The sequence below is a fragment of the Lithobates pipiens genome, unplaced genomic scaffold, assembly GCF_037356315.1.
Source record: "Lithobates pipiens isolate NorthernLeopardFrog02 unplaced genomic scaffold, aLitPip1_a1.2 Scaffold_19, whole genome shotgun sequence".
NCBI lineage: Eukaryota > Metazoa > Chordata > Amphibia > Anura > Ranidae > Lithobates > Lithobates pipiens.
This window is the reverse complement of record NW_027507764.1, coordinates 40569425-40641513: the sequence shown is the minus strand read 5'-3', so window position 1 is coordinate 40641513 and position 72089 is coordinate 40569425. Positions and strand designations below refer to the sequence as shown.

The 72089-nt window shown below is 46.9% G+C and overlaps 1 protein-coding gene across 1 annotated transcript; it reads left to right on the top strand.

Annotated features, from left to right (window-relative positions):
- Window positions 1–17867: 17867 nt before the first annotated feature.
- On the top strand, window positions 17868–51054 carry LOC143995914 (mitochondrial import inner membrane translocase subunit TIM14-like). Its single transcript, XM_077490672.1, has 5 exons — window positions 17868–17916; window positions 33430–33503; window positions 42889–42965; window positions 48483–48553; window positions 50872–51054. The coding sequence occupies exons 1-5, from the start codon at window positions 17874–17876 to the stop codon at window positions 50940–50942; spliced, it is 336 nt and encodes a 111-aa protein (XP_077346798.1). The 5' UTR covers window positions 17868–17873; the 3' UTR covers window positions 50943–51054.
- The last annotated feature ends 21035 nt before the right edge of the window (window positions 51055–72089 follow it).

The window sequence follows — 72089 nt, the reverse complement described above, 5'->3', positions numbered from 1 at the left end:
CACCGGTCTTGTTGACCATTGTGACTGATCGGCCCTTCTTGGCACTGTTGGATGGGACTGGTGTAGATGGCCTATGGTTTCTGGTGGTATAAGTGCCGTAGGGTATCCAAAAGGCTGACTTATTCATGGCAACAGTGTTGAAAACTGTGTGTAATTGGTCCTTCATGGCACTGTTGGATGGGCCTGGTGGAGATGGCCTATAGTTTGTGGTGGTGTCAGTGGTGTAGGACATCCATATGGGTAAGCGGTCATTCAGGGCAACAGTGTTAACAACCACTGTGCGTGATTGGTCCTTCATGGATGGGCCTGGTGGAGATGGCCTATAGTTTGTGGTGGTGGCAGTGGTGTAGGGCATCCATGTGGGTAACCGGTCTTTCAAAGCAACAGCATTGACTACTGTGCATGATTGGTCCTTCATGGCACCGGTCTTGTTGACCATTGTGACTGATCGGCCCTTCTTGGCACTGTTGGATGGGACTGGTGTAGATGGCCTATGGTTTCTGGTGGTATAAGTGCCGTAGGGTATCCAAAAGTCTGACTTATTCATGGCAACAGTGTTGAAAACTGTGCGTAATTGGTCCTTCATGGCGCTGTTGGATGGGCCTGGTGGAGATGGCCTATAGTTTGTGGTGGTGTCAGTGGTGTAGGGCATCCATGTGGGTAAGCGGTCATTCAGGGCAACAGTGTTAACAACCACTGTGCGTGATTGGTCCTTCATGGATGGGCCTGGTGGAGATGGCCTATAGTTTGTGGTGGTGGCAGTGGTGTAGGGCATCCATGTGGGTAACCGGTCTTTCAAAGCAACAGCATTGACTACTGTGCATGATTGGTCCTTCATGGCACCGGTCTTGTTGACCATTGTGACTGATCGGCCCTTCTTGGCACTGTTGGATGGGACTGGTGTAGATGGCCTATGGTTTCTGGTGGTATAAGTGCCGTAGGGTATCCAAAAGGCTGACTTATTCATGGCAACAGTGTTGAAAACTGTGTGTAATTGGTCCTTCATGGCACTGTTGGATGGGCCTGGTGGAGATGGCCTATAGTTTGTGGTGGTGTCAGTGGTGTAGGGCATCCATATGGGTAAGCGGTCATTCAGGGCAACAGTGTTAACAACCACTGTGCGTGATTGGTCCTTCATGGATGGGCCTGGTGGAGATGGCCTATAGTTTGTGGTGGTGGCAGTGGTGTAGGGCATCCATGTGGGTAACCGGTCTTTCAAAGCAACAGCATTGACTACTGTGCATGATTGGTCCTTCATGGCACCGGTCTTGTTGACCATTGTGACTGATCGGCCCTTCTTGGCACTGTTGGATGGGACTGGTGTAGATGGCCTATGGTTTCTGGTGGTATAAGTGCCGTAGGGTATCCAAAAGTCTGACTTATTCATGGCAACAGTGTTAAAAACTGTGCGTAATTGGTCCTTCATGGCGCTGTTGGATGGGCCTGGTGGAGATGGCCTATAGTTTGTGGTGGTGTCAGTGGTGTAGGGCATCCATGTGGGTAAGCGGTCATTCAGGGCAACAGTGTTAACAACCACTGTGCGTGATTGGTCCTTCATGGATGGGCCTGGTGGAGATGGCCTATAGTTTGTGGTGGTGGCAGTGGTGTAGGGCATCCATGTGGGTAACTGGTCTTTCAAAGCAACAGCATTGACTACTGTGCATGATTGGTCCTTCATGGCACCGGTCTTGTTGACCATTGTGACTGATCGGCCCTTCTTGGCACTGTTGGATGGGACTGGTGTAGATGGCCTATGGTTTCTGGTGGTATAAGTGCCGTAGGGTATCCAAAAGGCTGACTTATTCATGGCAACAGTGTTGAAAACTGTGCGTAATTGGTCCTTCATGACACTGTTGAATGGGCCTGGTGGAGATGGCCTATAGTTTGTGGTAGTGTCAGTGGTGTAGGGTATCCATGTGGGTAACCGGTCTTTCAAAGCAACAGCATTGACTACTGTGCATGATTGGTCCTTCATGGCACCGGTCTTAATGACCACTGTGACTGATCGGCCCTTCTTGTCACTGTTGGATGGGACTGGTGTAGATGGCCTATGGTTTGTGGTGGTATAAGTGGCGTAGGGTATCCAAAAGGCTGGCTTATTCATGGCAACAGTGTTGGAAACTGTACGTAATTGGTCCTTCATGTTATAGGTGTTGGAGACTACTGTGCATGACTGATCTTTCAGCACACCATGGTTTGTGACCACTGCGCTTGACCAGTCCTTCTTATAGCTGTTGCATGGCACTGGTGGAGATGACTTATGGGTAATGGTGGTGCCAGTAATTGGGGGTGACACTCCACCTGATCGATCCTTGGCAGTATCCTTCATGGCACTGGTGTGAGCAACCACTATGCATGACTGATCTTTCTTGGCACTGTTGGATGGAACTGTGGGAGATGGCCTATGGTTCATGGTGGTGTCAATGGTGTCCGGTATGACAATGTTCAACTGGATTCTAAAGGCACCAGTGTTGTGCACCATTGCATTCAATCGATCAACAGTGCAGGGTAGAACACTGCTTGACTGATCCTTCATGGCATCGGTGTTGAGGATCACTGTGTGTGTTTGATCCTTCAAGGCACTTGTGTTGGGAACCACTGCATGTGACCAGTCCTTCTTAGTATTGTTGGATGGGACTGGTGGGGGTGGCTTCATGGTGGTGGTGTCAATAGTGCCAGGAATAACAGTGTGTGGCTGGTCCTCAATGGCACCAGTTTTGGGCATTACCACACATGACTTGCCCTTGATGTCACTGTTGAATGACCCATGTGAAGGTAGGGTGGTTGGAGTTTGATGGTTGTCCTCGGTGGTAGTCCGTTGAGCTGTCTCTCTGTCGCTGGTGGATAGGAAATCATTTACTCCTGGAGAGAGAAAAGAATAGTTTTTAGTCCTGCTATTTATACATCAATCATGTATTTATATTACACAGAATTTGTGGACATTTCAATAAATTTTCTTTTACATATATAAGTGAATGTTGTCTGTTATTAAATAATGTTGTGTTTCATGTTTTTCCTATATATAGATAGACAATAATAGTTGTTTTTTTTGCTTCGCAGTCCAATCTTTGCACATGGCTTTCTGTGCCAGAACAAGTGTAAGTGAAAGTGCCCCGTGATATTGGGGTTGATTTACTAAAGGCAAATAGGCTGTGTACTTTTGAAAGTGCAGTTGCTCCAAGGCTTAGTAAATGAGGTGAAGCTTCACATTACAAAGAATACCCAATCACATGCAAGGGAAATTAGAAAAAAAAACAGCATTTTTTGTTTGCACATGATTGGATGATGGAAATCAGCAGAGCTCTCCGTCACTTACTAAGCTCTGGAGCAACTGCACTTTCAAAAAGTGCACAGTCTATTTCCCTTTAGTAAATCAACCCTAATGTCTCTAACAGCTAAATCCCTGGATAATCAGACTTAAACCTTCAGGTCACCAAAAGACAGAAATTCTAATGTGATATATCACAGCGCTGAGATCTTGGTGCCTTGGCCCACTGATCTTCTACAAGGGGGAAGCCATATTGGCTTATATTATTATACTGCATATGTAGGCTGTACTTCCTGCCTGATAGTGGTTTGTATTACTCTTCATCCTTCTCAATGCAATTCCATTCGTATCTTTGGCACCGCACTTCATCTATACATATTCTCTAATACAGATTAGAATCATTTTTAATTTTAATTAGGATGATTCTAATCATCCTAATTAAAAATGATTCTAATCTGTATTAGAAAATATGTATAGGTGAAGTGTGGTGCCAAAGATACTACAAATATGTGGGTGTGGCTACATATCGCTTAATATTGGGCCTGGCTTAAAGGGGCCTGGTTATGATCCTAAAGGGTCGGATGCTGTCAGTATTTAACTGGAACTGGAAAAAATTCCAAAAAAAAGCCATAGCTGATATTAGGAGTCATTAGATACAAGGGAAACACCATCATAAAGTACCCAGATCTCAAAGGCATAAAGAGGGGCACCGCCCCCAAAGACCCTCCACCATGAGTTCAACACTTCATGGATTTTGAACCTTCGGGTTCATAATTATTGATTATCGATTTGTAACTCATCATCTTTACACTCATCTCCTGTTATCTCCTTCACCAATGTGAATTTGCTCTGATGCAGCACAAGGTTTGCTTATAATATTTATATCAGCTTTCCAGCTTATAGAAATACAGTATAGAAGCAGATTGAATATATGGGAAACATACTATATAGAGGGTTTTTATATCTATCTATATATACATAGATATATAGATAGATGCATATATATATATATATATATATATATATATATATATATATATATATATAGATATATATATAGATATATATATAGATATATATAGATATATATATATAGATATAGTCTGTCTGTCGAGCTATGTGTATAGATAGATAGATAGATATAGATATATATGCATATAGATAGATAGATAGATATAGATATATATGCATATAGATAGATAGAGATATACATATATGCATATAGATAGATAGATATACATATATATATATATACTGTAGATGTCTATAGATAGATAGGTAGGTAGATATCTACCATCTACTGTGTGTATATATATATATATATATAGATAGAGATATAGATATATATATGCATTAATAACACATTTCCGGTTCTGTTTGATGTGACACCTTTAAGGTCATGTTTGGCCCATCTAGAGAGGTCAGGGGTGACGTGTGTAATCCTGGGTTCACACACATGCGGTGCGTGAAATGCAGCGATCCATGCACGTTTCCCCGCACATTGCAGTCGCGCGGTGTTTGCGATCCGCTGTGGGCATCAATATAAGTTTTAACAGCACCCCAAAAGGATCGCAAACGCGGTGCGGTTTGCCTTCACTTGATTGCACGGTACAAAACGACCATGCCATTCAGCTGTAGTGCGGCTCCAAAAAAAAAAAAAGTGTCTGCTCCTTTGTGGTGCGGTGCAGTGCGATTTGAGCCCATTCCAAACGAATGGGCTCAGATCGGAAGGCACTGAATCGCATGTGAATTGCAGAGGAATGCGGTGCGGTTCCTGTGAGATTCACATGCAGTTCATCGTGTGATCCGGGGCTTAAAGACCTTTTTCCTCTTGTTAAGAATATTTTCTTAATACATTTTTTTTAAAGGCTTTCTTTCATTTATTTTCACCTAGTGATCTGCCCAGTAAGTCTGTGGTTTTTCAACAGACCAAGCTGTCTTGCAGATTAGAGGTTTGAGTAAACCATTTAACCACTAACAGGGGTGCATAAAGTAATCAGCTTGTATTCATTTATGTAAAGATTTTTATTTTTTATTTTTTTATCTTAAAAGGGGAAAAAAATAGTTTTCTGTAACTACCTAAAGTTGTGTTAAACCCAAAATAAAAAAAAGTCATATATTTCAGCTTTCCAATCATTAGATGTGGTGGCTGCATTTGTTTTATTTTCTTTGGCCGCCCCCCCCCATGTTTTTACCTGGTGATCTGGCCAGTAACACACCTCCTAGTGACAACACTCTGGAGGAATTAGCAGAGGACACGGCAGACAGCAGGAAGAATGCAAATGCGTTTTTAAATGTTTTAGCAGATTTGAATACACTAACATATTGTAGTCAAACTCCCCCTCAGATGGGATTTATATGAATGGAAATCTGATCATTGTAAGCACCCCTGCCAGTGGTAAATGGAAGGGTCTCATCCATGTAAGCTGATACATACTGCTGAATCAGAAGATCAAAACAGAAGAAAGAAAACGAATGCAGCCATCGCATCTCAAAACTGTTAAGCTGTAATATAATAATGGTTTGCTTATGGGTTTAATACTACTTTAAAAAGTGTGAGCTGGAATTTGGGTTCAATGTGCTTAGTGTATCTAAACCTGCTAGTACATCTAACACTCCCCTCCACCTTAGAATGACAATACTGCTGTCCCAAAGGGTAACTGACCCAGAATGGAGGCACTTTAATACTGGAGGCGTGTTACTGGCCAGATCACTAGGCGAAAACAAAGGAGAAAAGGCCTTAAAAAAAAGAAAGCGAATGCAGCCACCACATCTAATGATTGGTAAGCTGCACTATATTACATGTTTGGTGTTGGGTTTAATCCCAATTTAAATTGATAGATTTCCATTTTTAATGTCCATAGTCTGGGCACAGGCTCGCATTGAAGTAAATCTGCACCCGATAGGGTTTCCACCTGTCCGGGGTTCAGCCGGACAGTTTGGGTTTGGAATAATTCGTCTGGGTTTCAGACTGCCTGAAACCCGGACACATGATTCAGACTGGACTATGGCTTCCCAGCGGGGTTGCTGGCTGCAGTTGTCTAAGCTGAAAGTGTCTGTTACACTCTCTTTCATGCTGCCCAAAGCCAACAATAACAGTTCCCCTCCCCCCACAAACACAGACAGGAGAGGAGAGAGGGCTTTATCTGCACCTCTTCCTCTCGGCCCTACCCCTCTGTGTCTGCCCCCACTCCTTAGAAAAGGAAAGTGGGGGCTGGAAATTTGAAATCCAGCCGCCTCAGATACATCTGCATGAGAGGCGCTGACTGCCAAGGGGTGAGTGAGCTCACCATCCATCCCTGTCTGTGACTGAAGTCTCCCCCTTCTATCTCCTGCCTCTGAGTGAGTACACTAAGGTAAAGAAAACCAATGCAGCCATTGAATCTAATGATCAGTAAGCTGCAATAAAATACATTTTTGGATTTGAGTTTAATACTCATTTAATACATGTATTTAAATGTATTTAATACATCCATTTACTCATTTAAATGGATAGATTTATAATTAAAATGTCCATAGGCAGCACAGATTCACGTTATAGTAGATTTACACCCTGCAATAGGCTCAATTTTCAAACCTTACACACAATAACAGCCTTTAAAAAAAAAAAAAAAAAAAAGTGGCAGTTATTTTCAGTTGAGGCCACTGAGGTTTGAAAAATAACTGCCGATTGGCTAAAAATAGCCTTGTGCTGCAGCTTGGTGCAGGGAGCCTAATATGTGTTCATGTATAATCAGAGATTTGTGTATATAGGGGAGACTCTAATCCAGGTATATAGTGCTGATCCCATATGTGTATAGGAATGACAGCACCCTTATATTATATTATATATACACTATGGATCATTATGGTTTCCTACCTGATGGGTCTTCTGTTGCTTTGTCTACAATCTTTTTGGGTTTGAAAAACCTTCTGATGCGGCGCCCAGCTGCCCGAATACCCCGCACTATTCTGCTACCAATACCCCTTTTCCGGGCAGCTACATTGGGCTGTTCATCGTGTTGTAAAGCAGGCTGGAGATCCTCGGGGGAGGATTTCCTTTTCTGCTCTGTAGATTCCTCTTTGATGACCAGAGGATTTATCTTATTTCGGTTACGAAATCGATTCATTATAATCTAAAGTTATATCTAATCTATATCTAAATATTAAATGCTACAAATCGCAAGAGCTCACAACTCGTGTCCTGTCTGTACAAGAGTCAGTAGCTTTCTGGGGAAGGGCAGTTGGTCTCTGATTTATATAATGCTGTCTGCAGCAGTTGATGACATCACAGTGAGCGATGGTTGCCTAGCAACTGATGTCATAAGTCACATGACCATCCAGGTGCAGCTGTTTTTTTTTTTTTTTTTTTTCCATGGTCACCTTTGCAGCTCACTATGACAGCTAACAAGTCACATGACCATCACACTTCACAGAGGGATTTTTTTTTTTTTTTTTTTTTAAGATGTTGCTGTTGTTGAAAACTTTTGGTATTCAAAAAAAAAAAATTATTTGAAAAAAAAAATATATAAAAAAAATCCCATTTTATGGACCAGAAAATAATGTAAATATAAAGTGCTATTCGTAAGTGCTGGTGTGATACCAATGGGATTTCTGATTACAGCTCAGTACAGTACTGCATACTCATTGGTGGAGAATCATGGGATCTATACAGTGGAATTATATCTGTTATCAAGCCACTAGGGGGTTAATAGGATGTCATTCTGTGTATAATTCATGAGATATATATATACTGTGTGTGTGTTTTCAATCATTTGCCAAACTGGTTGCTAGGCTACGGCCGCCCCGCGTCTAGCAACCAGTGATGTCGGCTGACATGTGGGCAGGGGGCACCCTACGGCTGAGCAGCGCGCCTCCGAGTCCACCTGACCAAAGAAGCAAGTGCAGCAACCCTGTAAGCTCTCGGGCTTCTTTCCACCGGTCTCCTGAGAGCCTCGGCAAGATGGCGGCAGCATGTTACTCGGCCCGCGGCCTACCCTCTAGTGTATGCCTCTGCAGCTTCTCCCTCGGCCAGCCTGGCCGCCGCTGGTGACACAAATGGCTCAAGTACATCCACTCCTACCTTCTCAAGCCCAGCAAAGTCTAAACCTATCAGAGATCCCCCCCCCTCAGGCGAGGATGCTGTGCAGGATGAGGTAGGAGCAGATTCTGCAGCATCCAGGCCTCTCCCAGACCACCTCTGGCCAGCCAGTGTCACATACAGTATTAAAAGATACGCTGCTCTCGCTTAGTGTCCCTGCAGGGGGTTTGGCGCCATTCCACGAGCGTGTGCAATTTTGAAGCGAGACATGTTAGGTATCTATTTACTCGGCGTAACATTATCTTTCACATTATACAAAAAAATTTGGGTAACTTCACTGTTCTTTTTTTTTTTTAAAGCACAACCTGTTCCCCCCCCCCCAAAAAAAAATTGTTCGAACAATTGCTGCGCAAATGCAATGCCCGCCATTGTATTCTCTGGGGGGTTCTATATAATTTTCTAGCAGAAAAAAAATATGATTTTTAATTGTAGGAGAGTAATGTCAGAATTGGCCTGGGCGGCAAGGGGTTAAACAGCTTAGCATGTTATTCAATATATAACAAGTTGTTTTATACTTTAACCACTTAAGGACCGCCGCATGCCATTGTACGTCATCACAATGGCATGTACAGGCACAAGCACGTACGTGCTTGCCTTCCAGCAGGTGGGGGGTCCGATCGGACCCCTTCCCGCTGGATGCGGCGGTCCGTTTTGCTGCAGGAGCAATCCGGGATGAGGGGATGGTAAGTGCACCAAACACTGCACTAACACATAGGCACACATAGGTACACAAACCCCCCCCCCCCCCCGATCGCCCCCCCCCCTCCCCCCCAGTCACAGTGTCACTGATTGCAGTGATCATTTATTTACTGATCACTGCATTCAGTGTCAGTTGTAACAGTAAAAACTGTCAGGGCAGTTAGTGTTAGGTCCAGGGTAGCCCCCTACCACCCCCCAATAAAGGTTTAACCCCCTGATTGCCCCTAGAGTTAACCCTTTCACCCCCTTTTGCCAGTGTCACTAAGCAATCATTTTTCTGATCGCTGCATTAGTGTCGCTAGGTAGCTAGTTTTTTTTCATGTTCGCCGCCAGGTTTGTATAGCGCTAGGTACCCCGATATACTACCCAATAATGGTTTTAACCCCCTGATTGCCCCTAGTTAACCCTTTTACCCCCTTTTGCCAGTGTCACTAAGCGATCGTTTTTCTGATCGCTGCATTAGTGTCACTGGTGCCGCTAAGTAGCTAGTTATTTTTTTAGGTTCACTGCCAGGTTTTTATAGCGCTAGGTACCCCGATATACTACCCAATAGTGGTTTTAACCCCCTGATTGCCCCTAGTTAACCCTTTCACCCCCTTTTGCCAGTGTCACTAAGCGATCATTTTTCTGATCGCTGCATTAGTGTCACTAGTGTCGCTAAGTAGCTAGTTATTTTTTTAGGTTCACTGCCAGGTTTTTATAGCGCTAGGTACCCCGATATACTACCCAATAATGGTTTTAACCCCCTGATTGCCCCTAGTTAACCCTTTCACCCCCTTTTGCCAGTGTCACTAAGCGATTATTTTTCTGATCGCTGCATTAGTGTCACTAGTGTCGCTAGGTAGCTAGTTATTTTTTTAGGTTCACCGCCAGGTTTTTATAGCGCTAGGTACCCCCATATACTACCCAATAATGGTTTTAACCCCCTGATTGCCCCTAGTTAACCCTTTCACCAGTGATCACCGTATAAGTGTTATGGGTGACTCTGGTTAGTTTGCTTTTTATAGCATCAGGGCACCCACCATTTATTACCCAATAAAGGTTTAACCCCCTGATCACCTGGCGGGTGATATCAATTAGGTTTTAGGGTCAGGGTCTGCGTCGCCCCAGGCAGCGCTAGGTTAGTGCCAGTACCGCTAACACCCACACGCAAAGCATACACCTCCCATAGTGGTATAGAATCTGAACAGATCAATATCTGATCTGATCAGATCTATACTAGCGTCCCCAGCAGTTTAGGGTTCCAAAAAAATGCATTGTTAGCGGGATCAGCCCAGATACCTGCTAGCACCTGCGTTGTGCCCCTCCGCCCAGCCCACCCAAGTGCAGTATTGATCGATCACTGTCACTTACAAAACACTAAACACATAACTGCAGCGATCGCAGAGTCAGGCCTGATCCCTGCGATCACTAACAGTTTTTTTTGGTAGCGTTTTATATTTAAATCCGGAAGGCAGTGCTTAGTTTTCGGGTTCCCGTACGTGGCTAGGCTCCCAAAAAGTCCCCCACATGTGGTATCTCCGTACTCGGGAGAAGCAGCAAAATTTATTTTGGGGTGTAATTTGACTTATGCCCATAGCATGTGTGAGCAATATATCATTTAGTGACAACTTTGTGCAAAAAAAAAAAAAAATTTGTAAAATTCCTGCAACTTGTGGCAAAATATAAAATATTTCATGGACTCAACATGCCGCTCAGTAAATAGCTTGGAGTGTCTACTTTCCAAAATGGGGTCATTTGGGGGGGGTTTTGTGCTATTTTGGCATTTTATGGCCTTCGAAACTGTGATAGGTAGTGAGGAGTGAAATCAAAAATTTGCACCCTTAGAAATCCTGAAGGCAGTGATTGGTTTTCGGGGTACCGTACGCGGCTAGACTCCCAAAAAGTCCCACATATGTGGTATCCCCGTACTCAGGAGAAGCAGCAGAATATATTTTGGGGTACAATTCCACATATAACTATGGCATGTGTGAGCAATATATCATTTAGTGACAACTTTTTGTAAACTTTTTTTTTTTTTGTGTCATTATTCAATCGCTTGGGACAAAAAAAATTATTCAATGGGCTCAACATGCCCCTCAGCAATTTCCTTGGGGTGTCTACTTTCCAAAATGGGGTCATTTGGGGGGGTTTGTACTGCCCTGCCATTTTAGCACCTCAAGAAATTAGATAGGCAGTCGTAAATTAAAAGCTGTGTAAATTCCAGAAAATGTACTAGTAGTTTGTAGACGCTATAACTTTTGCGCAAACCAATAAATATACGCTTAATGACATTTTTTTTTTTACTAAAGACATGTGGCTGAATAAATGTTGCCCTAAATGTATGACTAAAATTGAGTTTATTCAATTTTTCTTATAACAAAAAGTAGAAAATATATTTTTTTCTCAAAATTTTCGGTCTTTTTCCATTTATATCGCAAAAAATAAAAATAAAACCTGTATAATAATAATATCATAAGAGGGCCAATGAGAGCTGCAGAGCTGGAGGTGTGCCTCTGTATTTTACCACTTCCTGTTTCTTGTCTGGTCATTAGCTTAGGCTTATGACATCATGCACAGCTCTCTCTCTATCTCTCTCTCTCCCTCTCTCCCTCCTGACAGTTTCCCAGGGAGGGAGGATGAGTCTTAAGAGGGCCAATAAAAGCTGCAAAGCTGGAGGTGTGCCTCTGTGTAAATCCAGGAAGTGAACAGGCAGCAGCTTCAGCTGCCCACAGTTAAAATGGCTGCAGCCAGACTCAGTGGAGGGAGATTTCTGCAGCATATTTGGCAAGTACAGAATCCCAGTATATATATATAATAATATGCAAAGTGGTTGGACGGAAGCTACAGAATGGCAAAGATGTTTTTTATTATAAATTATGTGAGCAGACTGCAGCTCTTCTTTAAAGTGGAGGTCCAGCCAGGGGGGGGGGTGGGGGGGTTAGCAGGAGGAGACGGAAAAGCAGAAGTTCCGCTTTTGAGTGTCACTCTCTGCTTTAAGTCCCCAAATCTATCCCATAGTTTGTAGGCGCGACCACTTTTGCGCAAACCAACCAGTATACACTTATTGGGATATTTTTATATTTTTTTTACAAATAAGTATCTAGCATAATACATATTTCTTCCTGAAGACGTGTTCACACGAAACGTACGTCGAGGCGGTTCTTTGGTCACGCGATTACGTCATATCCGGCCCCTGTGGTTGTCTCCCCGTCGTAGGTGGAACGCATGCTGCTTGTCAGTGCAATACTGTGGGATACCATTCAAATAAGCAGCAAATATTTATTTATTTATTTATTTATTTATTCACTAATTAGGTCAACTTCATCTGGTAAACTGATACTCAGGTTTTTTTTTATTAATTTTTTTAGCACTTTTCGGGTGATATCCATAATGTGGTGAAGGTTTCCCATTGATGGTTCGGTCACAAGAATCACATATATATATATATATGGACTTTTGTTGTTTGGTTCACTCGTAAATGTTATTTAATTTAAGATTTGTACACTGATTTTGATTGATACACCTAGATAGGTATTCCCGGTGTAAGCACTCTATTGGTATTTATTATATGCGATTTGCCAGTTCTCAGGTATAACCGTTTTTTTATTTTGTGGTTCTATACAGGGGAGGGCTGGCAGCCTTAGGCCTGGGGGGCAAGTCCAGTCAAGTGGCCCATTGAACCCCAGAATCAGCTGACCATCCATCTACACCACATTTCCCGTACAGAGAGGGAGGGAGACTGCTCCACATTGCCCCAGAGAGAGAGAGACTGCTTGACACTGCCGGTCACTCTCTGTGCAGGCAGTGTGAAGCGGTCACTCTCTGTGCGGGCAGTGTGAAGTGGTCACTCTATGCAGGCAGTGTGAAGCGGTCACTCTCTCTGTGAAGGCAGTGTGAAGCGGTCACTCTCTCTGTGCAGGCAGTGTGAAGCGGTCACTCTCTGTGCAGGCAGTATGAAGCGGTCTCATTCTGTGTGGGCAGTGTGAAGCAGTCACTCTCTGTGTGGGCAGTGTGAAGCGGTCACTCTCTGTGTAGGCAGTATGAAGCAGTCACTTTCTGTGTGCAGGCAGTATGAAGCAGTCACTCTCTATGCGGGCAGTGTAAAGCGGTCACTTTCTGTGCAGGCAGTGTGAAGCAGTCGCTCTCTGTGCAGGCAGTGTGAAGCAGTCACTCTCTGTGCGGGCAGTGTGAAGCGGTCACTTTCTGTGCGGGCATTGTGAAGCGGTCACTCTCTGTGCAGGCAGTGTGAAGCGGTCACTCTCTGTGTAGGCAGCGTGAAGCGGTCACTCTCTGTGTAGGCAGTGTGAAGCGGTCACTCTCTGTGCAGGCAGTGTGAAGCGGTCACTCTCTGTGCAGGCAGTGTGAAGCGGTCACTCTCTGTGTAGGCAGTGTGAAGCGGTCACTCTCTGTGCAGGCAGTGTGAAGCGGTCACTCTCTGTGCAGGCAGCGTGAAGCGGTCACTCTCTGTGTAGGCAGTGTGAAGCGGTCACTCTCTGTGCAGGCAGTGTGAAGCGGTCACTTTCTGTGCAGGCAGTGTGAAGCGGTCACTCTTTGTGTGGGCAGTGTGAAGCAGTCACTCTCTGTGTGGGCAGTGTGAAGCGGTCACTCTCTGTGCGGGCAGTGTGAAGCAGTTACTCTCTCTGTGCAGGCAGTGTGAAGCGGTCACTCTCTGTGTGGGCAGTGTGAAGCGGTCACTCTCTGTGTGGGCAGTGTGAAGCGGTCACTCTCTGTGTGGGCAGTGTGAAGCGGTCACTCTCTGTGTGGGCAGTGTGAAGCGGTCACTCTCTCTATGCAGGCAGTGTGAAGCGGTCACTCTCTCTATGCAGGCAGTGTGAAGCGGTCACTCTCTCTATGCAGGCAGTGTGAAGCAGTCACTCTCTGTGGGGGGCAATCATTTTGGAGCAGTCTCCCAGAGAGAGACTGCATGATTGCCCCAGAGAGACTGAAAAAAAGAGCTTGCCCCTTCCCCACACCCAGTACAAAGACCAATAAGACTGCAGGAAGATGAAGACTAAAGACTGTGCTGTCACTGCCGCTACACTCATTGCTACCTGTGGATTCTGGAGCTTCTCTGGTGAGTGAGCACCACACCACTGGGCAAGCCAAGCCAGCAGAGTAGCCGAGAGTCACAGTGAGTTCAGCAGGCTAAACATGCAAGTCCTGCTTTCTCCCTGGCATGACCACCATATTCACCAAGCTCCTCCTGTGTCAATTGCGGGTAGTGAGAAATGCACATGCAGGTGCACACCCTGGGGCACCAGCCAGATTAAGGGCATTGTGGGCCTGGTGCTGCAGTGGAGCAGGTTTAGGAGTGTCAGGAATATGAGGCAAGTAATGTCATTTCCCAGCTCTCCTCTTACTGGCCACCCTTCGCATGTTTCCAGGAGCTTGTGCTAGCTGGTGTCCAGACTTGGTCGCAGTCACACAGGTGTAATGCTAGTGAAGCCTGGCACTTGATTTACTAAGCATCCATAAGAGCCGTGTGTGGGTGTGTGCTCTGAGGTGAACGTTTTCAAGCCATCAGAATACAGTGATCTCTGCCGGCAGCTTAGCAGCCAGCAGTGATCACAAAAAAAAGAAATAAAGACAAGCTGGTTGTATTGTCAGTTGATAGATCGAATTCTGTGCAGCCAGTCTACACATAGATTGATGGAAATTTCTGCTGAACAGGCAGAATTTCAATCTGTCTATGGTGGCCTAAGTCCACCAGTCTCTGTTTAATAATATCCTCAAATCTTCTGAAAGGGGGGCTCCACTTAGGTGTAGAAATTCACTTTGAACTCCACCTTTTTTCCAGAACTCTTTTTAGGGTCCTTTCACACTGAAGGCGATTTACAGGCGTGTTAGTGCTAAAAATAGCGCCTGTAAACTGCCTCTCATGCCACCCCAGTGTGAAAGCTCCCGAGTGTCCTCACACTGGGGCGGTGCGCTTGTAGGACATTCTGAAAAGTCCGGCAAGCAGCATTATTGGGGCGGTTTGGGAGAGGTGCCCTGCCCACTGAAATGAGCAACACAGGCGGTTTTAACTCTTTCTTGAGCTGCTAGTGGGTTTTAAAAGTGCCCCGCTGGCGCTGCTAAAACCAGCAATGCTTTACCACTACTGCCCACACCGCCCCAGTGTGAAAGTACCCTTGGATATTAGATGTGCAAACAGTAAGGTGAGAGCACATCTAATGCCTACAGAGAGTAATGGAAATGAGGTGGAGTTCAAAGTGAACCGTATAATTAGCTGCAGGGATTGGCATTTAGAGGGTTAAAACAGGCAGGGATGAAATGTAATATCAACTCCTCACTGCCTGTCAAATGCCTCTGAAAAGTGACCTGAGCGTGGATCACTTTTTAGAGGAGTGGCTGCTGCAAGTGAATACAAGCCTTTAGTGTGCTGCAGTGCGAGTGTACTGGCGGCTTTCACAGTCCCCCAGACTTCTTTTAGGTTGCACATTTTTGCTGCATTTTCTGGAATTGCACCAAAGATGCAGCATGCAGGACGTTTTGTGCACTTTCAGAACATGCAGTAAAAATGTGCAACCTCTATGGGACCAGGGACAACATGCAGGAAGACTGCCAGGACACCAGCACTGCAGCCAAACTGCAGCATTCCAGTGTGAGCCCTCATCATACCACCTAGAAGGTACTGCTCAGGCTGCTAGAAAAAAAAAAAACTCTTTGGCTGCAGAGGGGGGAGGGAGGAGTTCACTTACTAGGATGGTCTCAGCCTCCCAGGAGCCTCACTGGATTCCAGCCGACTGCTCAGATTGAACTTTCCCGCCCACACATCCTCATCACAGACAGCACACGGGCTGCCCCGGAGTGTGGGCGGGGAAAGAAGCAGGTCCTGCCTCTGCCAGCCAATGGTGTGGAGGAGGGAGTGGCTGGGCGGGGCTGTGCTGTGTAACACAGACTGTCAGCCCTGAAATGAAGACATTGCTGGATCACAGTACTGGACTCGGCCAGCTCAAGATCTGCGCATGTGTGCTCTTGAGCTGATGGCACAGCAGCCTTTGCCACAGCATATCAGAGCAGCCCAGGGGGCAATTGCATCCCTGCCCCCCAGCCCAGCCCTCCCCTGGTTCTATAGGAGGGCTGGTGCATTCACTTATCCAGTCGTAGGGTTTAAACGAATGCAGTTTCTGTTTGCTATGAAAGTTTGTCTATTTTATCACAACATTTTTGCACATACCTTTTGATTGGTTATTGGAATACATGCGGATACTGTTAATTTTTATATTTTTATAAGTCAATTATTTTTCACATATAGATTCATTTTAACAATTTATGTGGGTACTATTAAGATTCACATCTATATGCATTTTATAAGTCAATTATAGTTTACCAGATATTCAACTTAGTTGTAAAACCAGGCAGGCTGGTAGCCCAAAAAAAATAAAAACAATTTTTAATACCTTATTTAATTTTTAGACCAATTTGTTGGTTTGTTAGACCAATTAGCGCCCTCCTACCAACCTCTCCAAATAATACATATTGGCTGAAATTTAAGAAGAAATTGGTGTTTTTTTTATAGCAAAAAGTAAAAAAATATATATATTTTTAAAAATTGTTGCTCTTTTTATTTATTTTTTATTTTTTTATTATATTTTTTATTTTTGGGGTTTTTATAGCGCGAAAAAAATAAAAACCGCAGAGGTGATCAAATACCACCAAAAGAAGAAAGCGCTGGGGGAAAAAAAGGACACTGATTTGAATTGTCAGTAAAAATAGCGCAGTGCCGTATCGCAAAAAATGGCCTGCTCATGAAGGGGGGTAAATCTTTCAGGGGCTGAAGTTGTTAAAGCTTTGCCTATGGACGGTAACATTTCTGCCATTTGTCGTAGTTCTAAGTACATTTTTAGCAAAAAAAAATACAAATTGGTACATGTAAACAAAAAGTATTAGAATTGGCCCGGTGTTCTGGCATATAGTGTCCTGCCATCGGATACTGTCCACCCCGTACTGCACATGTGCAACGCTTGCGCAGTACGGAGCAGAAGAAGCTTTGGAAAATCTCCGAAGATGAACTGCGCCGTGAGTCGAGGTGGTAGCCCCACCATCCAAGCGGACATAGGGCTGTCGATATTAGAGGGCCCCTCGTGGGCTCGCCACGCTTCGGGCACGGCCTCGCTGCTCTCGGCTATTTTATATTCCATCTCTATAGCCTTGTACACACAGTCGGAGAATCCGTCGGAATGCGTCTTATCGGACCGTGTCGTCGGATAATCCGACTGTGTGTGGTATGCATCGGACTGATTCCGTCCGAATCTCCGTCGGACCCAATTTTCCAAAATGTTGGAAATATTTCCCGACCAACTGGTTTGATCGGACATACTCCGATCATGTGTAGAGAAGTTTGATCGGACATACTCCGATCATGTGTAGAGAATTTTGATCGGACCAAGTGCCACGCATGCTCAGATCAAATTCCTACATCAAAGCTATTGGCTACTAGCCTGAACGTAGTCCCGTCGTAACGAAATTACGTCATCACGTTCTGAATGATCGGATTTTTCGACAACTTAGTCCGACCGTGTGTATGCAACAGTTTCGGACAAGATCCGACGGATTTGGTTGGCAGAATGTCCGACCGTGTGTACAGGGGCTAAGTCCACTTGGATGGTGGGGCTAGAACCTGGACTCACGGCGCAGGCGCCGTTCATCTTCGGCTATTTTCGGATTGTGTGTGTACTGCGGATTGTGTGGGGACTCTATATGATAGGACACCGGTCTTCAACTGATTGATCAAAAAAGTTTTTGTCTTCAGATATATTATAAATTTCAGGACATTTTCTTGCAGTGTCAGTTTGCTGATTGTTCCTTTTTTTGTTTTCTTTTTCTTTCCAGGCGAGTACGATGATAGCGGCCGGACTGACTCTCGCCATTGCGGGATTTACTGGTAAGTGTTGGATTGAAGGTCGCTGTGTGTTTTTGTTGGACCTCCCTCTGTTTTCCACCCCATCCCCCCCCCAAAACAAAACAGAGGCTGTGTGTTCTGACTCCTTCTAAAAATGTCCGCTGTCTGGCCGTTCCTGTAAAATGTCCCCTGTAGTGTACAGTACATACTGGGCCAGCATTTCTCAACTGGGGTGCTGTTCTGCGTCCATTTTTTTGTTTTGTTTTTTCCTTGCACAACATCTTGCATTTCCATGTGGTTGATGGGCCGGCCACCAGCACCATAGTAAACGCATGATGCTGAACCGGAGCATCTCCAGCATTCCAGCTGCATTCCCGCTCCACCTCCTTCCCACTGCCATGGTGTAAGGATGGTTGGGAGGCAGGACTGTACCGTGAAAGGTACTGAGGACTCTATAAAGTGTGGGGGGTGTGTATGTAAGGGGGGAACCGAGGACTGTGATGTAAACGGAGGGGAGACGAGACTGGGCACTGTAATTTGAAAGGAGGGGGAGGGGCTGGGAACTGTAATGTGAAAAGGGGGGGGGCAACTAGGGACTGTAATGTGAAAGGAGGGGGGGGGGTGACTGGGGACTGTAATGTGAAAGGGGGAGGGGTGACTGGGGACTGTAATGTGAAAGGGGAGGGGGGGGTGATTGGGGAATGGAATGTAAAAGGTGGGGGGGTAGCTGGGATGTGGGGGGGGTCTGATGTGAAATAAAGGGGGGCTTTGGACTGTGATGTGAAATCAGTTTTTTGGGGGGTGTGACTGAATACTCTGATGTGAAAGGGGGGGCTGAGGACCGTGATGTGAAGGGGAGCGGGGTGGAGGGGAACGGAGGATTCTGATGTGAAAGGAGGAGGGGGGGACAACAACAACGACTGGGGACTCTGTGAAAGATGGGGGGAACTGTGAGGACTCTGACGTGAAAGGAGGAGGGGGGGTGATGACTGGGGACTCTTATGTGAAGGAAGGGGGGGGATTAAGGACTTAAGGATGTGAAAGATGGGGGGGGGGGCTGAGGACTCTGATGTGATTAGTTGTCCCAAGAACAAGAGTAGCGTGTAGATCTTTCGATGAGGATGTTGGGTCTGGTGGCGACTGTCTATCCCCCTGGTGCTTAACCTGTGGCCCTTTGGTATATGGCATGCGGCCCTTGGGCCTCAGCAGTGGAGATATATATATGGTATAAGCAATCATTTTTACTGAATGAAACTGATTCATTCCATGTGTTATGTTGTGATTACCAATGATTGGCTACAGCTAATCACATGGTGCAGATGGGCTGTGATTGGCCCTGTCTGTACCATGTGATCACTATGACCGATCACAGGTAGCAACATAAACTGTACACAATGAATGGCATGAATCAAAGCCATCCACTGTGTACAAATGTCATGTGCTCTGCTGTGATTGGTAACAGGAATCACATGATACTGTCAGGAGGCCGTTACCCTGATCAGTCATCGGCGGTGTCTGGTGAACACAGCTGTGACAGATTGAGGCCCATTCTGGTGGGATCTCATATGACCTCGACCCGGAACGACGAATGTCCCGTCCAAGCAGGAAGTGGTTAAAAAGGGTGGTAGGGACTGTTGCTGAATTGCATTTCAATTGCATAATATTCTGAATGGCTCCCCAAAACCTCCTCTATGCACTTGTGTTGCTGGACATCGGGTTGACATTTGCTGCTAAAAATGCTGCAGGCGCCTGTTTTCTGCGCAGCATCCTGCCCATTCAAATGAAGATCACAGCTGTGCGGACGCATCCCGAGGGTCCATACACACCTATCCAGCCCCATCGGTTGCATTAAACAGCCTACCAAGAGCACCACAGTAGGCCGAAGATCGGCCATGCACCATTTTTGGTAATGTGGCACACAGGGAAGACGGGTGGCACCTTGGGATGCCATTGGAAATAAATGGCACCACAACACACTAACATTAGAGGTCGACCGATATATCGGCCGGCCGATATATCGGCCGATATTTGCAGTTTTTTTAAATAATCGGCATCGGCCGATTGTGCTGATAAAAAGCCGATTTAGAACGACAGCGGGACTTTGAAATGACTTCTGTAAGAAGTCAGTGTGAGTTGCCTGAGTCGTCATAGCAACACTTTCCTCCACTCTGGGCAGGCTGCCAAGAAAAGAACAGAAAGATACAATGTTTATACTTGAATGAATGAAGTCATCTCAGTGTGTAGAAGTTCTCAGTTTAACCATTTAACCACTTAACAACCGCCCATTGCCGATTAACGGCATCAGGGCGGTTGTTTAACTCTAAGAGGCCGTTAATTAACGGCCTCCTAGAATTCTGCTCTCGCGCGCCCCCTGGGGCGCGCACACGAGAGCATCCGTGACCGCTGGGTCCAGTGGACCCGGCGCATCACGAATCACGGTAAACGGCCGCTCATCGCGGCCGTTTACCACGTGATCGCTCCGTCAAATGACGGAGTGATCACTTGTAAACAAGCCGGCGTCACTCCCTCCCCCTCTCTGTACCGATCGGTACAGCGGAGGGGGAAGAGATCGGTGTCAGCAGCGATGTGGGCTGCATCTGCAGTGCCCACATCGCTGCTCACCGAAAATTAACCCCTCAAATCCCTGCAAATACTCTGCATTACTCTGCAATTCCCTGCAAATACTCTGCATTACTCTGCAATTCCCTGCAAATACTCTGCATTACTCTGCAATTCCCTGCAAATACTCTGCATTACTCTGCAATTCCCTGCAAATACTCTGCATTACTCTGCAATTCCCTGCAAATACTCTGCAATTCCCTGCAAATACTCTGCAATGCCCTGCAACACTCTGCAATGCCCTGCAACACTCTGCAATGCCCTGCAACACTCCGCAATGCCCTGCAACACTCCGCAATGCCCTGCAACACTCCGCAATGCCCTGCAACACTCCGCAATGCCCTGCAACACTCTGCAATGCCCTGCAACACTCTGCAACACTCCGCAATGCCCTGCAACACTCCGCAACGCTCTGCAATACCCTGCAACACTCTGCAACACCCGCCAATACCCTGCAACACTCTGCAATGCTCTGCAACCCCCGCCGATACCCTGCAACACTCTGCAATGCTCTGCAACCCCCGCCGATACCCTGCAACACTCTGCAATGCTCTGCAACCCCCGCCGATACCCTGCAACACTCTGCAATGCTCTGCAACACCCGCCAATACCCTGCAACACTCTGCAATGCTCTGCAACACCCGCCAATACCCTGCAATGCTCTGCAACGCAGTACTCTGCAACACCATGCTCTGAGATACCCAGCCATAGTCGGTGATACCCTGCAATACCCAGCCATAGACATCTCCCGCCGCCCTCCGCCCTCCGGTGCTTCTACCGAATCGCTAATACGATCAAAGCCAGAATCTTTTTTTTTTTTTCAGGCTTCCCAGCTTAGAGGTGAGATGTGGGTCTTATTGACCCCACATCTCACTGTAAAGAGGACCTGTCATGCCATATTCCTATTACAAGGGATGTTTACATTCCTTGTAATAGGAATAAAAGTGATCAAAAAAATTATTTTTGGGGAAAAAAATGTCAAACTAAAATAAATAAAGTAAAATGAACAATAAAAAAAAAATGTTTTTTTTAAAGCGCCCATGTCCCCATGTGCTCGCATGCAGAAGCGAACGCATGCGTAAGTCCCGCCCACATATGAAAACGGTGTTCAAACCACACATGTGAGGTATCGCTGCGAACGTTAGAGCGAGAGAAATAATTCTAGCCCTAGACCTCCTCTGTAACTCAAAACATATAACCAGTAAAAAAAATGTAAATCGTCGCCTATGGGGATTTTTAAGTAGCGACGTTTGCCGCCATTCCACGAGCGTGTGCAATTTTGAAGAGTGACATATTAGGTATCTATTTACTCAGCGTAACTTCATCTTTCACATTATGCAAAAATTGGGCTAACTTTACTGTGTTTTTTTTTTTTTTAAGCACAAAACAGTTTTTTTTCCAAAAAAAAGCATTCGAAAAATTACTGCGCAAATACCGTGCGAGATAAAAAGTTGCAAAGACCACCATTGTATTCTCCAGGGTGTTTGCTAAAAAAACAAATATAATGTTTTGGAGTTCTATGTAATTTTCTAGCAAATAAATGATGATTTTTACGTGTAGGAGAGAAATGTCAGAATTGTCCTGGGTGCTCCAGAACGCCTGATGGCGCTCCCTGCATGTTGGGCCTCTGTATGTGGCCACGCTGTGTAAAAGTCTCACACATGTGGTATCACCATACTCGGGAGTAATAGCAGAATGTGTTTTGGGGTGTAATTTGTGGTATGCATATGCTGTGTAGTGATGGCCGAACGGTTCGCCCGGCGGTCGTTTCGCGGCGAATTTCCGACATTCGCGGTCCGCACGTTCGAACGCCTTTTTCCGTCGTTCGCCGCGGCGGACTTACGTGTTTAATGTATACAAGAACTTTAACCTTTGGTGACACGTTTATCATGTGATACAGGACAGCCAATTGAGACATGACAGCACATGGACACTTGTACATTCCCCCTAACCTATAAATACACCCGATCCGGTGGCCATTTTACATTCTTTCTTCTGTTACGATAGGGACAGGTTCCTGTGTGGAGTAGGGAGAGATAAACCACTAGCTATTTGGTACACAAAAGTTCTTTTCAGGACTGGTATAGGTGTTAGGTGTTGATAGGTTTGCTGTGCTGCTGATTCTTGCAGCAGCCTGAGTGTCTTTTGTTAGTTTAGAGAAAGGGAAAGGACGGTGTATGCTACAGGGACAGCCAGATTAGTCTTTCATCATCATCATCATCATCATCATCATTAGCTGTTACTATCAAGGTCCACAAAAGAGCTGTTCCAGTAACCACTAATCGTTCTCTTTTTTTGCCAATTTGTATAGGGACAGGAAGGAAGCAGTGTTGTCAGGCAGTGAGGGTAATTTTAAAGACTTGCTGTTATTATTAGTTCCACAAAGGTTCTTTTCAGGACTGGTATCAGTGGTACAGTAATAGGCTTGTACATGTATAATATTCTTTCTTCCAAATATAGAAAGGATATTATACTTGACTGCTGCCCTTCTGCTGCAGTCTGCTAAACATTCACAACTCACTTGTTCCACAAAAGTTCTTATAAGGACTGGTAACTTGGTATAGGGTGCTACGGTACATAGGCTTGAGTGCGGTACAGTCTGCTGTTCTGTAAGGACCGCTATCGGTCCACAATAGATAGGGTTGACGTGCACCACTGCTGACCGCTGCCCTATACTGCAGCAGTCCTTCAGCGGTATAGGGACTGACGTACAGTCTGCTAAACACTAATACACAACCTGCTTGGTCCACAAAAGTTCTTATAAGGACTGGTAACTTGGTATAGGGTGCTACGGTACATAGGCTTGAGTGCGGTACAGTCTGCTGTTCTGTAAGGACCGCTATCGGTCCACAATAGATAGGGTTGACGTGCACCACTGCTGACCGCTGCCCTATACTGCAGCAGTCCTTCAGCGGTATAGGGACTGACGTACAGTCTGCTAAACACTAATACACAACCTGCTTGGTCCACAAAAGTTCTTATAAGGACTGGTAACTTGGTATAGGGTGCTACGGTACATAGGCTTGAGTGCGGTACAGTCTGCTGTTCTGTAAGGACCGCTATCGGTCCACAATAGATAGGGTTGACGTGCACCACTGCTGACCGCTCACCTATACTGCAGCAGTCCTTCAGCGGTATAGGGACTGACGTACAGTCTGCTAATCACTAACACACAACCTGCTTGTTCCACAAAAGTTCTTATAAGGACTGGTAACTTGGTATAGGGTGCTACGGTACATAGGCTTGAGTGCGGTACAGTCTGCTGTTCTGTAAGGACCGCTATCGGTCCACAATAGATAGGGTTGACGTGCACCACTGCTGACCGCTGCCCTATACTGCAGCAGTCCTTCAGCGGTATAGGGACTGACGTACAGTCTGCTAAACACTAATACACAACCTGCTTGTTCCACAAAAGTTCTTATAAGGACTGGTAACTTGGTATAGGGTGCTACGGTACATAGGCTTGAGTGCGGTACAGTCTGCTGTTCTGTAAGGACCGCTATCGGTCCACAATAGATAGGGTTGACGTGCACCACTGCTGACCGCTGCCCTATACTGCAGCAGTCCTTCAGCGGTATAGGGACTGACGTACAGTCTGCTAAACACTAATACACAACCTGCTTGTTCCACAAAAGTTCTTATAAGGACTGGTAACTTGGTATAGGGTGCTACGGTACATAGGCTTGAGTGCGGTACAGTCTGCTGTTCTGTAAGGACCGCTATCGGTCCACAATAGATAGGGTTGACGTGCACCACTGCTGACCGCTCACCTATACTGCAGCAGTCCTTCAGCGGTATAGGGACTGACGTACAGTCTGCTAATCACTAACACACAACCTGCTTGTTCCACAAAAGTTCTTATAAGGACTGGTAACTTGGTATAGGGTGCTACGGTACATAGGCTTGAGTGCGGTACAGTCTGCTGTTCTGTAAGGACCGCTATCGGTCCACAATAGATAGGGTTGACGTGCACCACTGCTGACCGCTGCCCTATACTGCAGCAGTCCTTCAGCGGTATAGGGACTGACGTACAGTCTGCTAAACACTAATACACAACCTGCTTGTTCCACAAAAGTTCTTATAAGGACTGGTAACTTGGTATAGGGTGCTACGGTACATAGGCTTGAGTGCGGTACAGTCTGCTGTTCTGTAAGGACCGCTATCGGTCCACAATAGATAGGGTTGACGTGCACCACTGCTGACCGCTGCCCTATACTGCAGCAGTCCTTCAGCGGTATAGGGACTGACGTACAGTCTGCTAAACACTAATACACAACCTGCTTGGTCCACAAAAGTTCTTATAAGGACTGGTAACTTGGTATAGGGTGCTACGGTACATAGGCTTGAGTGCGGTACAGTCTGCTGTTCTGTAAGGACCGCTATCGGTCCACAATAGATAGGGTTGACGTGCACCACTGCTGACCGCTCACCTATACTGCAGCAGTCCTTCAGCGGTATAGGGACTGACGTACAGTCTGCTAAACACTAATACACAACCTGCTTGGTCCACAAAAGTTCTTATAAGGACTGGTAACTTGGTATAGGGTGCTACGGTACATAGGCTTGAGTGCGGTACAGTCTGCTGTTCTGTAAGGACCGCTATCGGTCCACAATAGATAGGGTTGACGTGCACCACTGCTGACCGCTCACCTATACTGCAGCAGTCCTTCAGCGGTATAGGGACTGACGTACAGTCTGCTAATCACTAACACACAACCTGCTTGTTCCACAAAAGTTCTTATAAGGACTGGTAACTTGGTATAGGGTGCTACGGTACATAGGCTTGAGTGCGGTACAGTCTGCTGTTCTGTAAGGACCGCTATCGGTCCACAATAGATAGGGTTGACGTGCACCACTGCTGACCGCTGCCCTATACTGCAGCAGTCCTTCAGCGGTATAGGGACTGACGTACAGTCTGCTAAACACTAATACACAACCTGCTTGTTCCACAAAAGTTCTTATAAGGACTGGTAACTTGGTATAGGGTGCTACGGTACATAGGCTTGAGTGCGGTACAGTCTGCTGTTCTGTAAGGACCGCTATCGGTCCACAATAGATAGGGTTGACGTGCACCACTGCTGACCGCTGCCCTATACTGCAGCAGTCCTTCAGCGGTATAGGGACTGACGTACAGTCTGCTAAACACTAATACACAACCTGCTTGTTCCACAAAAGTTCTTATAAGGACTGGTAACTTGGTATAGGGTGCTACGGTACATAGGCTTGAGTGCGGTACAGTCTGCTGTTCTGTAAGGACCGCTATCGGTCCACAATAGATAGGGTTGACGTGCACCACTGCTGACCGCTCACCTATACTGCAGCAGTCCTTCAGCGGTATAGGGACTGACGTACAGTCTGCTAATCACTAACACACAACCTGCTTGTTCCACAAAAGTTCTTATAAGGACTGGTAACTTGGTATAGGGTGCTACGGTACATAGGCTTGAGTGCGGTACAGTCTGCTGTTCTGTAAGGACCGCTATCGGTCCACAATAGATAGGGTTGACGTGCACCACTGCTGACCGCTGCCCTATACTGCAGCAGTCCTTCAGCGGTATAGGGACTGACGTACAGTCTGCTAAACACTAATACACAACCTGCTTGTTCCACAAAAGTTCTTATAAGGACTGGTAACTTGGTATAGGGTGCTACGGTACATAGGCTTGAGTGCGGTACAGTCTGCTGTTCTGTAAGGACCGCTATCGGTCCACAATAGATAGGGTTGACGTGCACCACTGCTGACCGCTGCCCTATACTGCAGCAGTCCTTCAGCGGTATAGGGACTGACGTACAGTCTGCTAAACACTAATACACAACCTGCTTGTTCCACAAAAGTTCTTATAAGGACTGGTAACTTGGTATAGGGTGCTACGGTACATAGGCTTGAGTGCGGTACAGTCTGCTGTTCTGTAAGGACCGCTATCGGTCCACAATAGATAGGGTTGACGTGCACCACTGCTGACCGCTGCCCTATACTGCAGCAGTCCTTCAGCGGTATAGGGACTGACGTACAGTCTGCTAAACACTAATACACAACCTGCTTGTTCCACAAAAGTTCTTATAAGGACTGGTAACTTGGTATAGGGTGCTACGGTACATAGGCTTGAGTGCGGTACAGTCTGCTGTTCTGTAAGGACCGCTATCGGTCCACAATAGATAGGGTTGACGTGCACCACTGCTGACCGCTGCCCTATACTGCAGCAGTCCTTCAGCGGTATAGGGACTGACGTACAGTCTGCTAAACACTAATACACAACCTGCTTGTTCCACAAAAGTTCTTATAAGGACTGGTAACTTGGTATAGGGTGCTACGGTACATAGGCTTGAGTGCGGTACAGTCTGCTGTTCTGTAAGGACCGCTATCGGTCCACAATAGATAGGGTTGACGTGCACCACTGCTGACCGCTCACCTATACTGCAGCAGTCCTTCAGCGGTATAGGGACTGACGTACAGTCTGCTAATCACTAACACACAACCTGCTTGTTCCACAAAAGTTCTTATAAGGACTGGTAACTTGGTATAGGGTGCTACGGTACATAGGCTTGAGTGCGGTACAGTCTGCTGTTCTGTAAGGACCGCTATCGGTCCACAATAGATAGGGTTGACGTGCACCACTGCTGACCGCTGCCCTATACTGCAGCAGTCCTTCAGCGGTATAGGGACTGACGTACAGTCTGCTAAACACTAATACACAACCTGCTTGGTCCACAAAAGTTCTTATAAGGACTGGTAACTTGGTATAGGGTGCTACGGTACATAGGCTTGAGTGCGGTACAGTCTGCTGTTCTGTAAGGACCGCTATAGGTCCACAATAGATAGGGTTGACGTGCACCACTGCTGACCGCTCACCTATACTGCAGCAGTCCTTCAGCGGTATAGGGACTAAGAGTTTTGTCACAGGGTCATTTAAAAAATGACATGCAGAGGAAGAGGCAGGCCCTTCCGCAGGGGTGGTAGGGGTAGGGCAGGAGCAACAGGCTTGAGCCAAAGTGGGAAGTTGCAGAAGGTGCGTTCAATTACTTTAAAGGATGCACCAGACTTGGTTGAGTGGCTCGCTCAGCCTTACTCTTCTGCACCCTCCTCATCCTCTCGATCTGCACCCTCTTCTTCACTCTCTGCTATGTGCACCCCCAAAGACACTACCACCAACAACACGACCACCACCACCACCACCACATACCTTCCGCTTGAGTCACTGGAATTATTTTCCGATCCATATCAAGAGGACATTTCTGATGCGCAGCCACTCTTGGTATTGGATCAGGAAGAGGAGGTAGCAACAAGCGCTACTCAGCAGTCTGACGCCAGTACCCAGATCAGCCCAAGGAGGAGGTTGGTCCCCGGTGTTGCTGCCTACTCCGAGATCTCTACTTATAGCGGTGGGGAAGGTGACGTTGATGATGACGTGTCTAGTGATGTCACGTGGGTGCCCACAAGAGAGGAAGAGGAGGGGAGTTCAGAGGGAGATATGGACCAGCAGATAGGGAGGAGAAGCAGCAATGACTTACATTGCACAGCAGGGACAAAGCAGACTGCAAATGTATCAGGAGCGAGTCATCGACCATGTACGGTCACATCTGGCGCTCCCAGGACACCGGCACATGGCTCCGCAGTGTGGGCTTTTTTTAACGTGTCCGCTGCTGACAATAGCGTTGCCATCTGCAATCTTTGCAGTCAACGCGTTAGTCGCGGTAAGCCCAATACTCACCTAGGGACGACCGCCTTAAGAAGGCACATGAGCAGCCATCACCGAGCCCAGTGGGAGCAACGGAACACACAAAGCCACACTGCAGGCTCTCACCGTCCAGCCTCGTCTTCTACTTCTCCTTCTCCTCTCTCCTCACAATTGTCCTCCACTCCACCTTCCATCACGCCAAGCTCACATTTTTCTGCAAAAAGGCAGGCTTCCGTGGGCCTAATGTTTGAGCGTAAAAAAATGATGATGCCGGATAACCCTCTTGCCCAACGGTTGGCGGCTGGCTTGTCAGAACTCATAGCCCGCCAACTACTGCCATATAAACTGGTGGACTCGGAGGCCTTTCGCAAATTTGTGGCCATTGGAACACCACAATGGAAGGTCCCAGGAAGGAAGTATTTCTCAGAGAAGGGCATCCCAGAGCTATATGGCCATGTTCAGCGGCAAGTGAATGTATCTCTGGCACACAGTGTCGGTGCCAAGATACATCTGACCACAGACACGTGGTCTAGCAAACACGGGCAGGGAAGGTATATCAGTTTTACTGCCCACTGGGTGAACCTTCTGACGGCCGTCAAGCATGTAACCCGTGGCACCCGTGTAGATTTGGTTTTACCGCCACGGATTGCATGCAGGCCTGACTCTTCTTCTCCTCCTCCTACTCCATCCTCCTCCCTCTCCTCCTCAGCTGCCTCCTCCTTTTCCGCTGCTAGCGTCTCTTCCACTGCACCGCCCAAGCTCCCCAGAACCTATTCCACATGCCAGGTGAGACGTTGCCATGCCGTGCTGCGTCTGTTGTGCCTGGAAGCAAAGAGCCACACTGGCCCGGCACTCCTTTCAGCTTTGCGTTCACAGGCAGATGAGTGGCTAACACCGCTCAATTTGACAGTTGGTAAAGTGGTGTGTGACAACGGTGCCAATCTGCTTAGCGCATTGAAACAGGGCAAAATCACGCACGTGCCGTGCATGGCACACGTCTTAAACTTGGTCGTGCAGCGATTCCTTGTCAAATACCCTGGGGTCCAGGACATCTTGCGGCAGGCAAGGAAAATCTCGGCCCATTTCAGAAGATCTTACACGGCCATGGCTCGCCTTGCTGACATTCAGCGGCGACACCATCTGCCGGTCAGACGTCTTATTTGCGATTGCCCGACGCGATGGAACTCAACCTTCTATATGCTTGATAGGCTGCTCCAGCAGAAACGTGCAGTTAACGTCTACCTGTATGAACTCTGCGAAAGAAACGGTTCTGGGGAGCTGGGTTTTTTTTCACCGCGCCAGTGGCTGCTCATGCGCGACACATGCAGACTTCTGCGGCCATTTGAGGAGATCACCAAACTGGTCAGTCGCAGCCATGGCGCCATCAGTGACATGGTACCTTATGCCTTCTTTCTGGAGCGTGCATTGCGTCGTGTCATTGATCAGGCTGTGGAGGAGCAGGAGCGGGAAGATGAGGAAGTCGCAATGCTGGATGAATTCCCAGGGGGGGCTACTCTATCTGAGACAAGTCAACAACAGGAGTCTGATGAGGAGTCAGAGGAGGATGGTGCCGGGGCGGATGAGCAGGAGCAAGAAGAGCATGCTTTAAACCTTTCTGGGATCCCTGTTGTGCGAGGATGGGGAGAGGAGAATGAAGAGGACGACATTATCCTGGATGATGAGCAGGAGCCAGGCCACCACACCGCTTCCACTTTAGTGCAAATGGGGGCCTTCATGCTCCAGTGTTTTAATAGGGACCCCCGTATAAAAAGCATGAGGGTCAAGGACCAGTACTGGGTGGCAACGTACTTAGACCCCCGGTACAAACACAAAATGGCGGAAATGTTACCGCCGTCGCAGAGGGCTGTCAGAATGCAGCACTTCCAGGCCTTGCTTCGAGAAATGCTGCATTCTGCTTTTGCGTGCGCTGGCAGAGGAGCAATTCCCACTCCCAGAGAAGGATTTGCGGGTACCAATCCAACAGCGCCTGCAAGAAGAGGCCGGTTTGAAGATGTGTTGGTGACTTCGGATATGAGGTCATTCTTTCAGCCGACCCATCGACAGGTGTCATCCGGATCCAGCATCAGGGAACGCCTAGACCGTCAGGTGTCCGACTACATTGGGTTAACGGCCGATGTGGACGCTCTGAGGAGTGATGAACCCCTAGACTACTGGGTGGGCAGGCTTGACCTCTGGCCAGAGCTTGCCCAATTTGCAATCGAACTGTTGGCTTGCCCCTCATCCAGTGTCCTGTCCGAAAGGACGTTCAGCGCAGCAGGGGGGATTGTGACCGATAAGCGTACTCGCCTAGCTCACCACAGTGTTAACTACCTCACATTTCTAAAAATGAATGAGGCATGGATCTCGGAGGAATTCAACACATGTGACCAGTAGACCATGTATATGTCTATAAACTATTTTTTTAATCAAGCACACAGACCTTCTTAATTCATTTGGCTCACTTCCTTGACCCAAAAAAGCACACCGTACTATATGCCCCTACCCTCCTCTTTGAAGAGGTTGAGCGGTGTCATATTTCTACTGGGGCTGCTTATGATATCCCTGTGCTGTGCTGACTTCCTCCTGGGGGTTCTTATTATGAAGGGATCACACTATCCCTGTGCTGTGCTGACTTCCTCCTGGGGGTTCTTATTATGAGGGGATCACACCATCCCTGTGCTGTGCTGACTTCCTCCTGGGGCTGCTTACGGTGCTGCTGTCAGTGCTGTATGTCACGGTGCTGCTGTCAGCGCTGTATGTCACGGTGCTGCTGTCAGCGCTGTATGTCACGGTGCTGCTGTCAGCGCTGTATGTCACGGTGCTGCTGTCAGCGCTGTATGTCACGGTGCTGCTGTCAGCGCTGTATGTCACGGTGCTGCTGTCAGCGCTGTATGTCACGGTGCTGCTGTCAGCGCTGTATGTCACGGTGCTGCTGTCAGCGCTGTATGTCACGGTGCTGCTGTCAGTGCTCTGTATTACGGTGCTGCTGTCAGATGCCTCTATCACGGTGCATGTGTCATTCCGGTATGTCACGCTGCTGGTGATCATCTCCTGCACCCTCTTCTTTGCCTACCCTGGTCCCTGACCTTCCCTCTCCTCCATTGCCTTCATTAGCTCCATAGTCCTGAATTGTTAGAACAATTTCCCAAATAAAATAAAAATGCTTGTAGTTATCGATCCCAAATTCACCTCATACATGTATTATGTCATTGTCCAGATGGTGGGACTACGTTTTACCCCCTAATAATTACCACGTGGCCGCAAATTCGACATGAAGGTTTGCAAAGTTCGCCTCCCATTGAAGTCAATGGGGCCCGCGGCGAACGTTCGGTTTCGCGAACGTTTGGGTCCGTTCGCATTTCGCGTTCGCGAAACGTCCCGTCGGAAGTTCGTCCATCACTAATGCTGTGTGTGAGAAATAACCTGATAATATGACAATTTTGTGAAAAAAAAAAAAAAAGTAAAAAGAATCTTGATTTTGCAAGAAATTGTGGGAAAAAATGACAACTTCAAAAAACTCATCATGCCTCTTACTAAATACCTTGGAATGTCTTCTTTCCAAAAAGGGGTCATTTGGGGGGTATTTGTACTTTTCTGGCATGTTAGGGTCTCAAGAATTGAAATAGGCCGTCAGTACTTCAGGTGTGATCAATTTTCAGATATTGGCACCATAGCTTGTGGACTCTATAACTTTCACAAAGACCAAATAATATCCACCAATTTGTACTTATTTTTACCAAAGATATGTAGTAGTATAAATTTTGGCCAAAATTTATGAAGAAAAAATTTCTAATCTGCTAAATTTTCTAACAGAAACAAAGAAAAATTCGTTTTTTTACAGAATTTTCGGTATTTTTTCTTTTATAGCACAAAAAAAAAAAACCCAGCGGTGATTAAATACCACCAAAAGAAAGCTCTATTTGTGTGAAAAAAAGGACAAAAATTTCATATAGGTCCAGTGTTGCATGACTGAGTAATTGTCATTCAAAATGCGAGAGCACCGAAAGCTGAAAATTGGTCTGGTTATTAAGGGTGTTTAAGTGCCCAGTGGTCAAGTGGTTAAAGACTAAATCTTTTCTGACACTTGTTGCTTACAAGTAAAAATCCGGTATTTTCTGCCAGAAAATCACTTAGACACCCCAAAAATGATATATATTTTTTTAGCAGAGATCCTAGGGAATAAAATAATAAAATAGCGGTTGTTGCAATATTTTATGTCACACGGCATTTGCACAGAGGTCTTTCAAATGCATTTTTTTGGGAAAAAAAATACACCATTTAAAAAATAAAAATAAAATAAAAACAGTAAAGTTAGCCCATTTTTTTTTTTTTGTCCAAAAGTTTTGACTACCTGTTTTTATTTAATATATATATATATATATATATATATATATATATATATATATATATATATATATATATATATATTTTTTTTTTTTTATCTAAATCATACATACAAGTAAACTGATTGGAGGTTTGTTTTGTTTAATAAATGTTTAAGTGTAAGAAATTTTCTGTATCACTTATGAAGGCTGCTATCACACTGGAGCGGGCAGGCGTTGATGGTAAAACGCAAGTTTTAGCGGCTCTTTACCATCATTTTAGCGGTGCTATTTGGCTGCTAGTGGGGCACATATAACCCAGCTAGCGGCCAAGGAAGAGGTTAAATGCGCCCATGAAGCACCGCTGCCAAATCGCATTGCATATCAATGGGCAGGAGTGGTGGAGGAACGGTATACACCACTCCAAACGTGCTGCTTGCAGGACTTTTTTTTAAGATCCTGCCAGCGCATCGCCTCAGTGTGAAAGCACTCTGTCTTTCACGCAGACTGCAGGGGAGCCATTTTACAGGCACTTTACAGGCGCTATTTTTAGCCCAAAAGCGCCTTAAACCGCCCCAGTGGGAAAGGTGTGTTAGATCAAGGGAGATTAAAAATAAATAAATAAAATAAAATCGGCCTAACATATCGGCCCAAAAAAAATCGGCATCATATATCGGCTATCGGCCGCCATGATTTCTAAATATCGGCATCGGCATCGGCCAGAGAAAAACCCATATCGGTCGACCTCTAACTAACATGCTGTGCTTTGTGGGAACACGTCCATTATTGCAGTGCATAGTTTTTATCAGGCCTGTATGATTATTCTCCACCATAATATTTCATGCTAAAACACAGCAACGGGATAGTGTCCAGTATTCAGACATTGGCAGATTGTAAACCTTTTTCGTATGATGGGTTTTTTTTTTTTTGTTTTTTAGGTCATTACGTTTTACAAGCTTTCAAACACCTAGAGCCTCAAGTGAAGCAAGCTTTACAGACCCTGCCAAAGTCAGTGAGTTTCTTAAAGGGAGGCTATAACTGTTTTTTGGGATATATATATATATATATATATATATATATATATATATATATATATATATTCGACCCATTATTAAATGGATATTTTATCTTATTTGTTAATAGTTTCAAGTCTTCAAAATAATGGAATATATATATATATATATATATATTATTATAAATATAATTTTTTTTTTTATAGCTGTGCTGGCTGTCAGCTCCACCCCAGGCTGGAGCCCAATTTATGGGCATTCTTATGGGGGGAGCTACAGCCAGCATTATACCCACCCCCTCCTTTTCTCAGTGTTTTCGTGTCCACCCCAGGCTGAAGCCCAATTGTCATTCCTATGGGGGAGCTACATCCAGCAGCATTGATTCCCCCCTATCCACAGTGTACGGTCTGGCACAAGCTTAGAGAAAGTGCTGCAGCAGCCCTGGAAGCTTAATACAACATCTATTCATCTACATTCATGTTGTGATCCATCTACATCACAGGGGTCAAACTGGCGGCCCTCCTCCCACTGTTGCGGAACTACAAGTCCCATAAGGCATTGCGAGGCTGACAGTTACAAGCATGACTCCCACAGCCGGAGGCATGATGGGACTTGTAGTTCCGCAACAGCTGGAGGGTCGTCAGTTTGACTCCCTTAGTAATACCCCTCACCCCATTAGCTAATTGCTACATCAGTTTCTATAATAAAAAATAAATTATAAAACCACATGCAAAAGCCCCAAATGCTCCCCCTAAATTTGCTGTCGTGCTCCAGGTCCTGCATCTTCTCTTCTTCTACTGGACTGCTGAAGGGGTGATTCCATTCTTTGGGTATCTGTCACTGCCTGGGTGATGTGGGCAGTACCCATTGGCTGTCCAGTGGCGGGATTCTCTCAGGCTCCAGAAGACTGCAACCACGTGATGATGTCACAAAGGGGGGCGGAGCACACTTAGACGGCAGGTGGCCGGGACTTCCAACGCTGGATCGCTGGTCTCCACACCCAGAAGAGTGGCTGTTGAGGAACATGCACTCAGATATGTTAAACCTGAAATCCAGACATAAAAACTTTAATTTAAATACATTCTTCAGTAGCCAGAGAGGATATAAATCTACTTTGCGTTCACTAACTTTTTTTTTTTTTTTTTATCAAACTCAGATCTAATCTTGTAAACGTAGCAGTGACAACATGTGCTCAGGCCAGCTCAGGCTCTCAGCGCCTCTCTAAGAGGCTGAGACACGGCTATCAGTCCAGGCACCTGGCGGATCCAGACTTTATTGTCGTGATGACTTATTGACTTATTTCAGTGACGTCAGCAGAGAGTGTAAAATGGATTGCACTCCTGTGATCCATAGGAGAAGCCCAGCCAAACGAGCTCAGGCTGGACTTCTCCTTTTTTAAATACATTTTCACTTCATATACAAGTAGCGTTGTGTCACAACTGAGTATAAAAGAGAAGAGAGGCGCCTCTAAGTGTAGCACATTTAATGAAGGTCCAACATTTAGCAACTCACATGGTTGATTAAAAGAGGCACATCTAAGTATGCAGGCATCCGGGGTAAAGCTGTCCACATAGACCATCCTCCGCACCGCCATCAATGTCCTCCCTTCCATGCTGCACTTCACGAGCAATTCAAGCCTCGCTTTCAGATCGCTGTACTGCAGGGTAGTCTTCCCGGTCACGATTGCAGACGGACATCGGTGAGAGCCGGCGGAAGACAGTCTATGTGGACAGCTTTACCCCGGATGCCTGCATACTTACATGTGCCTCATTTAATCATCAACCATATAAGTTTGCTAAATGTGGTAACTTCATTAAATATAACCATATCACTATACTTAGAGGCTCTTCTCTTCTCTTTTATACTCTGGATTTTGCTTCTAATCCCCTTGCGGAGGCTTCCATTTGTGGATTGACATTTTATGGTTACACAAGTTATCACATTACTATAATCTTTTTATATGGACTATAAACTGAAGGATTTATGAATAAATGGTTGTGGAACGAATCATCTGAGTTTCCATTATTTCTTATGGGGGAAATTTGCTTTGATTTACAAGTGCTTTGGATTACAAGCATGCTTCCGGAATGAATTATGCTTGCAATCCAAGGTTTTAGTGTGTGTGTGTGTGTGTGTGTGTATATGTATATATATATATAATCACCAACAGTTTGCGCAGCATTTTACGACATGAGGGCAGACAGTACACTTACAATACAATTTAATACAAGAGGAATCGGAGGGCCCTGCTCGATCTAGATCAGCCTTTCTCAACCTTTTCAACACAGAGGAACCCTTGAAATAGTTCTCTGGTCTCGGGGGGAACCCCAGCTAAAAATTAGAAATCTACAACTCATCATACATTAGTATGATGGTCAGTGGGAAGAATGATCCTTACACTTGTGGTCATTGGGAAGAATTACCTCTTTACAGATAGCTAAAAAGATCAATGGTGTCGATGGGAACTTATCCAAGAGGCAGAAATGGCCCAATGCTGAAGTAACCCCTAGAAACCTCTGGAGGAACCCTGGTTGAAAATCACTGATCTAGGATATATATAATATGGGATATAAAGCTGAAACTCATTTTTGCTTAAAGTGGTTGTAAACCCTTACAACCAACTTTGACCTACAGGTAAGCCTAGATTAAGGCTTACCTGTAGGTCCAAGAAATATCTCCTAAACCTAGAAGGTTTAGGAGATATTTGCCGAAAGACAGGCACCGCTGTCTACGGCGCATGCACCGCGGTCAACGGCGATATGCCGCGAGTGGCGGCTCCCGTGTGCATGCACGGGAGTGACGTCATCGTGGCTTCGCCGAATGATAGCGGCAGAGCAGTGAGACCCACCGAGAAGATGAATGCGCTGGACTACAGGGGACAGCGGTGACTTCGCTGGCTCCTGTGTCAGGTAAGTGACATATAATGGGCTACTATGCGATGCATAGTAGTCCATTAAGCTTCACCTTTGCAGGGAATGAAAGAGGAAGTAAACTCATCAGGGTTTACTTCCTCTTTAATTGACGTTACTGCTGTAACTATTGATTGATACGTAACAATAATCTTGGAATGGGGGGTCTCCCTCTAGTGGCCAATTGTGTAAGTGCAACAGCTCTGATGTTCATACAGAGCCAACTATTCACAGCTCTGCCTGATCACTAAGGGCCGGTTCACACAGCGAGGCGCGGCGAGGCGTCTCCGACTTGCCTCGCCGCGACCTGCGGGGATCTCAGCGGCGACTTGCAGAGGACTTCTGTATAGAAGTCAATGCAAGTCGCCCCCGAAGTCGCCCAGAAGTAGTACAGGAACCTTTTTTCTGAGTCGGAGCGACTCGAGTCGCTCCTCTCAGAACGGTTCCATAGTACTGAATGGGGGCGACTTGCGGGAGCGAGGCGAGGCGAGCCTTGTCGCCTCGCATCGCATCGCTGTGTGAACCGGCCCTCATCCTACCATGTGGCTGGATTCCTGTGATTACAGAAGGTATTTAGTCACCTTTCTTTTGGGGAGCATTAATAGTAAAGAGGTTTTTAGGATATTGGTCCACTTTAAAAGGAACCTAGACAGAAGAGAAATATAAAAGCTGCCCTTGCTGATCTGTTTTTTTGAAGGCCCTTAGAAGCTCCAGGACCACACATTTTTCATTCTTGGTTAGCTATTTAAAGTGGAGCTATGAGCAAAATAAAAAATGACCTATATGTTGGAGTCTGTCACTAGAATTAAATTAGTATTCTGGGATATACCCAACTAATTATAAAATGCTCCCTCCCCATTCCTAACACCTATACTAACTAACCAGTGTAAGAAAGATCTGTATATTTACATATTTTGCTCTCCAGTTACATGACCTGACTTCTCTGCGTCAGCCAGCGGCGGCTTCAGGAGACCGCTGACAACAGATGGACCACAATAAGCCTATGAGTGACATCATTGCTTCCAGGCATTCCCCCCCCCCCTCAAAGTTCAGGTCCATCATTCTTGTTTAGGTGAGGATGAGGTGCCCAGGCCCTGCACATGTACAGGAACCACACTGGGGTTTATCTCTGATGCGTTGCAGCATTTCTGTGCACTGACCTGTTCATTACTTCCTGGGATTTCTACTCATCCTTGGAGGCAGATCGTGGGATCTCGCTCGTGTGCAGGAACGTTGCAGGATGTCTGTCAGTTTACTAGCAGGGGATCACGGTGTATCTGCACATGTGCAAGGGGGGCCAGTCCATGCATCAACATGCCATGGGGCACTGCCAGGTCCCACATTCCTGGCAAAGATCCCTGTAGCGTGTCGGCACATGCACCAGAAATAAATTCAAGATGGCGGCACCAGAGAGAAGCAGTGCAGGGAGAACTTTTCCTGAAAAGAAGACACTGCACTCCATTCACTAGTATGTGTGTTTGTTTTTTTATACTTTTTATACAAGGATGATTTTTAAGATTTTACATTTTTTATTTTTGATGGTAAGGGTGGGGTCCCTCCTTTAGAGTCCACCCAAAACTGTAGAGTGAAAAGTATTGCTCAAGAAAAAATGCATCCCTTTTAAATTCTGTGTGTGTTGTGGTGCTAAAAAGTCCTGCTTGCTGCATTTTTGGTCAATTAAAGGATATATATAAAGGTTTGTTTAAAAAATAAAATAAATAAATTCATACTTGCCTCCTCTGTGCAGTTGGTTTTGCACAGAGTGGCCCCGATCCTCCTCCTGTGGGCCCCTCAGCGGCACTCCTGGCTCCTCCTCTTCTCGAGTACCCCGTCAGAGAGGCGCTCTCCCTCGGGGCACACTTGCGGGCAAGCTCCTGAGTCCTACTGCTTCGTCTGTTGACACAGACAGCAGGACTCAACCCTGACCCCCCAGCTCCAATTATTGGATTTGATTGACAGCAGCGGGAGCCAATGGCTACACTGCTATCAGTCTATCCAGTCAGGACCCGAGACAGCGGCTGGAGCGGTTGTGCTCGTCCCTGTAGCTGGACATTCCTGGTTCAGGTAAGTAAAGGGTGGGGGGGGGGGGCAGCACAGGTAGTTTAAAAAAAAAAAAAAAAGCCTTGAGGGTTTACAAAAAAAACCCCACACACCTCCCTGTTGAAATGCATTAAAGACACAGCAAGAACGCACCTGTTACATGACATGAAAAACAAACCTTTTTCTTTTATCAGCAAAATGCAGATAACACCATTTTCGGTTGATGTTTCGACGACCAAAATTTTTTGGTGCATCTCTAGTTGAAATTCCGTTGAAAATGCAGCAAGAATGCATCAATAACGCACCTGTTATGTTTTTGATGCAGTTTTTGAGTCACTTTACCTATGAAAAAAGCACCATAAGCACAGTAAAATCGCCGCAAAATCACCTGATTTTCAGCGCCGTTATAGGCACCTTTTTTTTATCTTTACTTTTTTATATTCTTTATTTTGGTGCATCTCTACTTTTGAGTGAAGTTCTGCTTTACGTTTTGCCATCAAAGGGCCCATTCACACCAAATCTTGGTGAAGAAAAGGTACATGCAGGTGCCAATTAATTGTTAATGGCACCCCAAATGCATAGCGTTTTGTGGGCGCCAGATCGCATGGTGCTGCAGTATCATGCGGTTTGGTGCAGTGCAGTGATCTGAAAAGGTACTGCTTGCGCTACTTTTTCTGTGTTCCGGTGCATTTTGCAGTCCGTTTTAAATGAAAGCGATGTTAAGAGCGGAATGTGTTAGTTCCTTCCGAGAACGAGGAGGACTCTCTCAGGAATTGTTCTCAAACTGTTATTCTGCATTTTGCTGCTTACCTATAACTGCATAATCTATACGGGGGGGGGGGGGTTATCCAAACTTTCAAGGTAAAGGGCCTAATTGCTGCCTTTCAGGCTTTGTGGGGGGGGGGGGGGGTGGCCAGTGGGAGTAGAAAATGCTCTGGCATCCGTGCTCCATCATTGGTTTTGGTGGAAGGAATAGTGCCCCATTGTTATCGATGAGAAGAATAGTGCCCCATTGTTATCGATGAGAAGAATAGTGCCTCATTGATGGTGTTAGTAGGTGGAACAGTGCTCCATCGTGGGTGTCAGTTGGTGAAATGGTGCCCCAAGAGCCAGATAAAGGTAAGCAGAGGGCCACATCCGCCCCTTGGGTTGCAGTTTGGAGACCACTAATCTATACCATACGTTGAATTATTTTGTACATTTACTGGCAGCTTGTGATGACTGACTAGGTTTTTTTTTTATATATACACCTTGCAATGGCGCCTTGGCATTTCAGATGTGACTTAAAGCGGAGTTCCAGCCAAAAATACACCCCTGTCCTAAACAAAAGGCCACCCCCCTAATGTGTGTGTGTGTGTGTGTGTATATGTATATGTATATATATATATATATATATATATATATATATATATATATATATATATATATATATATAAATAATTATGAAGGCTTCACTGCTGGGTTTCCTTAATTCCAATAGTGGCACCTGCACTCGAGCCGATGGATGAATCGGCTTCGGGGGGCCGACATTGTGGAATCCCTGGACAGGGAAGTGTCCTTATTAAGTCAGCAGCTACATTATTTATAGCTGCTGACTTTTTTTTATTTTTTGAGGCTGGAACTCCGCTTTAAGCATTATGTAACCCATTGCAATTTGTGAAGTCTTCATGTTGTTGTATCTGCCACACGCCAAAATGTGCTCATTTGAACGCGCTTGTTCCAGTGTGAACCGAACCCTGAAGGCATTTTAAAGAGGTTGTAACTAAAAAAAAAAAAAAAAAAAAAAAAAAACAAACCCTGCAAGACAAAGGCATAATGACCTAGTATGTACTACTTGGCTTAGATTGAAGCTTTTGCAGCGGTCCGTGAACACCGATGTGCCGGGCATCATGTCTCCCGGCGTTGTTAGCTGCCATTTTACTGCACCTCACAGGCAGGCTGTTTCTTCAGTGCGCATGGGCTGATGGGGTCGGTGCAAGCGTATACGGTGAATATATCTCCTAAACCGTGCAGGTTTAGGAGATATTTTCAGTACCTACAGGTAAGCCTTAGCTATAGGGAAATATGGTGTAACTAGGTTCCCAGACACTTTTTTTTTTATCTTTTATACCTGTCTACCTGCACCTTCAGTTTTTTGTTTTTTTTTCACCTACTTAAGATGTGGGTTGGTCCTGTAATTTCATGGTGTCATTTGTTATCACGTACAGTAAATCTTCACACTCCTGTGTCAGAAGTTTCTGTTTGTGCTCAAACAGGAGGCATGGCACTGCGCAGGGTAATGCATGGCCTCTGTCTGTAGTATGAGAACTGACACTTCCTCTAAATAAACTATATATCAATATAAGAGGATCGGGGCTGCTCTGTGCAAAACCATTACACAGATCAGATAAGTATAACATGTTTGTTATTTTTAACCAAAAAAAAGGAGACTTTACAATCACTTTCCTGCCCACCATATAGCAAAATGATGGCCACAAAGTGGCCAGACAAAGTGGCCAGTGGCCAGCAAAATGATGGCCACAAAGTCCGCCAGACTAAGTCCGTCGGATAGTCCACTACGTGTGTATGCGGCATTAGAATGAGATCATTTGTATTTATTGATGATGTGGCTCTTCACCCCTTACCTGACTCCCAACACCAAGGCAGCTTCCCTTCTAGTCATTTTGGGTTCAAATCCACCTTTGTAATAACCGGCAAATGCCTAAAAAGTGGAGAAAATAAAATAAAATTATAAATGATTAGCGAGAGATGTATATATACAGTGGTGTGAAAAAGTGTTTGCCCCCTTCCTCATTTCCTGTTCCTTTGCATGTTTGTCACACTTAAGTGTTTCGGAACATCAAACCAATTTAAACAATAGTCAAGGACAACACAAGTAAACACAAAATGCAATTTGTAAATGAAGGTGTTTATTATTAAAGGTGAAAAAAAATCCAAACCATCATGGCCCTGTGTGAAAAAGTGATTGCCCCCCTTGTTAAAACATACTATAACTGTGGTTGTCCACACCTGAGTTCAATTTCTCTAGCCACACCCAGGCCTGATTATTGCCACACCTGTTCACAATCAAGGCATCACTTAAATAGGAGCTGCTTGACATAGTAAGGTCCACCAGAAGATCCTTAAAAGCTACACATCATGCCGAGACCCAAAGAAATTCAGGAACAATTGAGAAAGAAAGTAATTGAGATCTATCAGTCTGCAAAGGGTTATAAAGCCATTTCCAAAGCTTTGGGAATCCAGCGAACCACAGTGAGAGCCATTATCCACAAATGGCGAAGACATGGAACAGTGGTGAACCTTCCCAGGAGTGTCCGGCCGCCCAAAATTACCCCAAGAGCGCAGCGATGACTCATCCAAGAGGTCACAAAAGACCCCACAACAACGTCCAAGGAACTGCAGGCCTCACTTGCCTCAGTTAAGGTCAGCGTTCATGCCTCCACCATCAGGAAAAGACTGGGCAAAAATGGCCTGCATGGCAGAGTTCCAAGGAGAAAACCACTGCTGAGCAAAAAGAACATCAAAGCTCGTCTCAATTTCTCCACAACACATCTTGATGATCCCCAAGACTTTTGGGACAACATTCTGTGGACCGATGAGACAAAAGTGGAACTCTTTGGAAGGTGTGTGTCCAAGTATATCTGGCGTAGAAGGAACACTGCATTTCATAAAAAGAACATTATACCAAAAGTAAAATATGGTGGTGGTAGTGTGATGGTCTGGGGCTGTTTTGCTGCTTCAGGACCTGGAAGACTTGCCGTGATAAAAGGAACTATGAATTCTGCTGTCTACCAAGAGATCCTGAAGGAGAATGTCCGACCATCTGTTCGTGTACTCAAGCTGAAACGAACTTGGGTTCTGCAGCAGGACAATGATCCTAAACACACCAGCAAGTCCACCACCGAATGGCTGAAGAAAAACAAAATGAAGACTTTGGAGTGGCCTAGCCAAAGTCCTGACCTGAATCCTATTGAGATGTTGTGGTATGACCTTAAAAAGGCCGTTCATGCTCGAAAACCCTCTAATGTAACTGAATTAGGACAATTCTGCAAAGATGAGTGGGCCAAAATTCCTCCAGGACGATGTAAAAGCCTCATTGCACGTTATCGCAAACGCTTGGTTGCAGTTGTTGCTGCTAAGGGTGGCCCAACCAGTTATTAGGTTTAGGGGGCAATCACATTTTCACACAGGGCCATGATGGTTTGGATTTTTTTTCACCTTTAATAATAAACACCTTCATTTACAAATTGCATTTTGTGTTTACTTGTGTTGTCCTTGACTATTGTTTAAATTGGTTTGATGTTCCGAAACACTTAAGTGTGACAAACATGCAAAGGAACAGGAAATGAGGAAGGGGGCAAACACTTTTTCACACCACTGTATATATACATCTCTCTCTAATCATTTATAATTTTATTTTATTTTCTCCACTTTTTAGGCATTTGCCGGTTATTACAAAGGTGGATTTGAACCCAAAATGACTAGAAGGGAAGCTGCCTTGGTGTTGGGAGTCAGGTAAGGGGTGAAGAGCCACATCATCAATAAATACAAATGATCTCATTCTAATGCCGCATACACACGTAGTGGACTATCCGACGGACTTAGTCTGGCGGACTTACCGCCAGACTGTCCGTCCGACTTTCCGAATGGGCTACTTGCCCACACAGGGCACTTTTTCAGCGGACTAATACGGCGTACTAAGTCTGCCGTACTATCCGCCCTACTTTTGAAATGAACGGACTCGCCCACACACGCTTGCGTGGAGGAAAGTCCGCTAATTTCGAGCGGGTCTCCAGGTAGGCGAGGCCCGCGAAGGAGACGTCGCTGCCCCCGCCACCTGGTATGGACTTAAAGGTGAACCCCAATGCCAAAAAATTTGGCGTGGGGGTTCCCCCCAGATCCACATCAGACCCTTGTCCGAGCACGCTATCCGGCCGGCCAGGAAAGGAGGGGAAGAGATAGCGACCCCCCCTCCTGAGCGGTACCAGGCCGCGTGCCCTCAACATGGGGGGTGCCTTGGGGAAGGGGGGGCCGCGCGCCCCCCCCATCCCAAAGCACCTTGTCCTTCCCGACAACCCTGGCCGTTGGTTGTCAGGGTCTGTGGGCGGGGGGCTCATCGGAATCCGGGAGCCCCCTTTAATAAGGTGGCCCCCGGATACCGGCCCCCCACCCTATGTGAATGAGTATGGGCTACAATGTACCGCCGGCGGCGCGCTCCCGATGGCAGGGCGGCATTGAATTTTGGACGTACATGTACGCCAATATGCCTGCCCGTGCCATTCTGTCGACGTACATCGTCGTGCGCTGGTCAGGAAGTGGTTAATACCCCTTAAATACCAAAAAAACAGAATGTGATTTGCAGATCTCGTAAACCTGTATCTTCTATTTTCCACTGTAAATAAAACGGCTACAGCGCGGGCTTTAATTGCTGGGAGGACATCAGTAGACGTCCACCCGTGCATGAGGCTCCAGCTGATCACAGATCGGAGTAAGGGGGTGATCCCGGCGCCTTACCACGTGGTCAGCTGTCGGCCAATGACAGCTGATCATGTGATGCAAACAGAAGATCGGTAATCACCTTCTTTTCCCTTTTTTTTTTTTCCCTCGTGCCGACAGTGTGAGCAGGGCCGGATTAACATAGGGGCTGATGGAGCTGCAGCTCCAGGCCCCTGCCTTAAAATAGGCCCACCCAGCCAGCAGCATAAGCCCGATTTTTTTTTTTTTTTTCCTGTCCATAAACTTCTATGGGACAGGAGAAGTGTGTGTAAATGTAGGGGTGTCTGGCTGCATCTGTGTTTGCTCACTGTGGTTATTACAATGTCACAGTGCACAGTTCCCCCCCTACACAAATGGGAGAGGCTGAGTCGGCTCTGCCTTTCCCCTCCCCCTCTGTGAAGTCTGTGCAGTGAAGGAGCCGTGTGGGTGGGAAACTCTGGCAGATAGAAGGTGAACAGGATATCTCTGAGTGATGAGCCTCCAGGGACCATCCACATGTGAGCTCAGTGACTGGTTTCTTATATCCCTTTCCCTCGTTTTTAACTTTTTTCACCAGCAGTAGCTGTTATAACTGCAGCCAAAGTGTTTAGAATTGTGTCATCAGCCTGTGGCAGTGCTTGGTGGTCCCTTGTGCTTTTAGGTGGTTCACACTGATTTGCTGTGTTTTGGCCCATTGCTGGTGTATCCACAGTTTTCCTGCGTTTTACCCCCAGTCCTATAGATTTCTATTAGGTTGTTTGTTTTTTCTGCATTTTCTGAAAGCGCACCAAAATTCCTGCATGCTGCATCTTTGGCGCACTGTCAGAAAATGCAGCAAAAACCTGCAACCTGATATAAATCAATAGGACTGCAGCTAACACTGCAGATACATGAGCAGTGCAGCCAACTGCAGCACACCAGTGTGAGCCCAAAAGCTTGCACACACAACCCTGTACAACTTGGTCTAAACAAAACTCCTGGCATACATACATACAGCCATACCATCCCAGCTCAGGAGGGGTGGGGGCTCCAGGGATTTGATTGACTATGCAGGCCCTGTCTCTTCTATCCATCTGGGCAGAGTCTTGGAGGCAGTGGCAGGCTGCTGGTGGTAAGTGGCACACTGTATCTGGTGACAGGCTGTGGGTGGCGAGTGGCACACTGTATCTGGTTGCATGCTGGTGGCAAGTGGCACACTGTATCTGGTGGCAGGCTGCTGATGGCAAGTAGCACACTATCTTGTGGAAGGCTGCTGGTGGCACACTGCTGCTGGTGGCAAGTAGCACACTATCTGGTGGAAGGCTGCTGATGGCACACTGCTGGTGGCAAGTGGCACACTGTATCTGGTGGCACACTGCTGGTGGCAAGTGGCACACTGTATCTGGTGACAGGCTGCTGGTGGTAAGTGGCACACTGTATCTGGTGACATTCTGCTGGTGGCAAGTGGCACATTGTATCTGGCATGCTGCTTGTGGCAAGTGGCACACTGTATCTGATGGCAGGCTGCTTGTGGCAAATGGCACACTGTATCTGGTGGCATGTTGCTTGTGTCAAGTGGTACACTGTATCTGGCATGCTGCTTGTGGCAAGTGGCACACTGTATCTGGTTGCATGCTGGTGGCAAGTGGCACACTGTATCTGGTGGCAGGCTGCTGATGGCAAGTAGCACACTATCTTGTGGAAGGCTGCTGGTGGCACACTGCTGCTGGTGGCAAGTAGCACACTATCTGGTGGAAGGCTGCTGATGGCACACTGCTGGTGGCAAGTGGCACACTGTATCTGGTGGCACACTGCTGATGGCAAGTGGCACACTGTATCTGGTGACAGGCTGCTGGTGGTAAGTGGCACATTGTATCTGGCAGGCTGCTTGTGGCAAGTGGCACACTGTATCTGATGGCAGGCTGCTTGTGGCAAATGGCACACTGTATCTGGTGGCATGTTGCTTGTGTCAAGTGGTACACTGTATCTGGCATGCTGCTTGTGGCAAGTGGCACACTGTATCTGGTGGTACACTGCTGCTGGTGGCACGCTGCTGATGGCAAGTAGCACACTGTATCTGGTGGCAGGCTGCTTGTGGCAAGTGGCACACTGTATCTGGTGGAAGGCGGCTTGTGGCAAGTGGCACACTGTATCTGGTGGAAGGCGGCTTGTGGCAAGTGGCACACTGTATCTGGTGACATGCTGCTGGTGGCAAGTGGCACACTGTATCTGGTGACATGCTGCTGGTGGCAAGTGTCACACTGTATCTGGCATGCTGCTTGTGGCAAGTGGCACACTATATCTGGCATGCTGCTTGTGGCAAGTGGCACACTGTAACTGGTGGCAGGCTGCTTGTGGAAAGTGGCACACTGTAACTGGTGGCAGGCTGCTTGTGGCAAGTGGCACACTGTAACTGGTGGCAGGCTGCTGTTGGCAAGTGGCACACTGTATCTGGTGGCATGCTGCTGGTAGCAAGTGGCACACTATCTGGCATGCTGCTTGTGACAAGTGGCACACCGTATCTGGTGGCAGGTTGCTGGTGGCAAGTGGCATGCTGCTGGTGGCAGGCTGCTGGTGGCAAGTGGCACACTATCTGGTGGCAGGCTGCTTGTGACAAGTGGTACACTGTATCTGGTGGCAGACTGCTGGTGGCAAGTGGCACACTTAAAGAGGGATTCCGCCCCCAAAAAAATATTAAAAGCCAGCAGCTATAAATACTACAGCTGCTGACTTTTAATAAATGGACACTCACCTATCCCGGGTTCCAGCGATGCCGAGGCCGATCGACCGCTCGTGCCTCGGCTGCTGCCGCCGCCATTCGAGGTGAGGGAATCAGGAAGTAAAGCGAATCGGCTTCACTTCCCGGTTCCCTACTGCGCATGCGCGAGCTGCGCTGCGCAATAGGAAATCTCCGCGCTGTCACTGGGACCCGTGTGTGTCCCAGCAGACAGCGCGGCAGGGCAGGAAATGGCATAGACTCCCACGGGAGTCTATGCCCGGAAGTGGGTGAAAATACCTGTCTTTGACAGGTATCTCCACCCCCCTCCCCCCTGAAAGGTGTCAATTGTGACACCGGAGGGGGGGGGTTCCGATCAGCGGAGGTTCCACTTTAGGGTGGAATCCCGCTTTAATCTGGTGGCATGCTGCTGGTAGCAAGTGGCACACTATCTGGCATGCTGCTTGTGACAAGTGGCACACCGTATCTGGTGTCAGGTTGCTGGTGGCAAGTGGCACACTGTATCTGGTGGCAGGCTGCTAGTGGCACTGTATCTGGTGGCAAACTGTATCTGGTGGCAAGTGGCACACTGTATCTGGTGGCAGGCTGCCAGTGGCACACTGTATCTGGTGACAGGCTGCTGGTGGCAAGTGGCACACTGTATCTGGTGGCATGCTGATGGCAAGTGGCACATTGTATCTGGTGGCAAGTGACACACTGTATCTGGTGGCAGGCTGCGGGTGGCATCTGGCAGCAGGCAATGGTGGCAAGCGACACACTGCATCTGGTGGGAAGTGACAAGCTCAGGTTCCCACTGATAATGCATCATGGTGAGTTGAACTATTTCACTATATATTACAATGTAGTAATAGAAATAATGGAATTTGATCATCCCGACGCCATATCAAGCATAGCGTCAGGATGATTTTAAGTGCCAAGTGCCATTTGCCTGAAAAATCGCCCCCCGCCACCTATTTCCCCATCAACCCGAGACTACATCCCCCCTCTTTTTTTTTTTTGGGAAGGGGGGGATCTCCCTGAATGGCAGTTTGGAAATGTGGTCTCCTATGTTGCTGCTGTTGAGAGACCGCATAGCAGGTGGTATTGGGGGTGTTGCTGCTGCTCAAAGGCTGCACGGCTGATATTACTGTTGAGAGTATATTTAATTTGTTTTAGCAAAACATTTTTGCATTTTCATTTTGTTTCCGTAAAAAGGCCCACCAAAATCCTCAGCACCAGGCCCATGATGCTGTTAATCTGGCCCTGAGTGTGAGGGAGATAAAAAAGCCAATCGCCGGCTTCTGACAGAGGGACATCCTTCCCGAGCAGGGAGAGGCACTGCCGCCTACCAGTGCCACCTATCAATGTTCATCAGGACCACCTATCAATGCCCTTTAGTGCCACCCATCAGTGTCTATCAGTGCTGTCTCATTAGTTGTTCATTTGTTTAGCAAAAAATATAAAAATCCCAGCAGTGATTATGAAAGCTCTATTTGTATGACAACGATTTATAAGAAATGAATTTGGGAACAGTGTATCATGACCGCTCAATTGTCATTCAAAGTGTGACAATGCTGAAAGCTGAAAATATGGCCTGGGCAGGAAGAGGGGGGGGGGGGGGGGTGTGCCCAGTATTGAAGTGGTTAAACAGAGAAAATGCACACTCTACATCTACAATATGGTAGCTCGGGATACCGCCAGGGAGGTTACACAGCGAAATGCAGTATTGTTATAGAAGCCCCCTTGCTGCGCTGACCAATGCTCGATCTGATTGGCTGGAGCTCCCCTTATTTATAATGTTGATCTTGGCTTCTTTGGTGTCTTTTATATGAAGTGTTGATCCAGACCTGGTTTTGTTGCAGCCCAACTGCAAATATAACAAAGATAAGAGAAGCTCACAGACGGATTATGCTGCTGAACCACCCTGACAAAGGTAAGGACCGCTAAATATCGTCTTCTTTCCTTTTCTCCTACTATTACGGTTTGCATTGCTGCTGTAGTTCTGGTTGGTTGAGGTCGGCCCCGGCTGCAGTTATGCATTCTCTGTCAGTTGTTTTTTTCATGTTAAGTAAAGTAGTTTGGCCTCGGCTTCAATGCCCCATTCATAGCATGCAGTCTAGAAGGGGGAGAATGTCCCTTTCCATCTGAAATTCATACAGGATTTGTAGTTCTTTATCTTTTTCCACAAGAAAAAAAAAATGGGATCCCCGGGTGTCTTCTGTTCTCACACTACATGAGTGTTACACCAAAATTTGAGTGAGGACTATTGCGAAGTGAATGTGGTTTCCAATAGCAGGAGATTTTTTTTTTTCAAATATAAATTTTTATTATTATTATTCTCCCGAACCTGGGGAGGGAACCCCGCAATACAGATAGCGGAACAGTTATCAACAAAAAGCAAAACAAAACAAATGCAGATCAAATCAAATATGCAAGGTAAGTACATTGCAGGATACAGCTTAACTGACAGTAACAATCTCCTATGTCATATGGACCCACAATATAGCAGGAGATTTTGATTGGCTCTCAATGGAGCCAGTTCACATATCTCCACTGCTGCTCCAGTGCGCTGCGCTGCGTGAGGTGTGCGCTGAGATGTGTAAGACGTGTGCTGTGCTGCCTGAGGTGTGCGCTGCGTGAGGCAAATGGTGGTCACACCAGATACTGGGTGTTCTATCAGGTTGAGGTCAGGACTCTGTGCGTACCAGTCAAGTACCTCCACCCCAAACTTGCTCTACCATGTCTTTATGGAACTTTGTACACTGGTCCAAATCATTTGGTGGAGGGGGAATTATGATGTGGGTGGGGGGGGGGGGGGATTATGGTGTGGGGGGTTGTTTTTCAGGGGTTGGGATTGGCCCCTTAGCTCCAGTGAAGGGAACTCTTAAGGCGTCAGCATACCAAGACATTTTGGACAATTTCATGCTCCCAACTTTGTGGGAACAGTTTGGGGACGGCCCCTTCCTGTTCCAACATGACCATACACCAGTGTAAAAAGTAAGGTCCATAAAGACATGGAGGAGCGAGTTTGGGGTGGAGGAACTTGACTGGCCTGCACAGAGTCCTGATCTCTACTTATGTACATGCGCCTTTTTTTTTTTTTTTGTACAATATTTGTGATAAATTTGCAAAGATTTCAAACTTCTTTGATGTCAAATGCCACTATGGGGTATTGTTTGTAGAATTTTGAGGAAAATAATGAATTTAATCCCATTTTGGAATAAGGTTGTAACATAACAAAATGTGGAAAAAGTGAAGCACTGTGAATACTTTTCCAGATGCACTGTAAGCGCATTTATTAGTATTTTTTTTTTAATGCCTCATGGGACTTGTGGTTCCACAACAGCAGCTTCGCAGAAAATGGGTGTGATTTAATAAAGGCAAAGAGACTGTGCACTTTGCAAGTGCAGTTGCTCTATAGCAGTGATGATGAACCTCGGCACCCCAGATGTTTTGAAACTACATTTCCCATGATGCTCTTCTTACTCTGTAGGGTAGTGGAGCATCATGGGAAATGCAGTTCCAAAACCTCTGGGCTGCCAAGGTTCACCGTCACTGCTATAGACAGAGCTTTATAAGACCCCTTTCACACCACACCGGCCATTGCATCGGCGGTAAAATGCCACTATTTTTAGCTGCGTTTTACCGCCGGATTTGCGGCGCATTTCGGCCGCTAGCAAGGCGCTTTTACCCCCCCGCTAACGGCCACGAAAGGGTTAAAACCGCCGGCAATACGCCGCAATAGCGGCGTTTTGCCGGTGGTATTACAGCGCTACCCCATTGATTTCATTGATGCCTGCAAAACACCCTGGTGTGAAAGGGGTCTTAATGAGGTGAAGCTTCACTTTGCAAATAATACCCAATTACATGCATAGAAAAGGAGAAAAAAAAAGCACTTTTGCTTGCACGTGATTGGATGATGGCAGACAACGGAGCTTCTCCTCATTTACTAAGCTCTGGATCAGTTGCACTTGTAAAGTGAACAGTCTATTTGCTTCTAGTAAATAAACGCAGTGAGAGGCCTGAGCGGTGTTATATGGGGTAATGGCGAGACACTTTAGTCCTATGTCGGCTCATTGTATGAGATGACCCAGGGCTACAGCGGGCGGTGGGTTGTGGTGCAGCAAAGGATTGTGGGGGTGGGGATGTGGGGGATCCATAAAGAAAATCAGTCTTTGTCCTGATTGGACAGATTTACTCCCCCGTGTCCAACATCCACTCACCACTGTAACCATCTCCTCCCTTTTCCAGGCGGATCTCCATACATTGCCACCAAGATTAATGAAGCCAAGGCTCTGCTGGAAGCGCAGGCCAAGAAATAGCCGATTGCTCTGGACTTTCTTTTTCCTGAACTCTTTATAATCGTTACCTGGAAGAACGTGATCTCCATTTATGGGAAATTCTTTACCAATAAAATCATCAGAATTCTCACTTTATCCGTCTTCATTTTATGGCAGAAGATTGCAGGTTCAGCTCAAGAATGTCCCCCAGACTTTGATTTGTGTTCCACAATCCAGTCTGATAAATGTGTTGCTATGTCTTTATCTGTCATCTACACGGCATGGCCAGAAGCTTGTGGACAGCTGACCATCCCCCCCATATGAGCTTGTTGGGTATCCCCTTCCAAAACCCAAATGCGTTCATACGTGTTTCTGCTCCACCCCCCTTGCAGATATGTCCGCCTACACTTCCAGGCTTCCCCCCTATGATTGTGGAGGGTGTCTGCAAATTCTTGTGCATTCAGCCACAAGAGCATTGATGGGTTCAGGTATTGATGTTGTATGACAGGGGTAATGAATAAAAAATCAAGGAGGTCCAGTCGCTAAAATTTTCTTTAGGCCGAGATCCGAATCTCAAGTTTGTGCTATGACAAGATTGGGGTTATTGTATATCTTTCAAAAATATATTGGGTGCCCCTTTATATCCGGTGTGCCCATCAGAATGCCCACTTCAGGTGTGCCCCAATCAGAGCGTCCCTTTATATTCAATGTGCTCATCAGAGTGCCCCCTTACATCAGGTGCCCTTTATATCTGGTGTGCCCATCAGAGAGCCCCCTTGCATTAGGTACCCCTTTGCATCACGTGAAACCCATCAGAGTGCCCCTTTGCATCACGTGAAAAACCCATCAGAGTGCCCCTTTTCATCACGTGAAACCCATCAGAGTGCCCCTTTGCATTATGTGAAACCCATCAGAGTGCCCCTTTGCATCACGTGAAACCCATCAGAGTGCCCCTTTGCATCACTTGAAACCCATCAGAGTGCCCCTTTGCATCACGTGAAACCCATCAGAGTGCCCCTTTGCATCACGTGAAACCCATCAGAGTGCCCCCTTACAATTGGGTACTCCCATCAGAGTGCCCCCTTACAATTGGGTACTCCTATCAGAGTGCCCCCTTACAATTGGGTACTCCTATCAGAGTGCCCCCTTACAATTGGGTACCCCCATCACAGTGCCCCCTTACAATTGGGTACCCCCATCAGAGTGCCCCCTTACAATTGGGTACCCCCATCAGAGTGCCCCCTTACATCGGGTACTCCCATCAGAGTGCCCCCTTACAATCAGGTACTCCCATCAGTGTGCCCCTTTACATCAAGTGCCCCTTTGCATTAGATGCGCCCATTAGAGTGCACCTTACATCGGGTACCCCCATCAGAATGCCCCTTGGCAACAGGTATGCCCATCAGAGTGCCCCTTTTATATCCATTGTGCCCCTTTACATCAAGTGCACCCATCAAAGAGCCCCTTTACATCAGGTACCCCCATCAGAGTGCCCCTCTATATCTGGATGGTGCCTCTTTACATCAGGTGCGCCCATCAAGCAGAATACTCCTTTACATCAGTTGACCCCATCTGAGTGCCCCTTTCTACCTGTAGACTGGTAGAGCCCATCACATGAACAGTTCCTGTACCTGATGGATATTTCCTTTGTCGGCCAGGCAGGGGGCGGGAGCTGGAGAAGAAGTAAGTTGCAGGGGGCAGAAGCTGGGTGGAGATGCTTGTTGCAAGGGGCGAAGCGCACAATGATGCCATTGGTTGCTAGGGCACCAGCGGCCCTACCGACCAATGATTGCTCAGCGGTGAGGAACCAGCTTTGCTGGCTGTAGGTCCCCGACAGGAGCGTCACTTGGTCCAGATCTGGACCAACGGTTCTCCATTAAGTGACCACTGTTGTATGAGAAGACATGACTCTGATACGGCATTCCAATTCACCCCAAAGGTGTTCAGTAGGGGTGAGGACAGGGCTCTGTGCAGGAAACTCCAGTTCCTCCACACCAGACTGGTACATGATGGTCTTTATGGAGATGACTTTGTACACAGGCGCACAGTTGGGCTGAAACAGAAAGGGGTCTTCACCAAACTGTCACCACAAGGTTGGAAGCAATTTATTAATATGTCTGTATAAATTCCAGGGAATGGAAAAATCCACCCTTGCAGTGTAGTCTCTAACCCCCCCCCCCCCCCCCCCCCCATGCTCTGGCAGTCGCAGTTCTCTAATGTCATCACATCAAATACGGGACCTATAGCCCTGCATTGTACATGAGGGCACTGAGGGACAGTCAACTGCCCGACCATAGAGGAGTAGAGGAGAACGTCGAGGGAAGCAGGTAAGTAGGACTGCTTTTTGCAGCCCCCCAATACCTTAAAGCTTGTAGCGCATTTAACCCGTGTACTGTGGGGGCAGCTCCACTAGAAGGGTGGATTCTTCCATTGGCCAGGGACGGGCTTTAATCCCTTCACTGGAAACACCTAAACAGAGTCATTTTAGGGGGTGCCGAAATCATAAATGACCGTCATACACCAGTTACAGACTAAACACCAATCAGCTTTAACATTATGACCACTGACCGATAAAGTGGGTGGGGTAAGTTAGGCAGCAAGTGAACATGTTGCCCCTGAAATGAATGCCTAGCAGAAAAATATGGGCAAGCGTAAGGATTTGGAACAAGGGCCAACTTTTTAATGGCTGGCTCAGAGCTATTCCAAAACTGCAGCCCTTACGTGATGTTTTCCCGGTCTGCAGTGGTCAGGATTGACCGAAAGTGGTCCAAGGAAGGAGAACCAGCGCCAGGGTCAGGGGCGGCCAAGGCTCGTTGATGGCGGTGGGGAGGGAAGACTGGCCTGTGTCGTCCGATCCAATAGAAGAGCTACTGGAGCGCAAATTGCTGTAAAAGTGAATGATGGTTCTGATAGTAAGGTGTCAAAACACACAGAGCATCGCAGTTGGATGTGTATGGGGCTGTGTAGCCGCAGACCGCTCAGGATGTCCATGCTGACCTGTGTCCACAGCCAACGATACCTACAATGGGCACATAAGCCTCAGAGCGGGGCCATGGAGCAATAGGAAAAGGTGGCCCGGTCTGATGAGTTCAAGAATGGTTTGAGATGTTGTCTTGACCTCCAAATTCTCCAGCTGTCAATCCAATCGAGTATTTGTAGCATGTACTGGAAAGGCCAGTCCGATCCATGGAGGCCCCACCTCGCAACTTTCAGGACTGAAAGGATCTGCTACTGATGGCTTGGTGCCAGATACCACAGCATACCTTCAGAGGTCTTGTGGACAGTGCCTGGGCTAGATCATCCAGTGGCCAGAGTAAAGATGCCAAATCAACTCCCCTCCCCCCTTCATTATGTGTGAGCTTATGAGGAGGAGGGGGAGAGAGAGCACAGCCTGCACCTCCTCCCAGCTCTCTCTTCCTCTCCTGGCTGCTTCCAGTGCTGAGCTGACAGAAGTAGTGATGCCGCTGTCACTACTCTTGTAAGCCTTCTAGTAGAAAGAACTTTCAGTGCCTCCATCCCTACAATACACGCTGTGTCCATGGCAGCCGTCCCTTATGCCCACTCCTTGTCACGGCCCTGCTAGTGGAGTCCATGCCTTGACGGGTCAAGGCTGTTTTGGCGGCAAAAGGGGGACCTACTCAGTATTAGGTGGGTGGCCATCATTTATGGCTGATCGGTCTATATTGTACATGGACAGTCAGCTGTCCTTTGTGTTGCTATGCTATGCATGACTGCGCCTGAGTTAAAGGAAAAATACAGTAAGCAAACATGGCTGCCCCCCAGGTATACGTACGATTACAAACTACTCTGAAACAAGATTGTAAACCACACACCTTGGTGAGATTATTTTCATTAAGACGATCACGTGTATGTGAAATACTGTATGTATAAACACTACAGACGCCCTTTAATCGGCTGGCCTTGTGACGAAACGCGCCCATCGATGAATAGAGTCTTAATGGAACCGAATCACGTTTCCAGTGGAAAATTTCTATTCGTGCATACCGTACTTTTATCTGGCTGAGCAATGTCCTTGAATTTGAATTCCATACCAGTCCCATATACACTATATTACCAGAAGTATTAGGACGCCTGCCTTTCCACACACATGAACATTAATGACATCCCAGTCTTAGTCCGGAGGGTTCAATATTGAGTTGGCCCACCCTTTGCAGCTATAACAGCTTCAACTCTTCTGGGAAGGCTGTCCACAAGGTTTAGGAGTGTGTCTATGGGAATGTTTGACCATTCTTCCAGAAGAGCATTTGTGAGATCAGGCACCGATGTTGGACGAGAAGGCCTGGCTCGCAGTCTTAATTAAGCTCTACAGTGCCTTGAAAAAGTATTCACACCCCTTGAAATATTCCACATTTTGTCATGTTTCAACCAAAAACATAAATGTATTTTATTGGGATTTTATGTGATGGATCAACACAAAGTGTCACACAATTGTGAAGTGGAAGGAAAATGATAAATGGTTTTCACATTTTTTTTACAAATAAATATGTGAAAAGTGTGGGGGGCATTTCTATTCAGCCCCTTTACTCCAATACCCCTAACTAAAATCTACAGGAACCAATTGCCTTCAGAAGTCACCTAATTAGTAAATAGAGTCCACCTGTGTGTAATTTAATCTCAGTATAAATGCAGCTGTTCTGTGAAGCCCTCAGAGGTTTGTTGGAGAACCTTAGTGAACAAACAGCATCATGAAGGCCAAGGAACACACCAGACAAGTCAGGGATAAAGTTGTGGAGAAGTATTAAGCAGGGTTGGGTTATAAAAAAAAATCTCCCAAGCTTTAAACATCTCGCGGAGCTCTGTTCAATCCATCATCCGAAAATGAAAAGAGTATGGCACAACTATGGCAAACCTACCAAGACATGGCCGTCCACCTAAACTGACCGGCCGGGCAAGGAGAGCATTCATCAGAGAAAAGCCAAGAGGCCCATGGTAACTCTGGAGGAGCTGCAGAGATCCACAGCTCAGGGGGGAGAATCTGTCCACAGGACAACTATTAGTCGTGATCTCCACAAATCTGCCCTTTATGGAAGAGTGACAAGAAGAAAGACATGAGAAGTCCCGTTTTTCAGTTTGTGAGAAGCCATGTGGGGGACACAGCAAACACGTGGAAGAAGGTGCTCTGGTCAGATGAGAGCAAAAAAGCAAAACGCTATGTATGTGTGGCGAAAGAGTAACTGCACACATCACCTTGAACACACCATACCCACCGTGAAACATGGTGGTGGCAGCGTCATGTTGTGGGGATGCTTTTCTTCAGCAGGGACAGGAAAGCTGGTCAGAGTTGATGGGAAGACGGATGGAGCCAAATACAGGACAATCTTAGAAGAAAACCTGTTATAGTCTGCAAAAGACTTGAGACTGGGGCTGAGGTTCACAAGCAGGACAACGACCCTAAATAGGGATGAGCCGAACACCCCCCGGTTCGGTTCGCACCAGAACTTTCGAACGGACCCCGCGTTCGTAACGAACGTTAGAACCCCATTGAAGTCTATGGGACTCGAACGTTCGAAATGGAAAGTGCTAATTTTAACGGCTGATATGCAAGATACTGTCCTAAAAAGGGTTTGGGGACCTGACTCCTGCCTCAGGGGACATGGGGCAATGCAAAAAAAAGTTTTAAAAACGGCCGTTTTGGCGGGAGCACTGATTTTAATGACGATTAAAGTGAAAAAAAAATGAAATATTCCTTTAAATATGGTGCCTGTGGGGTGTCTGTAGTATGCCTGTGAAGTGCCACGTGTTTCCCGTGTTTAGAACAGTCCCTGCACAAAATGACATTAAACGGAAATAACACCATTTAAAACTGCTTGCGGTTTTAATGTTATATCTGGTTCCTGCAATATGGTTGAAAATCATTGAGAAAAATGGCATGGGTAGCCCTCCCTGCCCATTACCAGCCTATTTGGGTCTTGTACGCATATTAAGGGGAACCCCGTACCCATATTAAAAAAAGGAAATGCGTGTGGCCCCCAGGCCCTATATACTCAGAACAGCAGTATACAGGCGGTGCAAAGAAGACAGGGACTGTGTAGGTTTGTTGTGTTAAGTTGAATCTGTTTGTAATTTTCAACTGGTACATTTTTAAAGTGTAGCTCCAGTCAAAAAAACGATTTTTACGTTTTTTGGAAAACATAGGGAAGGGTTATCACCCCTGTATAATTTGTTTTGTCGTCCATCTTTTTTCATCTCACTTGCTGTTGTCTCCTTCCGTTTGCAAGTAGGAGATGTTTGTAAATTGGATGTTTGAAAGTAGGGGCCTGCCCTATATGCTCTGCAGAAATGGCGGAACAAGGTGTTGGTTTTGCCACAACATTGTAAGCCCTGAAAGTGACTCTTGGTGGGCGCTGGAGCGCCCTGCTGTGAACGATTATATCAAGAATTGTAATTACATGCCATTGTTGAACAGTGGTAGAAAAATTGACCTTTGGTGGTTGTGGTGCTGGTGCCACAACACTATAAGTCCTCACCGTTACTCTGGGTGGGCACAGGAAGGGGCCCTCCTGTGAAATATATCAAGAATTGTAATTACATGTCCCTGTTAAACAGGGGCAGAAAAATTGGGCCTTAGGCACTGGTGCTGGTGCCACGACACTGCAACCTCTCCCATATACTCTAGTTTTATTGCAGGAATTAGCCCTGCTGCAAAGCATTGCATCAAAAATTGTACTTAAACGCCCCTGTTAAACAGGGGCAGAAAAATTGGGCCTTAGGCACTGGTGCCATCACACTGCAACCTCTGCCATATACTCTAGTTTTATTGCAGGAATTAGCCCTGCTGCAAAGCATTGCATCAAAAATTGTACTTAAATGCCCCTGTTAAACAGAGGCAGAAAAATTGGGCCTTAGGCACTGGTGCTGGTGCCACCACACTCCAACCTCTGCCATATACTCTAGTTTTATTGCAGGAATTAGCCCTGCTGCAAAGCATTGCATCAAAAATTGTAATTAAACGCCCCTGTTAAACAGGGGCAGAAAAATTGGGCTGCTGGCATCACCCAGAACCAAAAATGTTCTTCCAACATATCAGCGGAGGAGGAAGAGGATAGACAATCAACATAACAGGACAGTCACTCAGCATCAGCATAGGCAGTCTTGAAGGGATGTGGTATTTCAAAAAAAATTATTCGGTTACATCAGCTTCAGGTGCTTGGTAGCTGTGGGTGATCCAAGACTGATTCATCTTGATGAAGGTCAGTCGATCAACTGATTCGGTTGACAGGCGCACCCTGTGATCGGTAACAAAGCCACCAGCAGCACTGAAGGTGCGTTCCGAAAGAACGCTGGATACAGGACAGGCCAGTAGCTCAATTGCATACTGTGCAAGCTCTGGCCAGTGATCCATCCTCAAGACCCAGTAAGCCAGAGGATATTCAGTGGGAAAGGTGTCCAAGTCTGACCTTGCCCCTAGGTATTCCTGCACCATGTAAATTAGACGCTGGCGATGGGTGCTGGAACCAATCATACCTTGGGGCTGCGGACTAAAAAATTGTCTGAAAGCATCAGTCAGACGGCCACCTTCTCCACCGCTCCTTCTGACTGATGCCTCAGCAACACGTTGTCCAGGACCAGGAGTTTGTGACCTCCCAGTCTCTGGGAACGCGTTGCACAGAGCTTTCTGCAAGGCCTCCCGGAGATGTCTCATCCTCTGCTCCCTCTGCGATGGCAAGATAAGGTCGGCAACCTTACCCTTGTACCGTGGATCAAGGAGAGTGGCCAGCCAGTAATGGTCCCTCTCCTTGATCCGAAGAATACGAGGATCCTTCTGCAGGCTTTGCAGGATCAGGGAGGCCATGCAGCGTAGGTTAGCTGAGGCATTCGGTCCGGAGTCCTCTGGGTCACTAAGGACAACATGATCCGCAGCTACCTCCTCCCAGCCACGTACAAGTCCACGTGTTTCTTGGGACTGTAAATCATCCCTATAAGACTGCTGCTGCTGATGCTGATGCTGAGTGCCAGCCTCCACCTCCATGCTGACACAATCATCCTCCTCCTCCTCACCCTCTTCCTGTGTGATGGGTGGCACAGCAGGAACACTGTCTGGATAAAGGGGGCCTTGAGAGGCAAGGAAGTCCTCCTCTTCCTGCCTCTGTTCTGCCTCAAGTGCCCTGTCCATTATTCCACGCAGCGTATGCTCCAAGAGGTGGACAAGAGGTACAGTGTCACTGATGCATGCACTGTCACTGCTCACCATCCTTGTGGCCTCCTCAAACGGTGACAGGACAGTGCATGCATCCCTGATCATGCCCCACTGGCGTGGTGAGAAAAAACCAAGCTCCCCTGACCCTGTCCTGGTGCCGTAGTCGCACAGGTACTCATTGATGGCCCTCTGCTGCGTGTGCAGCCGCTGCAGCATGGCCAATGTTGAGTTCCATCTGGTGGGCATGTCACATATAAGGCGGTTCTTGGGCAGGTTCAACTCCTTTTGGAGCTCAGCCAGCCGAGCACAGGCATTAAATGATCGGCGGAAATGCACACAGACTTTCCTGGCCTGCTTCAGGACATCCTGTAAGCCGGGGTACCTGCCCAAGAACCGCTGCACCACCAGGTTAAGGACGTGAGCTACACAGGGCACATGGGTCAGTTGTCCCTGTCGGAGGGCGGAGAGGAGGTTGGTGCCATTGTCGCAAACCACCATTCCTGGCTTAAGCTGGCGTGGCGTCAACCACCTCTCGGCCTGCCCCTGCAGAGCTGACAAAACATCCGCCCCAGTGTGGCTCCTGTCCCCCAAACAAACCAGCGCAAGCACGGCATGGCATCGTTTTGCCTGCATACTTGCGTAGCCCCTGGAACACCTACGGAGCACCGCTGGTTCTGAGGACAGAGCACTGGAAGAGGCCATGGAGGAAGAAGAAGAGGAGGGGGTGGAGGAGAGAGGTGTGTCACAACCAATAGTAGCATTTTGGAGGCGTGGTGGCGGAACAACCTCCAACACTACTGCACCTTGTCCTGCATCCTTCCCAGCAGCCAGAAGAGTGACCCAATGGGCCGTGAAAGACAGGGAACGTCCCTGTCCATGCCTGCTGGACCATGAGTCAGCGGTAATATGCACCTTACCGCTGACCGCCCTGTCCAGCGAGGCAAGGACATTGCCTTCCACATGCCGGTAGAGAGCCGGAATCGCCTTCCGTGAGAAAAAGTGGCGTTTGGGGACCTGCCACTGAGGAACCGCACATTGTACAAACTCACGGAAGGGGGCCGAGTCTACCAACTGAAAAGGCAGCAGTTGAAGTGCTAGCAATTTAGCCAAGCTAGCATTCAACCGCTGGGCATGTGGATGGCTGGGAGTAAACTTCTTCCGCCGGTCCAGCAGCTGGGGCAGGGACATTTGCCTGCTATAATCGGATGTGGATGTACCACTAGCAGAGTTCCCGGAAGCACTTGGCTGTGACACACCTAATTCTACACCTTCATTCCTCTCAGAGCAGGTTTCAAAGAGGACTGAAGGTCTAGTGGGGTTGGAGATGCCAGCTGATGAGGAGCAAGGAGAGGTCCGCTTTGTTCTTTGGTGTGGGTCTTTGAGGTACGCTTGCCAACGAGCTGCATGGCAGGTCAACATATGTCTGGTCAAGCATGTGGTGCCCAAGCGGCTGATGTTTTGGCCACGTGAGATACGCTTGAGACATATGTTGCAAATAGCAGCGGTGCGATCTGATGCACTCGTCTCAAAAAAGGCCCACACCAAAGAACTTTTAGAATAACGCGCAGAGGAAGCGCTCTGCGCAGGCGGAGCTCTGCGGTGTGATTCAGTCGGTGTGCTGCCCCTAAGCTGGCCCCCGGAGGGCATCCTGCCTCGTTGGACATGTGCCTCCTCCTCCTCCTCCTCCTCCTCCTCCTCCTCCCTCCTTCCAGGCACCCACGTGGAGTCAGTGCCCTCATCATCCCCTCCCTCTTCATCGCTGTAGCAAACCTGGCAGTATGCTGCAGCTTGTGGAACATGACTGCCAGATTGCTGTCCTTCTTGAGCATCCCCTCTCTCTGCGCTCACGCTACTGCCTTCCTCTAGCTGAGTGTCATCATCAGAGCCCACCAAACACTGGGCATCCTCCTGGAGCATGTACCCAACACTGTGCTCAAAGAGTTCAGGAGACTCCTCAGGAGGACGTGGTGGGTCTAGGGAAGGAGTCACTGATGATGACATTGAGAGGAGGGAAGACGATGCGTTGGCAGCTGCTTTGCTTCTACCCTGAGACTGGGTGAGAGAGGATGAGGAGGATGAAGAGGGCTTGGTCATCCACTCTACCAAGTCGTTGGCATGTTGCGGTTCAACATGTCCAGCTGCAGAAAAGAAGGACAAGCATGTCCCATGGCCAGGTGCTGATGACAATGCACCGCGTCCACGACCAGCACTGTTGTCTCTAGACACAGAGCCTGCTTGCCCTCTTTTATCGGCTCGCGCCTGTCTGCCTCTCCTTGCTGGCCTTCCAGACATGGTAATGGCCTGAAGGGAGTTGGGTAAAACAGTAGTTGGGTAGTTTATATTGTGCTGGAGGCACACAACACCCACTAACTCCTGAAGATGCCTTTTTTATAGAACAGCAGAGATAAAGACGTATATACAGATGTATACTGTGCTGTGCTGGAAGCACACACAACTTCTCCTGCCACTACTGACTGCAAGCTCTATTATTAAAGATGGACCACTAGCTATATAGGTGAGGTGAATATCACGGTGTATACTGCGGTCAGGGCACGCAGACAATAACCAGAAAACAGCAGAGTTAAAGGGGTATATACAGATGTATACTGTGCTGTGCTGGAAGCACACACAACTTCCAATAACTCCTGCAGATGACAATTGGGCCCAAATAGAGAACAGCTATGTAGGTGGATTATAGCGGTATGTACTGGGTACAGAGCACGCAGACAGCACACACTATCTCCTGCCACTACTGACTGCAAGCTCTATTATTAAAGATGGACCACTAGCTATATAGGTGAGGTGAATATCACGGTGTAAACTGCGGTCAGGGCACGCAGACAATAACCAGAAAACAGCAGAGTTAAAGGGGTATATACAGATGTATACTGTGCTGTGCTGGAACCACACACAACTTCCAATAACTCCTGCAGATGGCAAATGGGCTCAAATAGAGAACAGCTATGTAGGTGGATTATAGCAGTATGTACTGGGTACAGAGCACGCAGACAGCACGCACTATCTCCTGCCACTACTGACTGCAAGCTCTATTATTAAAGCTAGATCACTAGCTATATAGGTGAGGTGAATATAGTGGTGTATACTGCGGTCAGGGCACAGACAATAACCACTACACAAGAGCAAGATAGGAAATCAGCCAAAAACGATTGGTGTGTAACTGTGTTGAAGGTACACAGAACACCCACTGCTTCAGATGCCAACACACTACACGAGGCCGCCTCAAAGGCGGCCTTATATAGTGTGGGGCGTGCACTACACAGCCTGAGCTATGATTGGCCACAGGCAGGACGCCCGTGGCCAATCATGGCTCTCCGCACTGCTGGCGCTGCGATTGGCCAAGCATGCGGGGTCACAGTGCATGCTTGGCCAATCATGAGCCAGCAATGCACTGCGCCATCGCAGTGCATTGTGGGCCACATGAATTTTGCCGCGAACGGCCCAAATGTTCGGAATTCGGTGAATGCCCGAACGGCCAATGTTCGAGTCGAACATACGTTCGACTCGAACACGAAGCTCATCCCTAACCCTAAACATACAGCCAGAGCTACAATGGAATGGTTTAGATCAAAGCATATTCATGTGTTAGCCCTTGTACACACAGACGGACATTCTGACATCCAAATCCGTTGGATTTTGTCCGACGGATTTTGTCCTACGGATTTTGTCCGAAACTGTTGCATACACGCGGTCGGACAAAGTTGTAGGAAAATCCGATCTTTTAGAACGTGATGACGTAATTTCGTAACGATGGGACTACCTTCAGGCTAGTAGCCGGACCAGTTTGTCGGAAAATATTTCCAGCGAGTTGGAAAATTTGGTCCGACGGATATTCAGACGGAAACAGTCCGATGCATACCACACACAGTCGGATTATCCGACAAATCGGTCCGATAGGACACATTCCGACGGATTCTCCGACCGTGTGTACAATAGACATGGGCACCGTCAATAAATTCGTTTCGTTCTGTTCCGTTTCGATTCGTAATAAAATTAATTCGTACTTCATATTTTGTGTCTGAAATTCTGTTCTGTTTCGTACGAAATACGAATTGTCGTTAGGTTCGTTTACGATGAATTTAACCACTTGCCGCCCGCCCTATTACAAATTGACGGCGGCAAAGTGGTTTCATTATCCTAACCTCACGTCATATGACGTGATTAGGATAATGAGCCGCTGCGCGCCCCCGGGGGCGCGCATCGCGGCGATCGTTGTTGCGGGGTGTCAGTCTGACACCCGGCAACTACGATCTCGGTAAAGAGTCTCCGACGGAGACTCTTTACCATGTGATCAGCCGTGTCCAATCACGGCTGATCACAGTGTAAATGGGAAGAGCCGGTGATCGGCTTTCCCTCACTCGCGTCTGTCAGACGCGAGTAGAGGAGAGCCGATCGGCTGCTCCTCTGACAGGGGGGGGTCTGTGCTGATCGATTATCAGCACAGCCCCCCCGAGGATGCCCACACTGGACCACCAGGGACACCACTAGACCACCAGGGAAAAGGTAATAAAAATCCATAATCCTCCCTAGACCACCAGGGTGCCAGTCAGCACAATGGGTGCCAATCAGTGCCCATAATGGATGCCAATCAGTGGCCACAATGGGCATCACTGATTGGCATGCATTATTGTTTGGCACTGATTGGCATCCATTACTATAACACCGATGCCGCCTATGAGTGCCCACCTGTGCCGCCTATGAGTGCCCACCTGTGCCGCCTGAGTGCCCACCTGTGCCGCCTATGAGTGCCCACCTGTGCCGCCTATGAGTGCCCACCTGTGCCGCCTATCCATGCCCACCTGTGCCGCCTATCTATGCCCACCTGTGCCGCCTATCTATGCCCACCTGTGCCGCCTATCCATGCCCACCTGTGCCGCCTATCCATGCCCATCCGTGCCGCCCATCCGTGCCAGCTATCAGTGCCAATTTGTGCCACCTATCAGTGTCCGTCCGTGTCGCCCATCCGTGTCGCCCATCCGTGTCGCTCATCCGTGTCGCTCATCAGTGCCGCCTATCAGTGCCACTTCATTGGTGCCACATTGGTGCCCATCAGTGCCACCTTATCAGTGCCCATCAGTGTAGCCCCATCAGTGCCCATCAGTGAAGGAGAAAACGTACTTATTTACAAAGTTTTGAAACTGAAACAAAAAAAAACATTTTTTTTTTCAAAATTTTCGGTATTTTTTTATTTGTAGCGCAAAAAATAAAAACCGTAGAGGTGATCAAATACCACCAAAAGAAAGCTCTATTTGTGGGAAAAAAATGATAAAAATTTCATTTGGGTACAGTGTAGCATGACCGCGCAATTGTCATTCAAAGTGCGACAGCGCTGAAGGCTCAAAATTGGTCTGGGCAGGAAGGTGTTTAAGTGCCCTGTATTGAAGTGGTTAAAGGCAAAAACATTGCTCATTATGCTTATAATGACTTGCAAAAGACTTCTGTAATAGAAGTCAATGTAAGTTGCCTGAAGACATCAGTGAAGGACTTTCCTGCTCTCTGGGCAGGCTGCCAAGAAAAGATCAAAGAGATACAATGTTTCTTCTTCAATGGGCTGAACTCCCTGTGTAGAAGTTCTCAGTTTAACCATTTAAAGACTAAATCTTTTCTGACACTTGTTGCTTACAAGTAAAAATCCAGTATTTTCTGCTAGAAAATCACTCAGAAGCCCCAAATATTATATATATATTTTTTATCAGAGACCCTAGGGAATAAAATAGCAGCTGTTGCAATATTTTATGTGACGCAGTATTTGAGTAGAGGTCTTTCAAACGCAAGTTAGCCCTTTTTTTTTCGGTCGACTTCTAGAGAGCATTGACATTAGCAGCGTGACATACAGCAATGACACCTGCACCGTGATAGAGTGATCTGACACCAGCACCGTGATAGAGAGCACTGACATCAGCATCGTGACATAAAGCACTGACGCCAGCACCGTGATATAAAGCACTGACACCAGCGCCGTAATATACAGCACTGACACCGGCACCGTAAACAGCAGCCCCAAGAGGAAGTAAGCACATCACAGGGATGGTGAACTTTACAAACCTACAGGTCATATTTGCAGCCACAAAATAATTACTAGCTGTGCACACATAGTCCCACCACATGGCCAATGACATAACACATGTATGAGGTGAATCTGGGATCGACAACTACAAGCATTCTTTTTTTTTATATGTGAAATTCTGAAAATTCAGGAATCTTGAGACAATGGAGGCGAGGGAAGGTGAGGGTAGGCAAAGAAGAGGGCGCAGGAGATGATCACCAACACCAGCACCGTGATATAGAGCACTGACACCTGCACCCTGATATAATGATCTGACACCAGCACCGTGACATAACACATGTATGAGGTGAATCTGGGATCGACAACTACAAGCATTCTTTTTTTATATGTGAAATTCTGAAAATTCAGGAATCTTGAGACAATGCGGTGGGACTATGTGTGCACAGCTAGTAATTCTTTTGTGGCTGCAAATATGACCTGTAGGTTTGTAAAGTTCACCATCCCTATGCTATGCTGACTTCCTCCTGGGGCTGCTTACGGTGGAGGAATCAGTGCTGTATATCACGGTGCTGGTGTCAGTGCTATATATCACGGTGCTGGTGTCAGTGCTCTATATCACGGTGCTGGTGATCATCTCCTGCACCCTCTTCTTTGCCTACCCTCACATTCCCTCGCCTCCATTGTCTAAAGATTCCTGAAGTTTCAGAATTTCACATATAAAAAAGAATGCTTGTAGTTGTCGATCCCAGATTCACCTCATACATGTCTCATACATGTGTTATGTCACGGTGCAGGTGTCAGATCACTCTATCACGGTGCAGGTGTCAGTGCTCTATATCACGGTGCTGGTGATCATCTCCTGCACCCTCTTCTTTGCCTACCCTCACATTCCCTCGCCTCCATTGTCTCAAGATTCCTGAATTTTCTGAATTTCAAATATAAAAAAGAATGCTTGTAGTTGTTGATCCCAGATTCACCTCATACATGTGTTAGGTCACGGTGCTGGTGTCAGATCACTCTATCACAGTGCAGGTGTCAGTGCTCTATATCACGGTGCTAGTGATCATCTCCTGCACCCTCTTCTTTGCCTACCCTCACCTTCCCTCGCCTCCATTGTCTCAAGATTCCTGAATTTTCAGAATTTCACATATACAAAAGAATGCTTGTAGTTGTCGATCCCAGATTCTCCTCATACATGTGTTAGATCACAGTGCTGGTGTCAGATCACTCTATCACGGTGCAGGTGTCAGTGCTCTATATCACGGTGCTGGTGCTGGTGATCATCTCCTGCACCCTCTTCTTTGCCTACCCTCACCTTCCCTCGCCTCCATTGTCTCAAAATTCCTGAATTTTCAGAATTTCCCATATAAAAAAAGAATGCTTGTAGTTGTCGATCCCAGATTCACCTCATACATGTGTTAGGTCACGGTGCTGGTGTCAGATCACTCTATCACGGTGCAGGTGTCAGTGCTCTACATCACGGTGCTAGTGCTGGTGATCATCTCCTGCACCCTCTTCTTTGCCTACCCTCACCTTCCCTCGCCTCCATTGTCTCAAGATTCCTGAATTTTCAGAATTTCACATATAAAAAAAGAATGCTTGTAGTTGTCTATCCCAGATTCACCTCATACATGTGTTAGGTCACTGGGCTGGTGTCAGATCACTCTATCGCGGTGCAGGTGTCAGTGCTCTATATCACGGTGCTGGTGCTGGTAATCATCTCCTGCACCCTCTTCTTTGCCTACCCTCACCTTCCCTCGCCTCCATTATCTCAAGATTCCTGAATTTTCAGAATTTCACATAAAAAAAAGAATGCTTGTAGTTGTCGATCCCAGATTCACCTCATACATGTGTTATGTCACAGGGCTGGTCTCAGATCACTCTATCACGGTGCAGGTGTCAGTGCTCTATATCACGGTGCTGGTGCTGGTGATCATCTCCTGCACCCTCTTCTTTGCCTACCCTCACCTTCCCTCGCCTCCATTGTCTCAAGATTCCTGAATTTTCTGAATTTCAAATATAAAAAAGAATGCTTGTAGTTGTTGATCCCAGATTCACCTCATACATGTGTTAGGTCACGGAGCTGGTGTCAGATCACTCTATCACGGTGCAGGTGTCAGTGCTCTATATCACGGTGCTGGTGCTGGTGATCATCTCCTGCACCCTCTTCTTTGCCTACCCTCACCTTCCCTTGCCTCCATTGTCTCAAGATTCCTGAATTTTCAGAATTTCACATATAAAAAAAGAATGCTTGTAGTTGTCTATCCCAGATTCACCTCATACATGTGTTAGGTCACTGGGCTGGTGTCAGATCACTCTATCGCGGTGCAGGTGTCAGTGCTCTATATCACGGTGCTGGTGCTGGTAATCATCTCCTGCACCCTCTTCTTTGCCTACCCTCACCTTCCCTCGCCTCCATTATCTCAAGATTCCTGAATTTTCAGAATTTCACATAAAAAAAAGAATGCTTGTAGTTGTCGATCCCAGATTCACCTCATACATGTGTTATGTCACAGGGCTGGTCTCAGATCACTCTATCACGGTGCTGGTGCTGGTGATCATCTCCTGCACCCTCTTCTTTGCCTACCCTCACCTTCCCTCGCCTCCATTGTCTCAAGATTCCTGAATTTTCTGAATTTCAAATATAAAAAAGAATGCTTGTAGTTGTTGATCCCAGATTCACCTCATACATGTGTTAGGTCACGGAGCTGGTGTCAGATCACTCTATCACGGTGCAGGTGTCAGTGCTCTATATCACGGTGCTGGTGCTGGTGATCATCTCCTGCACCCTCTTCTTTGCCTACCCTCACCTTCCCTTGCCTCCATTGTCTCAAGATTCCTGAATTTTCAGAATTTCACATATAAAAAAAGAATGCTTGTAGTTGTCTATCCCAGATTCACCTCATACATGTGTTAGGTCACTGGGCTGGTGTCAGATCACTCTATTGCGGTGCAGGTGTCAGTGCTCTATATCACGGTGCTGGTGCTGGTGATCATCTCCAACACTCTCTTCTTTGCCTACCCTCACCTTCCCTCGCCTCCATTATCTCAAGATTCCTGAATTTTCAGAATTTCACATAAAAAAAAGAATGCTTGTAGTTGTCGATCCCAGATTCACCTCATACATGTGTTATGTCACGGGGCTGGTGTCAGATCACTCTATCACGGTGCAGGTGTCAGTGCTCTATATCACGGTGCTGGTGCTGGTGATCATCTCCTGCACACTCTTCTTTGCCTACCCTCACCTTCCCTCGCCTCCATTGTCTCAAGATTCCTGAATTTTCAGAATTTCACACATAAAAAAAGAATGCTTGTAATTGTCGATCCCAGATTCACCTCATACATGTGTTAGGTCACGGTGCTGGTGTCAGATCACTCTATCACGGTGCAGATGCCAGTGCTCTATGTCACGGTGCTGGTGATCATCTCCTGCACCCTCTTCTTTGCCTACCCTCACCTTCCCTCGCCTCCATTGTCTCAAGATTCCTGAATTTTCAGAATTTCACATATAAAAAAAGAATTCTTATAGTTGTCTATCCCAGATTCACCTCATACATGTGTTAGGTCACTGGGCTGGTGTCAGATCACTCTATCGCGGTGCAGGTGTCAGTGCTCTATATCGCGGTGCTGGTGCTGGTGATCATCTCCTGCACCCTCTTCTTTGCCTACCCTCACCTTCTCTCGCCTCCATTATCTCAAGATTCCTGAATTTTCAGAATTTCACATAAAAAAAAGAATGCTTGTAGTTGTCGATCCCAGATTCACCTCATATATGTGTTATGTCACGGGGCTGGTGTCAGATCACTCTATCACGGTGCAGGTGTCAGTGCTCTATATCACGGTGCTGATGCTGGTGATCATCTCCTGCACCCTCTTCTTTGCCTACCCTCACCTTCCCTCGCCTCCATTGTCTCAAGATTCCTGAATTTTCAGAATTTCACACATAAAAAAAGAATGCTTGTAGTTGTCGATCCCAGATTCACCTCATACATGTGTTAGGTCACGGTGCTGGTGTCAGATCACTCTATCACGGTGCAGATGTCAGTGCTCTATATCACGGTGCTGGTGATCATCTCCTGCACCCTCTTCTTTGCCTACCCTCACCTTCCCTCGCCTCCATTGTCTCAAGATTCCTGAATTTTCAGAATTTCACATATAAAAAAAGAATTCTTATAGTTGTCTATCCCAGATTCACCTCAAGCATGTGTTAGGTCACTGGGCTGGTGTCAGATCACTCTATCGCGGTGCAGGTGTCAGTGCTCTATATCGCGGTGCTGGTGCTGGTGATCATCTCCTGCACCCTCTTCTTTGCCTACCCTCACCTTCTCTCGCCTCCATTATCTCAAGATTCCTGAATTTTCAGAATTTCAAATAAAAAAAAAGAATGCTTGTAGTTGTCGATCCCAGATTCACCTCATATATGTGTTATGTCACGGGGCTGGTGTCAGATCACTCTATCACGGTGCAGGTGTCAGTGCTCTATATCACAGTGCTGGTGCTGGTGATCATCTCCTGCACCCTCTTCTTTGCCTACCCTCACCTTCACTCGCCTCCATTGTCTCGAGATTCCTGAATTTTCTGAATTTCACACATAAAAAAAGAATGCTTGTAGTTGTCGATCCCAGATTCACCTCATACATGAGTTAGCTCACGGTGCTGGTGTCAGATCACTCTATCACGGTGCAGATGTCAGTGCTCTATATCACGGAGCTGGTGATCATCTCCTGCACCCTCTTCTTTGCCTACCCTCACCTTCCCTCGCCTCCATTGTCTCAAGATTCCTGAATTTTCAAAATTTCACATATAAAAAAAGAATGCTTGTAGTTGTCGATCCCAGATTCACCTCATACATGTGCTAGGTCACGGTGCTGGTGTCAGATCACTCTATCACGGTGCAGGTGTCAGTGCTCTATATCACGGTGCTGGTGCTGATGATCATCTCCTGCACCCTCTTCTTTGCCTACCCTCACCTTCCCTCGCCTCCATTGTCTCAAGATTCCTGAATTTTCAGAATTTCACATATAAAAAAAGAATGCTTGTAGTTGTCGATCCCAGATTCACCTCATACATGTGTTAGGTCACGGTGCTGGTGTCAGATCACTCTATCACAGTGCAGGTGTCAGTGCTCTATATCACGGTGCTGGTGATCATCTCCTGCACCCTCTTCTTTGCCTACCCTCTCCTTCCCTCGCCTCCATTGTCTCAAGATTCCTGAATTTTCAGAATTTCACATATAAAAATAGAATGCTTGTAGTTGTCGATCCCAGATTCACCTCATACATGTGTTAGGTCACGGTGCTGGTGTCAGATCACTCTATCACGGTGCAGGTGCTGGTGATCATCTCCTGCACCCTCTTCTTTGCCTACCCTCACCTTCCCTCGCCTCCATTGTATCAAGATTCCTAAATTTTCAGAATTTCACATATAAAAAAAGAATGCTTGTAGTTGTCGATCCCAGATTCACCTCATACATGTGTTAGGTAACGGGGCTGGTGTCAGATCACTCTATCGCGGTGCAGGTGTCAGTGCTCTATATCAGGGTGCTGGTGCTGGTGATCATCTCCTGCACCCTCTTCTTTGTCTACCCTTACCTTCCCTTGCCTCCATTGTCTCGAGATTCCTGAATTTTCTGAATTTCACACATAAAAAAAGAATGCTTGTAGTTGTCGATCCCAGATTCACCTCATACATGAGTTAGCTCACGGTGCTGGTGTCAGATCACTCTATCACGGTGCAGATGTCAGTGCTCTATATCACGGAGCTGGTGATCATCTCCTGCACCCTCTTCTTTGCCTACCCTCACCTTCCCTCGCCTCCATTGTCTCAAGATTCCTGAATTTTCAAAATTTCACATATAAAAAAAGAATGCTTGTAGTTGTCGATCCCAGATTCACCTCATACATGTGCTAGGTCACGGTGCTGGTGTCAGATCACTCTATCACGGTGCAGGTGTCAGTGCTCTATATCACGGTGCTGGTGCTGATGATCATCTCCTGCACCCTCTTCTTTGCCTACCCTCACCTTCCCTCGCCTCCATTGTCTCAAGATTCCTGAATTTTCAGAATTTCACATATAAAAAAAGAATGCTTGTAGTTGTCGATCCCAGATTCACCTCATACATGTGTTAGGTCACGGTGCTGGTGTCAGATCACTCTATCACAGTGCAGGTGTCAGTGCTCTATATCACGGTGCTGGTGATCATCTCCTGCACCCTCTTCTTTGCCTACCCTCTCCTTCCCTCGCCTCCATTGTCTCAAGATTCCTGAATTTTCAGAATTTCACATATAAAAATAGAATGCTTGTAGTTGTCGATCCCAGATTCACCTCATACATGTGTTAGGTCACGGTGCTGGTGTCAGATCACTCTATCACGGTGCAGGTGCTGGTGATCATCTCCTGCACCCTCTTCTTTGCCTACCCTCACCTTCCCTCGCCTCCATTGTCTCAAGATTCCTGAATTTTCAGAATTTCACACATAAAAAAAGAATGCTTGTAGTTGTCGATCCCAGATTCACCTCATACATGTGTTAGGTAACGGGGCTGGTGTCAGATCACTCTATCGCGGTGCAGGTGTCAGTGCTCTATATCAGGGTGCTGGTGCTGGTGATCATCTCCTGCACCCTCTTCTTTGTCTACCCTTACCTTCCCTTGCCTCCATTGTCTCAAGATTCCTGAATTTTCAGAATTTCACACATAAAAAAAGAATGCATGTAGTTGTCGATCCCAGAATCACCTCATACATGTGTTAGGTCACGGTGCTGGTGTCAGATCACTCTATCACGGTGCAGGTGTCAGTGCTCTATATCACGGTGCTGGTGATCATCTCCTGCACCCTCTTCTTTGCCTACCCTCACCTTCCCTCGCCTCCATTGTATCAAGATTCCTGAATTTTCAGAATTTCACATATAAAAAAAGAATGCTTGTAGTTGTCGATCCCAGATTCACCTCATACATGTGTTAGGTGACGGGGCTGGTGTCAGATCACTCTATCGCGGTGCAGGTGTCA

Excerpts from the sequence above, each read along its gene's own strand:
- LOC143995914 (XM_077490672.1), top strand. The coding sequence starts at position 17,874 with ATGATAGCGGCCGGACTGACTCTCGCCATTGCGGGATTTACTG. Across the intron at positions 33,504-42,888 it reads TACAGACCCTGCCAAAGTCA|GCATTTGCCGGTTATTACAA; the intron begins GTGAGTTTCTTA and ends TCCACTTTTTAG. Across the intron at positions 42,966-48,482 it reads GCCTTGGTGTTGGGAGTCAG|CCCAACTGCAAATATAACAA; the intron begins GTAAGGGGTGAA and ends GTTTTGTTGCAG.